This window comes from Curcuma longa, chromosome 8 (assembly GCF_044706935.1).
Source record: "Curcuma longa cultivar G26 ecotype Majalengka, Jawa Barat chromosome 8, ITB_CL_G26_1.1, whole genome shotgun sequence".
Lineage (NCBI taxonomy): Eukaryota > Viridiplantae > Streptophyta > Magnoliopsida > Zingiberales > Zingiberaceae > Curcuma > Curcuma longa.
Genome location: NC_133868.1, coordinates 8,169,860 through 8,230,807, shown reverse-complemented (window position 1 = coordinate 8,230,807; position 60,948 = coordinate 8,169,860). Strand labels below are relative to the sequence as shown.

The window sequence follows — 60,948 nt, the reverse complement described above, 5'->3', positions numbered from 1 at the left end:
TTACTTTTAGCAAGTGTGATCAAGAACATAATTGTGAGCTTTAGTTTAAGTTGATCGCTGTCTCCTTGCTTGCCATGAGTGCAGAGGAATTAATCCCTTCATCACCTATTTAAGTGCACAAGTAATGCCCCATACCAAGCCTTTGCGTGGAAGAGCAGCCAAGTTTTTATTGATTGCAAAAGAACCATTAAATTGCATGCTCTTCCATCATGAGAGCAAGGACATAGCTTCTTGCTCATACAAGCAATTAAATTAAGGCATGAATGAAACAATTATAGACACTTTTTTAAAAAAACTAGGAGAGGAATAAAGTGGCTGCCTCTTCTTTTCTTCTTTCTTCTTTTTGTTTATAAACACTCAACGAAGAGAGTGAAATTTATAAAGAAAACTTGGAATGATTGGGATAACAAGAATGATATCTACAGTATCATGATCATGCAATCACCTTAAATATGGCTTACAACAAGAGATAAGAGAAATGAAAATAAGTAAACAAATAAATTGATTTCTGTTAGTCACATAGAAAGAGATAGAAAAGAAGAATAATAGAGCTAAGATATTCAAAAACAAACCATTCTTTCTTTTGACTTCCAAATTGATATTGCTGATAAATAGTGAATGAATATCTGGTTTATTGACAGTAAACCAGCATTATTGTCATAGGTGCACGCGGCACTTCAAGGTCAGGACACGTCGCCTATCCTGGTTGGCAATCAGATCATGTCTCCTCTTCTGCCGACACGTCCCTCCCATCGACACATCTCCACCGTCCGATCTCCAATCGGCTCGCCTCACCGAGTCCGTCGGTGGGCGAACCATCCGCACGTGCACGAGACCAAGCTGACTGCTCGCCGTGTCGCCCGCCACAGATCGACCTCCCGCCTTCGCGCCACCTTCCGCGGCGCATAACGACTGTTCGATTTGCATCGTACGGACCACACGGTGCCAGATCCGCCAGGCGTGGATATCCGGCGGAGGATGGTGGCGCCTCTAACGTGCGCGCCCCTCTCTATTTAAGCTGCAATCGAACGCGGATCTCCGCCATCCCCAATTCGAGCTGCTTGTTGTAGCGAACTGCTCGGCAGTGACTCTGATGGCATTCATCGACGCCGACAAGCTGAGCTATGAGATCTTTTCCTTCCTCGAGAACAAGTTCCTCTTCGCCTCCTCCACCGCCGCATCACTGGAGAAGTCCGGTGGCTCTGGTGGAAGGATCCGCGTCCTGTCCATCGACGGCGGCGACCGACCCTCCGAAGTCCTCCTCGCTGCCGCCGCCCTCGATCGGCTCGAATCTTCCCTCCGCCGCCATACAGGCGAGCCATCCGCCCGAGTTGCCGACCTCTTTGACGTCGCTGCCGGATCGGGCGCCGGAGGCGTCCTTGCCGCGATGCTCTTCACGAGGGGCCACGACGGACTCCCTCTCTTCTCGGCCGCCGACGCGCTCCGCCTCCTCGTGTCCGAGAGCCGCCGCCGTCGCGGCCGCGGCTTCGCCTCGTCCCGTGGAGGCCTCTTCCGTGGGGTGTTCCGCCGGCCGGGCGGGTTCTTCCGCCGTGTGTTCGGGGACGCGACCCTGAGGGACGCCATCAAGCCGATACTGATCCCGTGCTACGACCTTGAGACGGGGGCGCCATTCCTCTTCTCGCGGACCGACGCCGTGGAGGGGGACGCGTTCGACTTCCGGATGTGGGAGGTGTGCGCCGCCACCTGCGCTGACTCCGCTGCAGTGGAGATGCGGTCCGTGGACGGACGGACGCGGGTCGCCGCGGTGGGCGGCGGAGTGGCTATGGCGAACCCTACGGCCGCCGCCATCACGCACGTTCTGCACAACAAGCAGGAGTTCCCTTTCGCCGAAGGAATGGCGGACCTCCTTGTAGTTTCTCTCGGCGCCGCCCCTAGTGAACCCTCCCCGACCGGAGCGGCGGAACTCCTCAGGATCGCCGCCGAGGGCGTCGCCGACATGGTACGGACTTCCCCTCCACCTTCATTTTCCACTCTTTTTATTTATTTATTTTTCCAGATTTTTCAAAAACCTTAGAGATCAAATCGTAGCCGTTAAATTCTCGAATAGTTTGAGCGATATAATTGGACGGGCAGGATTGACCTATTATCAGGTCAACTGAGCTGCGGCGGAATGCTTGGGGAAAAAATAATAAATAATAAAATTAATTTTAAAAAATCTCGGATAATTAAAATACGTCAATATATTATTATATAGATGCGATTTATTATCTTATCATGAAAATAATTTTCTAAATCAATTAAGCAGGTGGATCAAGCTGTGGCCATGGCGTTCGGATCCTGCAGAGCAAATAATTACATTCGCATCCAGGTACATTTTGTACTTCCAATTTAGTAATTTAAAATCCCTCTAATTATAATTATGCCCTCGTAATCTTCTAACCAATTCATTCATGGAATCGAATTTCTTCTAGGCCAATAATTTAATGTCCGGAAATTGCACGCCGCGTTTGCTCAACTCTACGAACTTCATGCGAACGGCAGAAGACATTCTCTCACAGAGAAATGTGGAATCATTTCTCTTCAGAGGAAAAAAATTCTCCGAGCAGAGCAACGCCGAGAAGCTCGACGGCTTCGGGATCGAGTTGATGATGGAAGAAGAGAGGAGGAAGAAGAGCCCGATCCCAGTTGTGGTGATTAAGCAAGCGATGACACCACGGACATCGTCGGCGACCACCATCACCACCGCCGTCGCCACCACTGCCACGACGATGTCACCAGTCCACTGAAAGAGTGGAACTAATCTTGATGGATTAGTTCTTAGATGTGCATGCATGTTCCATGTTATTGCTGTGGAACTTTCCTTTGTTTTTTAGTTTATTTGGAGAGAATTGACATGGGAGATGAAATCAAAGTTCGGTGCTTGCCTAGTGCAATCTAAATTATTAGCGTTTGCTCAATATCTTTAATTTCACTCCATCAATTACCTACGTGAAATCAAAAGCTATAGTTAAGGACATAGTCAGCTGCCTCACATGTGGCCATGCCCCCTTGAGACCTTAAATAATGCTCAATGAGCAAGTATTAAATTCACTGAACTCTCTACTAGTGTGGTTCATTTGTTTGGGATCTCTACTAGTAGTTGAACTAGGTGGAAGATCAATTTTAGATTTCTAAAACTCAAGATCTTTCTCAGTTTAATAATATAACAAAGACTTTATACTTAATAAAAAATACCATCAGAAAAGAGTTTTTCTTCAATTCACTGTTCTGTGAAGTTAACACTGTCATAAGTACAGTGTTAATCTGATCATCTTGCTTCACTCGGAGGAAGAAGCTTCTTCCAAGCTACCTTTAGGTTGAACCTGATCATCTTAGATTCCACAGCTCATAACCTAAATCCAACATGTAGGCCATACAATCTTTCTCTCTCTCTCTTTTCATATTTATTTATTTATTTACATGTTTATGTTTTAATAAATATATATATAAATCTGTCTTTAATGGAAGCTGGATAACTTGATACATTGATAACCTTCAACTTGACCAACAACAACAGCTCATTCATTTTGGCATCACATACACTATCATATTATAGAAAACAGTTTTTAAAAGCAAATAAATAGTATGTTTTGGTTTATTTGAGAATACGGAAAACACTTTAATAGAGTCAGATCTCTCGTGTATTTGGATGAACAAGTGAGTGCTCTGATACTGTAAGCTGTAATATTATTTTTCTGTATAAAATAATTCAAGCACATCTCTCGTGAGCACAACAACTGATTGATTATTGAATAACTTATTTTTTTTCACCATACTAAATATAACTGCTAGATTGATTAATAACTGGTAATTATTTTAGGGTGCATAAGACAAGGATGCATTGTTGCTCATCACATGGATTAGTGTGTCTCAGACCTAGTAAATAATAATCAATTAACTTAATTACTCACCTACTGCCATTGATGATGCATATATATATATATCTTGGAAGCTGGAATCCTGAATCAGTAATGTTAATTATGCTTATAGTCAAAAGTGGTTAATTAATTAATCTGAATAATCTATATAAAAAAAATTCTGCAGGTTGCTGAAGAACTTTCTTGGTAACTGCAATCAACGCTATATATTATTTTTTTCTGAAACAAAATTCCAAATGTGTGATCCAATGTGCAAGGAGAGAACCCTAACTGTGCAGCATCAGTGTGATCAATCCATGCATACAGTGTTCGCAGTAATGACTGTAATTAAATAGATAGCTTCAGATTTAAGGTTTGGCTGCATGGCCATGCATGAAGGTTATTCCTAAAGACCAAAGACACATGAATTGGATGTTTAGCAATTCTTTCACTGTTTGTGAATTAACATGGACAGACTAAATCACTAAATCATGTCAAACTTTTTCTGACACAACCAGTAATCAGCATGCAAACGTCTGTAGATTGCCCCCACGGGCAGGGTCATGATGCTTGCAGTTGAAGATTCTAGATAGTGCACAAATTGTTCTTTTGTTTACGTTTGGAAGTGTCAACCTTCTCTAACAATGTTTGTAAGATGAAGATGAATGAGTGCACCTCCATAACTATTGGACTTAGAGGAACTTAATAAAATTCAAATCGCCTAGGAAGGGTGTGGGCCGGGCTTGTTGGAGAATATCAATTTTAAGGCCCAGCCCATTTCAATAATTGGGTCTAGTATTTGATCAGTCCGGCCCTTGTACTGCTTAATTAATATAATTATTTGGTTCAACAAAATTATTTTTACCCTTAAATTAATCATTTATATTTTAAAATTATTTATCCATTTTAAACTATTATTATATTACCAACATTGGAATAGTTTGAACGAGGATTAGAGTTATTTTTTACTAAAACTATTATTATGTTACTGCATCAATATGATAAAAAGAATATTTTTAGATGAAAAATTAATTGTGAGAATTGTGCCTAAAGTGTTTTGATTTCCAGAACCATAAATATTTTAAAGAGTTAATTTGAAGCTACTGCGAGTTTCGTAACCAGAGAGTTGCAAACCTACGATTAAAATAAATGAAAAAACAAGGGGGCAAACTAGAAGTTGTCCCGATTTAGTGTGATTTAACCTTTCCGTATAAATTCGCCTCCCCATTTTTTTCTTCCTTCGCTTCGCCACGCTATCTGGCATTCTACCCCGACGCGGACAGAACCAGAAGAGAAGAAAGGGAGAGATATCTGCTGCCGACTTCGTTTCCGTCAACGGATCCTGATCCATTTCTTCCATCAAAGGAGACGAGGACATAGCTGCCTCGTTGATTGCTCCCTCCGTCGTCGAGGCAAAGGTACCTCGATGATTCGTCTTCTTCGTCTTGATGGTTTCCTTTTTAGGTATCTTCGATTTCGATGTTTAGGTACCTTTTCCTTTGTCCCGTTATTTTCTGTTTTTGCTTGTTTGGGTGTGATCCTTTCCGATTTGCTGTCAATCTGCGACTCAGGCAACCTTGCTGTTCGATTAGCTTCTTTTATTCTTAATCCGATCTTTATATGCAGATATGTGCAGTTTTTTTGTTCGAAGGTAGAGGTTTTACATTTTTCCGCTTTATTCTTCTAAAGATTGTATCTTTGTGTCTAGCCGTAAATCGCAATGCCTATTTTTCTACACTTGGGGAAATATACTGATGATTAAAAATCTGTAGTTTTTCTTGATCTGTTTCTTGCATTAGACATGGACAGTGTTTATTTCTCTGGCGTATTTTTTATGAGTTTTATGTTGCTAGGGTACAATCTTTTTTATTGATTGATTTCGTATTGTTATGTATTTTGAGAATCATAGGATCAGCAGCCAATTGTCGTAATAAACACGATTCAGCTATGCAGAGCCAAATTGTTTGCAGCGGATGCAGGAGTGTCCTTCTTTACCCAAGGGGAGCGTTGGAGGTGCGTTGTGCGATATGCAGCACAATCACCCGTGCTGCTCCAGGTACCCCATTTGCGTTTTTTTATTAAGTTATTATCATATCATAGAAATCTGGTTGTGGCAAAAGAAAAGAAAAAAGTTATGCTTCCAACCTGATACCATTACGACAAACATTTAGTTGATTTGCCATGTATTTCAGTATCTAGTGACAACAGTAATTATTTCAATAAACTATATTAACTGGCTAACATACTAGTAAACATAGTCTTTGTCTAAAATAAATTGACTTATAAAATCTTCTGTGAACAACTATCAAGTAATGCTTACGTTTGGATGATTTTGTTTTGTTTATATAGCCTTTCATATACTATGTAGTTTAAATTTTTATTGTGAATAATCTATGAGTCACTTATGTGCTTAGCGAACTAGTAAGTTTAATATTATTTACTTACACTACAAATATAGGCACCTAAGGAAATTCATTTTTTTTGGTATACTATCCCTCCACCCCCTCTATTCTCTTACCGTTCTATGAGATGTAAGAAGATTTGATATCTTGGTTTGCATTTTTCTCTTTTCATTTGATAGTTCAATACTTTTGGCCATAACAAGTCTGGTCAACTGTCTTGTATCAAGATCTCAAGGGGTTCTTTGACAGAGTCATATCCATTCAATTTCCATATTAATTGGGCTCTGTGATATTCAATTATTCATCAGAACACATTATTGGTGTTGATTATTGATAGTAGTGAATTGAGTTTCAAGTCATTTCACTGTCTCCTAATGCCTGTCTAAGAGCTTTTAAATCTGGCAAGGGTGAGAAACTGGGCTTATTTGCCTCTCCCTTTTTAAGGAAACGCCATCTGTTTTTGTTGCCAGTCAGGCATGAATATTAGGCTACTTCTTGCCTAGTCAACATTATACAGTTTAGAATTGACATGATGCCCGTGTTGGTGCAGACGGCTATGCATTTCTGCTCTATAACCAACAATTATTGTCTCAAGCAGTTTCATCTTTTTGTCTAACCAGGATTACTTAGATACTTGTTATTGCATTATATGTTAAATTGAGGTAATGCTATTCCTCTTAACTTAAGCAGATAATTTTTTTCTTTTTGTCGTTTTAGTTATGTTGCCAAGTCTAAAATGAACTTCACAGGAATGGGAATGGATATGGCTCAACTGTTATGTTGTGGCTGCCGAACAATGTTGATGTATGCTCGTGGTGCAACAAGTGTAAGGTGTTCCTGCTGTAACACAATCAATCACACTATATCAGGTATCTATTACTTTATTAGTAATTTATTTTGCCTTCTTCTTGGTTAGTTAACTTTAGCATCGCTTTCTAGTGATTTATAACAATTATTTAAGATATGCACTATCTTCTTAAACGTTCATTGAGATGCTAAAATTGCTTCTATGACAAATGTGGAGACTGATGACGACAACAACAACCAAACCTTATCCCACTAGATGGGGTTGACAAAGGTGGAGACCGACAAAAAATAAATAAATAAAAAACAGTCCTCCATGACATCTTTTGTGAGGAGTTACTATATGTTTTTGTGAGACTTCCATAATTTTCCATTTATACAATGAAATGTTCAAGAGTTATAGAGTCGCTTGTTTCAGATGTTCTTCTTGTCATTAACAAGAACTTATAGAGCCTGCAAAGGATCTATAACCAAAATCAGAGAAAAGGAAGTCCATCTCTCACACAACCAAAATTGAGGAACTTCTTTTCCTCAGTTCGTCTTCTGGATCTTATTTACGAATGCCAGAAAATCATTGGGATTTGGGAAGGAACCTCCTTTTTTAAGTCGAGTTCTTTAGGCATTCAATTACTATAGCTTTTCTTTAACTTGATATTTCAACTGCTGCTAATTTTTTTAAGTTAATTTTTTACCCCAGATGGACGGATGATGGAATTTCTAATAATAAAAAGTGTTGATATATAAAGTGTTGGAGTTGATAGTTATGAGTGTTTGTATAGATTGAATCCTGCATGGAGTATTTAGCTATCAGGAATAATGAGGGAGTTCTATATGCATTTCATATAATACAACTATATTCCCCTAACGTTGTAGTAGAGTGAGTCTTCTCATAGATTTAATGTTTTTCCCATTGTTTCCAAAAAAGGTAAATTCTATTCCAGTCAGATGAGTTGGATCGTGATCAGCTGGGACATATGACTTTCTCATTGAAATTCATGACATGCTCAAAATCTACCTGGCTGAAAATGAACTTCATATGGAGTGAATACTATTTAATTGGCATGAAATTTGGGCAAATTTTGTTACAACCAGCTAATCAATATATTTCTGCCCTAGTGTAGAGAAATATAATGTTTAAATAAATCTAAGATGGAGGGATGAAAATGAGTGGGTGTAAGCATGTCTACTAGTTAATACCACTCAACATCGTCTTGTTGCCCTTCATTTGAATCCCATGCACTATGCACATCTGTACCTTGAAATGATGCAACACACAAGACAAAATAGCATCAAGGGACTAATGTGGAAGAGAGTGATATGAACATGAGATCCAAGAACAGTGGCTAGTTGGTATCTGTGTTGATAAGAGAGAGGGAGCAACTTGATTTAAGGAAAAATTAATAATTAAGTTAACTTATGAAGCACTGAGGTATATTATAAAACAATAAGCTGTGAACTATCATATAAAACACTAACAATAAATAAAGAATACGAATATGAATGAAAATGAAAACTAATAATAATCTGTATAAGTTAGATAGCAAAAAAAGCATCCATAAATTCAAATATCCTTATCGTATAACTATTTTGTAATTCTGATAATACTAGATCTAGTATCTTATAATACTTAAATAATGATATTTTTTTTAAAAATGTTATCAGTATTGAGAATGACACCATAACAATCAAAATAAACCATTTTTAATTGCTAATCAAATATTTAGATATCTTAGTTCAAATTTATTAAATGTTTATATGGGAAAACAAAACAAATATATAATATTAGCATTTATAAAATATCATTATGAATTGACTGTTTACATGGAAAAAAATGAGACATATTTAATATTATTATTTAGTAATTTTATTATAATTATGAAGGTCCATTCACTTTAGTCGCCTCTCGACCTCTCTCGTCGTCTTGCAGCTTTTGTTGTCAAGATGTTCTACCAAGCCACGCATGCAATCTCCCAAGATGAGCTGTTTGTCAGCCATGGTATGAGCTAGTTGATAGGGTCCCATCCCAGAGACCGATTCCCAGTTGATTTTGTGCTCGTCACAGAACCTGCGAGTTCGTTCAATTAATAGATATATTACAGTTATAAATGACACTTTAAACTAACAGCTTTTAAGCATCAATGCTAACTCCTAAATTACACACAATACTGATTTGGGGAATCAACTGACTACTGAGTGAAACCATATATATGAATCATTGTCATGGTAACTCGATGATTCTTCAATCTTTACTATACACATTACTATGGTTGCTACAATTGATTCTAGTACGTGAACCATGGTGAGTATGAAATTTTGATTCATGGTGACGTTTTGATTGATTTTGAATCTGCTTTCCTATATCTTGTTGAATGCAGCAAACCAAGTTTCTCATGTGAACTGCGGCAATTGTCGTGTTACACTGATGTACCCATATGGAGCGTCATCTGTCAAATGTGCAATGTGCCATTACATTACTCATGTTGGGGTATAATTTGAGTATTAACTTTTTTTTTCCGTTTGTCCAATTTCCATCACCTTTTCTGACTAGCATTGTGTTATTCAAGATGCCAAATATGAGAACTCCTGCCCCTGAAGCACCAAGGCCCAATGAGACTGCACCTATCCGGCCATCAACATCAGTTGTATATTCGGCTCTCCAACTCTCTTAGTTTTCACCAATTCATGGAATTCTTTTATTTATCCATTTTATTGTGGTTTCCGTAGCATTCTTCTCGAGTTCCAAACACAACAGTTGTGGTTGAAAATCCCATGTCAGTGAACGAAAGCGGAAAACTGGTAAGCCTTGATCTGTGTTCTCAATGAAGTTTAAAGACCATTAAAAAATTATAGTTCTATGCAGGTGAGCAATGTTGTTGTCGGAGTCACTACAGGGAAGAAATAAGATTGGGCTCGTCGTGTAGGACAATTATCTGTTTATACTTTTGTTGTAAAAAAAAGAATGGAGTTTCTCCATCAGGGAACTCATATTTTTCATTGATTGTGATGCATTGGTTTGTAAAGCTTTAACAGTCTACCCGTCTATGGTGTTCGATCTCAATGGTGAAATGTTCCTGCGTGGTGTGTAACGTGCATACCTATTATTTACGGCAGGATGTAGAATTCTTGATAATTCCATTTGTATGTTCTGATAATGAGCTATTAGTATCTTAAGATTGTTCTCTTACATTGGTCATGATGAATGGTATCATTGCTCCCACGGATTGATGCGGTTGGTATTTACACGAGTGTTTGTCATAATTGATCATGTTTTTCTTGATATTTTCTTTTTAAATTGCAGCGTTCATGAAAATTGAAAGAGGGAACATTTCGGAGCATTGTGATTTTGCCATTCACGGATGATGGTTAAAAACAAGAGGAATCTGTGAGTTTACGAGAGCTCGATGGATCGAAACGAAGCTGAACTGAGATCTTTGTAAGGCCCCGGCGCTAGCCCTTCCACCATCGACCCATTCACTCTCGCCGTCGCTCGCTGTCGCTGCCTCTGAACAAAGTAAGCAATAACGGCCGCCGCCGCTCCAGCCAGCACCATGCCGCCCACCGCCAGCAACGCCACCTTTACCCTTCTCCTCCCGCCGCCGCCTCCTCCGCTGGTGGACCTGACCTTGAAGTACCCTTCCCTACTCTGGTCCGCCTCTACCAGACTTTGTATCGGGTAGTCCAACCAGTAGCAGTAGCTCGAAGCGTTGTTGTAGATCGCGCCCCAGCAACTGCAGTTCCGCTCGCAAGAACCCTCGCATTCCTCTAAAGACGCCACCTTTTCGCGCGCCGCCAGCTCTTTGTGCGCTAAGTCAACGCCTTTCCTCCTCAAGATCCCGAACTCATTAGTTGCGGCTTCGCAGAAGTCGCCGGAGGCAGCTGGGAGACACCCTCCTTCCGCCTCCCTGGCGCCGTCGAGGCAGCGGCATCCGCCGGAGTTGCCACAGAGCCCGTAGGCGCCGCAGGATGCAGGGATCTCGCAGCGGTCGGCGATGGCCTCGAGATCCCTGACCCAGATCGTGCCGTTCCAGTAGTAAGCTCGGAGGTTGCCGTCGGATTCTAGGGTTAAGCGGCGGAGCCCACGGATTCCTCGATTGAAGCTGTTGAATGGGAGCACGTCGACAGGGGCGGAGTCCGTTTGATACATCCCCAAAAAGTCCTCTCCCACCCGCGCGTAAATCGCTCCTCCGCCGGCGACAATCTGCGCCTTCGCTTCCATGGCCGCGTGCTTCCAATATATTAACGGCGGCACACCTCCGGGAAACTCCATGTAAAGGGCGACGTAATTCTCCGCCACCCTCATCGAGAAGCGCTGATCTATAGACTTAACAATGGCGGCAGAAGTAAAGTTCTGACCTTGAACCAGCGTATCCGCTGGAAAATTGAAGCTTTCCCAGAGCACCACCACGTCGCCCCCAGCCGCCAGCTTCTGGACTTGAAGGTTGGACGAGTCGAGGAGCACGAGGCGCTCGCCGGCGTCGACCGCGGGAGTCGACCAGAGAATCCCCCTTTCCGAATCTGACAAAACGAGGCTCCCGTTGAAGGATAAGGAAACAGGGGCTCTCCAGCGGAGGGGTCGCGCCAGGGTGGCGCGCCAAAGAGCGATGGAGGAGGGGAGGTGGAGGACGGCGAGGTCGAGCAAGGAGGAGTCGCCGTCTCCACCTCGAAGGAAGCCGAGGGAGAAGACGCCGGTGGGGTCGGCGAGCAGGGGCTGGAATTGGGAGTAGGAAGTGTCGTGGGCGACGGAGAAGCCTCTGTGGATCTCATGGCCGACGGATGATGCTGCAACTGTGGTGCTCAAGTAAACAAGAAGAAAGATTGGAGTTGGAAAAGGAACCACCTTTACAGCGGCCGCCATTGCAGAGACCTCCTTCACTGCAACTCTGCCTTCGCTGCGCAGAGGAAGATTAGGTCACAAAACCAACTGGTTCCATCCATTATAACCGATTAATTATTGGATATGCAATCAAAGATGATCCTTTTACTCCTCGAAACAAAAGAAAAGCTGATGCTGGATCTAAAAGATGAGCACTATGGAGAAATAAGAGCAGTTTTTGTTTGTTTCTGCTGATCGTTTATTTATGAGCGCAATATTTTGTCTTTCACGGCGTGCGGATGGATTTGACTTGATGCTTGATCTCGAAATTGACCAGTTGAGTGGTGCAACTAAATTAGACTAGTTTTATCTCCGTTTTTCTAAACCAAATTCCTTTTTTTAGAGAAATATTCGGGTTATCTACGTTGACTTTTGAGATTCTTTAATATCTTCAGTTGGTGGCTGCTGCGTTTACCACCGTGCAGAAGAGAGAAAATTATAAATTTTACAGTCCTTTTTTTTTCATTTTAATTTGATTGGAAGATATCGATCCTAATTGGAGTCAAATCGCAATTCCTAAAAAATGATTTGGAATCAAATCATGTTCACTTAAAATTGGACAAATGTAGGTTTACTCCAGCCTTTAACTTCTCTATGATTCTCTGTTTTTTTGGCTCAAATCGATCAATTGTTCGGCAAACAGAATCTAATTAGCCCGACCAATATCTAAGGAGGGTCCCACATAATAAATACAATAGTTACTTCTTACCTACAAAACCTTATTGACATCAATGCTTCGGAATGTCATTAATGGACGAGGAAATTTTAAGCCCGATCTAAACTTGCCACTAACTTCATGTTCATTGTGTGATGGTTAACAAATATTGATTGCTCTTGCGATTTCCAAACAGACTCGTGCAGGGGTAAGAGTTTTGATCAAATGTGGCAAATAGCACTGTATATATGGTTCTGCACGGAGCTAGCAAGGTTGAGTTGATTACTGTGGAACAGATACTGTAAGGGTCGAATCTTGACGAAGTCAGAAAAATACTCTCTTTCCAATGACCAACTATAACTTTTGCTATAATGTATATAAAGTTAACAATTTTTGCATGCTTTTGTAATGATTATTTGATGGTTTGTGATAAATTTTGTAATGAAAATAAATTCATCGTAAAATAATTTTGGGACAAATTTGCCACGAAAAAGATTTTCGTTGTAGCTCTAAGATGAAATTATTTTTCATCATAAATTTGTGATAAAAAAATTGTCTGGTTGTAAAAACAGTCTTGAAATTTTATTCATTATAAATTTCATGACGAAATTATTTTCATGACAAATTTTGGGATAAAATTTATTTTTATTGTAAAATTACGATGAAATATATTTTAGTTGTAAAATTTATCATTAATTTTGTAATAAATTTTATTCGTCGTAAATTTTTCGATGAATTTTTATTTTTTCATCATAAAATTTATGACGACAAAATTTTTATTGAAAATTCACCTCAAAAGTTTTTGGCAACAAATTTTTTTATAATTTTTGTTGTAAATTTCATTGCAAATGAGCTCCTTTTTACAGTAGTAGATGTAACTAAATTTCTCTTAAAGTAATGTTATAAATGAATCGAACATCTATGAACAAGCTTAATGTTTGATTTGATAAAAACTTGTTTATATTTGTTTAATACATATACCAGATCAATTAAATCAACAAGTTTGAATTACTCGTTAAACTAAATGAACAAGCTTAAACACATATATTTAACTCGTTAATGTTTGTGAATAATATTCGTGAATCATATTCATCAATAAAATTCTTATTGACATGCTAAATAAATAAAAATATTTTTAAAATAAGTAAATAAGTGTGTATGATTAAGTTCAATAATCAACTAAACAAATTTAAAATATAAAAAAATTTATTAATTAAATAAATTTGAATTGACAGTTTGATAACATCTACATGTACCAAGTTTAAATCAAATTTGAATTAAGCTTAAGCTAATAAAAAAATCAAATCAAGTTTTAATAATTATTTCAATGATTTAGTTTATTTTAAGATTGGTTAGATTCGACTTTATTATCTTATTAAATAAAATTAAACATTGTAAAGTTCGACTTGATTTGATTTATTTGACTTGATTTGTTTAAAGTCTTACGTGCAACTTTGCAGAAAAAAGTGGAATTTATCACCCAGCGATCCTAACACGATCGATCCTATGATTATCTATGAGGAGGAAATGAAAAGTTACAATTGATTACTATGGAGAGAATATTATCTCGACTTCATTGAAATTCAATTTTTATTTGTAATAACATCAATCATGTTCCGAAATCATACATTCAACTCGACAATTATTACTTAGTGGTCCAATTTATTTCATGTTTTTCACTAGTTCACGTTTTCACTGGTTCCACGTGAAACAATAATCTTTCTATCTTCCATGCTTATCATGTACAGTAAGATGTCCCATTTCACATGAAATAGCACTTATTCTTAATTTCCTCCATATTTATCATGTATACTAACTAACATGTATCATTTCGCATGAAACAATATTTAATTTATGATTTATTATTCCCTTCATGTTTTTCATGTGTGCCAACATGTATCATTTTCGCAGGAAACAGTACAGTAGTACTGTCCTCCATTATATTTGAAATTTTGACAAAATATATATGCATTGCATTACCTCAAATATTGATGAGTTCCTAACTCAGTTTCAAGGCAGGAATTAGTCTCAATCATGGAATCTTCTGACTAAATAATCACCCAATTAAAATCATCTTTGTTCTAAATTTAATCATATATCGATCACTAACTCCAGGCCAGGTCCACTTTCGATTTTCCACACGAGAAAAAAAAACCCACAAAACCTGCTTTGATTTTGCTCCCCCAACTTTGCTGCCATCAACATCATCCTCACAGGCCAAGAACAGCACGATGCCACTGGAATCATTAAAGATTTTTAATTCGATGCCCCTCGTTTTCAACGTGATCCTTAATCAATGCTTTTAAAACTCCTCAACTGAAGCGAGCAACTGGAGGTCAAGAAGAAGAAGAAGAAGAAGCGAAGAAGAAGAAGAAGAAGAAGAAGAAGAAGGGCATGGAGCCTGAGCTCAGGCTTTCGCTCGGCACCGGCGAGCCGCAAAAGCAGATGACCATCTTCTACAAGGGCAGGGTTAGCGTCTGCAGTGCCACTGAGATGCAGGTCCAGCTCTGTACCACCACTGTTACGATATTATTACTGAACATTTGATTCCACTTTTGTATATATCTTTAATTTGCCGAACTGATCAGGCCAAAGCGATCCTGTCTATGGCGAAGAGGGAGATGGAAGAAGAAGAAAAGAAGGTCATGATGAAGCAAGAAATAGCTCCACAAGTGATGCTCAATGCGGGGCTGTCCATGAAGAGATCTCTGCAGAGGTTTCTGCAGAAGAGGAAGGCCAGAATCCACGATGCCTCAGCGTCTCCCTACGCTGCTCATGCCAACCTCAAGCGGATGCATTTTCACAACATTTCAGATCAATAATTGTTCTTCTCGTCTATCAGAGATAAGAACCTTAAAATCATATAATTTCCCCCTTTTTCCCCCAACTTTTGCCCTGACATGTTTTATGGTGGAACTGAGGTTGTTTGACATGTCAGGTTCGAAATATTTCTAGCTAGTTGATTGTATCTACAGTTATTGTGCGTGTCTGATGAAGAGATATGCATATCTATGAAGTTTGGTTTATATATTTGTCTGAATTGTTGTTTCCTTTCTCTCTTCTATACGATATGATGATAAATTTGTTTCACTCGACAATCCTTCTTCATTTTCACGTGTTCAGTGCTTTTCTAGCCCCACATTAGAAATTTAGTAGCAGTCAAAACTTGTTAAGCTGTCGACTTACGATGATCCTTCTCTTCCTCACTCGTTCAGTTCTTTTCTACTTTCAAGATTTGGATGGATCGTTGAGTACAATTTTCCACCCTTTTTCCACTACCATTTTTAACGTTAATGATACTACTTTGAAGTTTGAAATGTTATTTCCCAGGCAACTTACACACCTAAACAATTAAGTTTAAATAAAATTAAAGAGAATGAGAAAAAGATAAACGTTTCCATATAAAAAAACGTTGGGACGTTTTGATAACTTGCCCTTTTTCATATATATTTTCAGATTTTTAGGTAATTGGCTTCTAGTTGGAATGATAATTATTATAAAGTAAAAGGGAAAAAAAGAAAAGATTTTCCATTAAAAAAATACGTGTAAAGTTTTAATAAGTTGCCAGATATCACAGTCATCAGTGCAAATCTCAAAGCATGCGTAAAGTCATGTAACAATCATGATTCGTTACGTGAGAGTAACGGCACCGTTCATCGAGCCAAGAAAACGCATCGACGATAAACCGGATTGTAACGGAAGATTGGGATTTCCTGAACCTGATACGGCTATTTATGACGGTCATTTGCCCCCGTTACGAGCGGCGTTAACATCTCGGAAGACGAAACGAGGGTTCTTAGCGGCCTCCCCCAAAAACGCATATCGCCACCAATTCCCCCTCCCAAACCGACATCGCGGAACCCCCCCGATCTCTTCGTTTCGAATCGGAAAACGCAACAACCCGGCACGCTGCTCTGATCCACGCCCTGTGGCGTTACGCTACGCGCACCGTATCGCCCGATTCGCCGATTCGGTCGCGGCGCGATCGCCTGGGCACGACGCCGACGCCGGTGAAGGAGCTCGATCGACACCTCCTTGATTCGGTTAGATTTACCTTACTTTTCCCCGCCCTTTTCTGCATGTTTGTGGAATCAATAGGTGGAAACGGCTTGAAATCTGCTGAGTAACGTTGGCGTTCTCTAATTTTTGTCACTTCTTCCGTTTAGCTTTGCGATAAAAGATTTATTTTTTCCTCATTGAAATTTAGGACTCGGGTGAGCTAATTTCTATTTTGTGAGATTAATTTGACTGTTTTGTGCATTTGTTTTGTCAAATTTTATATTTTTAGATGATCCTTGTGAAAAAAAAAAACAAACGTGAATGAACTTTCATGGTACAATAACAATTTTATTTCTCAAACCATTCAGCTTAGTATGCTGCGTCTTTTTTAATCTGAATTCGATCTGATTGTAGTAATTCAATTCATTGCATGTGCCGCGTTTCGTCAAAATTCAATTTGTTCGTTCGACTTCTGCTCTCGTTGTTGTTATACCAGCACTAAGTAGCATTGATGGTCATAGTTCCATAGCATCAGAAGGGGATAATTGTTCATACTGAAAGATATCAGTTTTCATGTCAATCAATGAAGCTGTCATGTCTGTACATTTTACGTTCTATATCCATTGAATTCTTTGTTTGGTAATGGTGCTTTATATTTAAATAAGTAGGAAAAAAAATGAGGAAATCAAAGAACAAGTAGAGCACGAAACACTTCATCATGTTTGTTTCTAATCTCTGTAACCTTAGAGAATCAGATGGTTTTTCTCAGCATAACTCTTAATGGTAATTTGGCGTTGTGCAGGGTAGAGATTGCAGCTTTATTTCTGTAAATATAGCAAAATGCCTCGTCCTCCAGACATTGGTTGGCAATATGGTACCATGATAGGAGGCCATAGGCACCATGTCAAGTGTAACTATTGCCACAGGATCATGATTGGAGGTATTACACGTTTCAAGAAGCACTTGGCAAGCAAAAAGGGGGAGATCAAGGGTTGTGAGGCTGTTCCCAAAGAAGTGAGGGAGATCATAGCCCATCACCTGGCCACAAGGAAACCAAGGAGGCCGAACAAAAGAAGGCGAAAGACAGATGAGGGAACATCAGGGGTGCCGACTTCTACTAATTATAGTGTGGAATCCGATGCATCTGATCCTGACATGATAGATGCTAGAAACGAATTATTGACCTTCAATGAAGTGGAAATTCATTGTATGATACTATAGTTCCATTTCTTTTCTTCTTTCGTACTAGATTATTTATAATATCACCTTTTATGATGTTGTTACCTTAACCTTTTTATTTCATAGAAGATATTTGATTATTTACAGTTTTGCCTATGAATTTCTTTTGATCTGATTTTCATTCATGATTATGCTTTGTTTAATTATGTACAATCATGTTACTCCTTACAACTTGAATTTATGTCAACAAATCTGGAATATTTAATTGATTAAGATTGTTTTAGTTTTATGAGATTGTCTATTAGGTCTTTGTTTATTATTGTGTATATTTAAAAGAACATGTTTGTTATTTTGTGTTATAAAGGATATGTTTTTTTTAAAGAATGAAAACTAGCTGTCAGATTAACATATTTAAGGTTGAAAAATAGTATTGGTATATATAGCCTAAAGACATGAAAATTAGTTAGCAACTTGTCCTTCCTCATTATTCTAACATAGTGTTTAGCACAATGAGATATAATTGCTTGAGTATCATTCAAGATTTAACAATTCATATAATATTGTTACTTGTACTAATTGTGGTAGCTGGTTTGGGAGAGAATAGCCTTGTTTAACTGAATGTGTTGAGGTTTATGATTTATGGAAATTCTTCTGATTTTTAACAAGCATTGGCATGAATGCTTGGCATCATGTGATTATTCTTTTTCTCTACTATGAAGTTTAAGCTTTGTACTCGTGTGGAATTAAGACTTTTGTCATTCTACGCCAGCATTTTGTACTTTCTAGACATGGATCCATCTTCACATATATTTCATTGTTGTTAGCTCAAAAAATGATGGATCAACAATTCGAGGTTGAAACAAGGGGTTTCTTTGATACTTTTGGAAATAATCAATACAAGGAGCAGGTATGTCACCAGAATCCTTTATTCATTTTAAGCTGACTATGCTTTGCTATGTATCTTAGTTCTTTGCTTTTCCAATCCTTGAAGGATTTTCCTTCTAGGGCTACAGATCTTGGATGGGCTCACGGTTTAATGGTGAATGGTGATCGACAAAAAATACAGTGCAAATACTGCCACAAGGTAATCTTAGGTGGTGGAATTTCACGCCTTAAGCAACATCTAGCAGGAGAAAGAGGCAATATTGCACCGTGTGACCAAGTACCTGATGATGTCAAAGCACAAATGCAACAACATCTGAGCTTTAAGGGTTTGGAGCAAACTGCAGAAGAGTATAATGGTGACGATCCTAATGTGACCTCAACTTCTTCAATAGTTGCGTCTCACAGAAGAAGAGGGAAGGATGTTAATGAGGGAAATTCAAATAAAAGAAAGAAAGTGGAGATGTTGCATATGACACAGGGTTCAACACTACCTCAGCCTATGATTCCAGCTGTGTCTTTTGCTTCACAGGAAAACATAGACCAAGCTGATATGGCAGTTGCAAAATTCATGTTTGAGGCTGGCATACCGTTGACTGCAGTAAATTCAATGTACTTCCAAAAGATGGCTGATGCTATTGCTGTAGTAGGGCCTGGATATAAAATGCCCTCCTGTCATTCTCTTAGAGTCAAACTATTAGGTAAATGCACTAATGAAGTAGGAGAATTTTGCAAAGAGCTTCGCAAGTCTTGGGAAGTCACAGGCTGTACAGTGATGGTTGACCGGTTCATTGATACTATTGGCAGAACCATAATTAATTTCTTTATCTATTGTCCCAAGGGGACTATGTTTCTCAAGTCAGTAGATGTATCTCAAATTGAGACTTCCTTGGATGGACTTGTCAATTTATTTGAGAGTATTGTTCAAGATGTAGGTCCTGGAAATATTGTGCAGTTCTTATCAGATGGTGCGTCTTGGTATAAAGCTGCAGGGAAGGTATTAACAGAAAAATACAGAACCTTCTTTTGGAGCTCATGCACAAACCACTGCATCAAACTGATGCTTAAACAGTTAAGTGAAATGGATGAAGTGGGTGTGATAATGGCAAAGGCAAAGAAGATCTCCCAGTTTATTTATAATGATGAGTCGCTTCTTAGTTTGCTGAAGAAGATAACAAATGGCAGAGACATCATTCAGCCTTCTGTGACACAGTCAGTTACAGATTTTCTAACTTTACAAACCATGTTTGCAGTCAAGGACTCTATTCAGCAGATGTTCACTTGCAATGCTTGGGAGGAATCATTGTTATCTAAGCAGAGACTAGGAATGGATGTCAAGGACATAGTGTTCGATTTGCAATTCTGGTATTCATGTGGAAGAATCTTGAAGGTTTCTGAACCACTTATTAGAGTTCTTCACGTTGCAGAAAGTGGAGAAAGACCTTCTATGGGATATATATTTGATGCATTTGAAAAGGCAAAGCAAGATATCATTCTGGCATTTGAGAACCAAGAATCTGATTACTTCCCGTATTTGGAAGTCATAAATCATCTGAGAGAAGAATTCCACAGCCCGCTGCATTCTGCCGCTTGCTATCTCAATCCCTCCGTTTTCTATAGCCCCAGATTTTCAATCACAAATGTTGTTCAAAAAGGTTTGCTTGACTGCATTGAGACTTTAGAACCTGAGCTAACAGCACAAGACAATATCACAAAGCATAAATCCTTTTATGAAGATGCCATTGGGGACTTTAGCCGTCCAATGGCTTTAAGGGGACGTGAATCACTATCACCAGGTAATTTTACTCTTCACTTGATTGTTACTTTGGAACATACACCATTATGAAACTCCTCTGCCCTAGAGGTTCATGTCATGCACAGCCTTATGCAAGATTAAGGTAGACCGTTGGTTTACCATACATACCTTGACTATTGATAAAAATGAGGAGTTTAGTTACTACTATTGTTTATGTTCTTTATTTGATGGACTATGCATTGTCTCAAAATCTTTGTGCAGCTACATGGTGGTCTATGTATGCATCTGATTACCCTGATCTCCAGCGATTTGCTGTTAGGATCCTGAGCCAAACATGCAGCATGACCACATTCAGAAGGCGCAGCTATGCAAATCAATGTATTTATCTGAGTAAGAATAGAATAGAGCACTTGAGGTCAAATGATCTTAGCTTTGTCCATCATAACTTGCACCTTCAACAAAGGTTAGTTTTATAGCTGAATCTATACTTAGTCCACTTTGTGCTGGAATAGGCAATACACCTTTTTCTAATCCGACGATGATGCACTTTAGGCAAACAGTAGCAGCCGACAACAAAGGCCTTATGGATGGTGAATATGACCAGATTAGCATATCTGACTACGATGCCGGAGATTGGATTGATGATCCTGGAATGTTAGAGGCAGAAGGCTTTAACTTGTTAGATGTTGTTCCACCTGATGGATCCTTTGCTGCCATCGATAAAGTGGTCAGTGCGAGTGGCATTAACGCTATTAATGATGGTTGAGTATAAATTGATACATATCAACCATTGCAATCCTGAAAATGATCCAAGCACCAAAAGATGCTATCCAAACATCGTTGATCAGGTACTGCAATGTATAGAGGCTTATTTCACCAACCTTGTTGTAAGAGTTGGTTTATACAATGTGTCGGGTGAATTGCCTGTTGGAGAAAGGTTGTCTTTTCTTAGTGTTGTAGATTACCTAGGACTTAGAAATTGTAGTGGCATACTGAGTGTGGATAGATTGAAGGTGTAATTTTTGTTATGATCAGTTCTTTGAATGGTTCTGTTGTTTCCTGATGCTAAGTGCTTCAATGGCCTCTCGTAGATTGTTCATTGTTCTTTTGAGCACCTTTGCATGTATGTTTTATTCAACAACTCCCCGCTATTACGTGTTGGTTGGATCTAGTTCATCATTATTTTAAAAAAGATAAGCATGCTTTTACTTTGTCACCTTGTAAAGAATTATCTTATTTATGAAATTATCCTATTGATATAGTATGTGTTCATACTCATGGATCCTCAAATATATTTGACACTAAGAGGGTATTTGATTTTAAGTTGTATTTTTTCAACGGAAAATTGAGGTTGAAAATATGTAAATGTATAGTTGGGTTGAGAAAAGATTGAGAAAATGTAAATGTAAATGGAGTGTTTGGTGAATATGAGGTTGAGTTGTATTTTGGATGCCCATTTATTTATTTACCCTTACTAAAAACTTGAAAAAATTCTTATATATTTTTTACAAGGGTAGATGTGTAATTTGAACTTTCAGGTTGGCAATAGGTCCTTTTTGCCAACCCCCAATTTTCCATTACCCCAACCCCATATGTACATTCACCATCTAAACCCAAACACCCATATGATGTCTATTGCACAAATTTTGAGAACTCAACTGAACATTTACATCTGCGGAACCTTAAACCAAACACCCCCTAATTATCTGATGCATGATAGAATCAATTATCTTGGCCAAAAATAAATTATTTTTTTTAAAAATATTTTTGCATCGTACCTATATTTATATGTTTTAAATGTCAATTTATATGACATCAATAAGGATTCAATTCTAGTTGAATCAATGCATGTAGCTAAGTTTGAAATACAAATATTGTCATTGAGACAGTTAAATTGGTTACAATGAATCTGAATTGTAGAAGTAGACAAGGATTCATCATGGTCAATTACAAAAGTACGAATATCAAAACCGTCCCACGTATATATTTTTTACCTCAGTTGATCTAATCACAAAAATCTAAATTTTGTTATCTTAGAGTAATTTTAATTAAAATAAATTTAAATATCAAAGGTGCTGGAAGATGATATAATTTTAGACAAAGATACTGTAAGATAAAATAGTTTTGAATAAGATATTTTAGATAAAAATATTATTTTTTTACCAACAGTGAGAATAAAGGAGGGTCTTTTACTTTCCTAAATAGATATTTTTAGTACCAAATATTATAAATTGCCATTAGAAAGCATGATTCAATTTCAACGTAATAGCCTTAAAATAATAATATGCTTGAGTTGTGACCAAGGAGAGAGTTGGAATTAAATTTGTAAAAAATTTGCTTCTTCTAAAAAAATTGTAATCCATCTGATCAGTACACGATTTAAAGAAATAAATTGAGAACCACGACGATAAAAAAAGGATATTGTTCAGTTTCATCGAGATTCAAACTTTATCTTTTTCTGTAATTCTGTTCCATCGTATAGAACTCAGCTATATCCCCGGGTTAAAATTTGCTTCTGCACTATAAACCTTCGCAACTGAACTGGCTGCTGCGATCAAGAATATACAGAACACTCAATCTCGAAATAGAACACTGTCACTGAGGTCGAGCAGGGGACGCAGGCAGTCAGGGGAGAACTTTCGTGCGAAGAGATACGAGTAAGTGGAATTCGACTTCCTTAGCATCTTGATTAGATTGCTGGATATCTCCGGCGGACGGTAGGTGTGAGGGTGGCCTCCGACACTATCAGTCCAGTTCACTCTGGTTAGAGTGTAACGAGTGCATCCTTCGGGGTCCTGCATCTCGAGAACGGTGGGGAAGTAGTGCTCCTCGGGGTAGCAAGAATCCTCTCTGGATTTCAGACAAGGCATCTTAAACTTCTTCCACAGCCGGCGGTCGCGCACGATCGTCACGGCGTGCCTCCTTGCTAGGATAAAGAACTGTGAACCAGCGCGGAACTGGTCGAATGGCACTTCCGGGAGCATCACGTCGTCCCCGCGGGCGACGTAGCGGTCCCACAGTGCCGGTTCACCTGCGAGGATTTCGATGAAGCTCCGGTGTCGACGACGGAGCACGCCTTCAGAGTGGGTAGGCGCCCAGGCACCAGGGGCAGAGAGGACGGTTTGGTAGGTGAAGCGGAAGGAATGGAGAGGGATGCAATGCTGGGAGATGAGGGCGAAGAAGGCGTTGGCTGGGTCGTCGATCAGAGCGTCTGCGAGAAGGCGGCGCGCCGCAGAGATGAGCGTCGGCGAGCCTCGCTGCGTCGCTTTGGCCGGGATGAATCTACCGCGGAAAGAGGGCGTCGGTGTGAGCAGAAGGCGGGCGGAAGGGTCGGCGTGGACGTACACGTTAAACAGCCGCTCGTGTCCACGGAAGAACTGCTCCCAGAGAACGGCGAACGAGAGATCGGAATTGGTAAGGAACATGAACGCAATCTTGGGCGGCGAGGCCGCGCGTCGACGCAGCCCTCCACCCCCGCCGCCTTCAGCAGACGCGAGAGTGGCGCGTCGGAAGAGCGCAAGGTCATCCACCTCGTCGCGGTCAGGTATGCTCGGGAGCGTCTTCGGCGGCAAAATCCTCGGCGCCAAAACGAAGAGCACCGGCACCGAAACCAGCAGAAAGAATGAGACCAGAAATGGCGACGAGGGAATCATCGTCCGCTCTCGACCCTGCTCCCAAATCCTGCACAAAACCCTCGCCATCACAACCATCAAGCCACTGAATCAAAGATCGAAACATTAGGGTTCTAAGCAAACATCTAGAATCCAGGATCCAGATCGTCAAACAAATGGCGAATGCGAGATATCGATCGATTACTCCCAATTCAAATTTCCTCGACTACGGGTCAAATCCCCAGTTTGGCGCTCGGGTACCGGATTTAACAACGAAATTCGGCGGGTTCAAGCGGGCGAGGAATTTGCGCTCCCTTGTCTCTTTCTTCATTTCCCATAAATTGTTTTTAGAATTTTTGTTTGTGTTACAATAAATAATATTTTTTTAAAAAAAATAACATTGCTACCAAACTACTTTTTAGAAGAATCTAATGATCGCCACTAGATTTGAAGTGACACCAAACTCTTCACGATGCAATTTGCATTGAGTTAATTAAGAAGCAAGCAAAGAATCATAACTTAGTTCACTTAGTTATTACGTTAACACCCCACAATCGACCAAAGTTGATTACTTGCAAAAAAAAAAAAAGGTTTCGAAGAATTCCTACACAATTATTAAAAAAAAATATTGTACAAGTCCAAGCTTCTTTGCTTATCTTTTTTACAAAGCAAAGATACAAAAAAAGAAAAGCATGATAGAACATTGTCAAGATCGAACAAAGAGTAATTATTTGTACATGCTAATAAACAAAAGATGATCAACATCAAGTGCATTTTCATCCCTTAAAGAAACGATGAGGGTATTATTGTTTTTTTATGCGTAAGTGTGTTTTTATTTTTTATTTTTTGTTAGTCCATTCAAAACTCCTTGCTTGACTAAAGGATGTTAACATTATTTCACCTATGGTCATTTCTCAAAACACTGAATGAACTAAATTCAAACATTTTAAACATCAATATACTATCGACCTATCAACGCAAGATGGTTTTCTAGGATTTTTTTTCATTAAAGATTATTTTTCTTAAAAAAATAATAAAAAAATGTCTTCAACTTCAAGTCTTCAATTACATAAACACTTTCATATCCGTTACGTTCCTCCGAGTTCAAGATTAGCTGACGGCGCACCGTTATCGTTACAGTTACCGACAATAACTGTCAGCGGCGGTTGTCCTCTGTCTGTGACGGGCTCCGCCAGAATCCGGTGTTGCAAAACATGGCCAACATCTCCTTTTCCACCTCGGTAATCTTCTCCACCGGCATCGTCTCCGTCGTCCCCCGTCGCCGCCAGGGCCGCCTCCTTTACCTCCGCATTTCCAGGACCCCCGCCGTCCGTCTTCGTCTCCTTCCTCCTCCTGACCCGTTCCTTCCGCGTTGCAGATAACACTGAACCTTTTCTTCCAGACGATGATGCTGACCATCATGTAGCTGACCTCCCATGTTCTCGACTCTTTGTACGCTGGAAATCCGCCAAATCATGCCTGAGTGAGCAGGATAGAGCCCAAGGTACAGTGGCAAGGATCATCGACAGGTCTTATGGAAAGCCAGATCCATCGTCACAAAAAGTTCTCCTTCATCACGCCCTTTGGATCCACAGCTGAGAAATATAAGCAAACGTCAGAAGTTTAAGGGTACATTATAGCGAGTAGATGCATGAGATTTAACCAATACATCCATTACAAACTAGTAACATGTGTAACTGGATTGATCTAGTGTCGAAACAAATTATAATCAATCAAAAACAAACTAAACTCTCGATGAAAACTTGGGACTTATAAATCAAATCAATAACCATATAGGAGTCTGAAAGAACAAGCAGAGAGCATCAAAAGAAATTATTTAAGCTTTTATTATGACTTATATTTGAGATGAAGAGGAAGTTCAGAAGAAATACAACTATAACTCCTAGAAATGGTTGGTTTATCTTCATTTATTACCTCTTGTACTATCAACATGACTGAATGAGTGAATGAAAAACCTACTTCATTCACATTACTTGGTGATTTCGCATAATAGTTATTACTGGTCAGGAATCATCTTTTACTGTTGGGAGTACATAACTGTTCTGTGAAGAATCACAAAGTTGAATACAGTCTTTTCAACATATTCAATGACTCAGCAACATAATTAAATGGTCAAATTTTCCAAGTCAGATACACTAAGATTCAAGAACAATGCAGCATATGGAAAAACTACTACATGATCAGGAAATATAGTAATATGAAACAATCAACATAATAACATTGTTTTAAGGACAATGCAGCAAATAGAAAATTTTCTATGGTCGGGAATCATAGGACAATGCAGCAGAATGGAATTTCTGCAATTGATGCATGACATGCATGTAGAAATTTCACTTCACTCTTCTGTGAAATAGAATATGGTAATTTGACTAGCAAAGAGCTTATTCAAGTTTTACTACTAGAATATTCAGTAATTAGATAGCGTAGATCCAATATACAGAGGGGAAAACTACAAACAACTAACACTACCTGTTATCAGCACCATTATGTTGATCACCAGCAATGCAGCAATTTTCAAAAATTCCTTTGATCTGTAAGAGGTTGTCTCCACATAAATTTTCATGAAAAAGAATATTTAAGAACCATATTTCCGCTTCCTTTGTTGGCTAAATCCATAGGCACTCAAATACTTTGAATTAGCAAGTTCCTTTGGAATAGCAGCTCCAACAGATTTCAGGTTTTGAACAAGTTCCCTGAATAACTTTTTGTCCTCATCATTCACAAAGGTAATTGCTGTACCTTCCTCTCCCATTCTTGATGCCCTTCCCACTTGATGAATAAATTCCTCCATTGAATTTGGCATGTCAAAAATTATTACTTGTTGTACTTTCAACAGGTCGACTCCTCGTCCCAAAACTCCAGTTGAGACAATAATCGAAATCTCTCCTGTCAGAAACTGCTGAAGGATTTCTCTTCTCTCCTTCATCGTCTTCTCGCCATGAATTGAAAGGGCTTTAATTCCAGTTGCAGTGAAAATTGCCTCCGACAAAACATCAGCTCCGAGTCTCGAACCAACAAACACAACAACAGGTGGATTATAATGTTGTTTGCTCATTAATATCTCAAAAAGCTTCTGCTTCTTCTTCTTAGATTCTACCCAAATGACAATCTGTTTTACTGAGTTGCTGGGCCTGTTTGGCTTGCCAACAGAGATAAATATCAAGTCATCAGCCATTGAACTAGCCATTCTCTCAACCTCTTTAGAAACAGTCGCAGAGAACATCAATGCTTGGGGCTGTGAAAGGGCTTGAAATATTTGCATCACTTGATCTCGAAATCCTTTCTGCAGCATGCAGTCCACCTCATCTACAACCAGAATGGATACCTCACTGAGCTCAATGTCATGCTTAGTTAGAAGATCTATCAACCTTCCAGGGGTGGCAACAATTAATTCAACACCATTTTGGATCCGATAGATTTGCCCAGCCAATGGGTCTCCACCAACCACAAGAGCAGTTTTAAAAGGCAAACCTTTCCCAAGTAACTTGGCTTGCTCTTCCACCTGAATGCACAGCTCTCTGGTGGGAGATAGAACCACAGCCAATGGATTTTTCTGCCCAGTGACATGCTGCAACCGGATGCTCAAACAATAAGAAATTACAGGAACCAGAAATGAAGCTGTTTTTCCAGATCCAGTGTCAGCAGAAACAAGCAAATTTCTCCTTTCTAATGCTGCAGGTATGGCTTGCATCTGTACTGGAGTTGGTATTACATAGCCAGCACTTTCAAGATTTTTCTCAAGCTTTTCCGGAAGGTAACAAGAAGAAAAGGATAACACTGGAGCAGGAACGGATGTTCCTTTGATGTGAAGTTCAACTTTGCTTCTCAAGGATTCAATCTGAATCGATGTTAAACCTCCTGAGTCAGTTTTATTATTACCCTTAACATAAAAACATTCATCAGTTGTAGGAATTTTCACTAGAGGAGCAGGATTCAATCTTGGATTTCGAGTTTTTTCATGTCTTGCCAGGAGGATTGTTTTGCACTCTATGCTGCAAATGTCTTCGTCTGTCTGATCACATATATACTCACCATAACGACCACAAATGGCACAATGAGGTTCCCTTGGAAGTGCTTCCCTCTGTTCCTGACATCTCTGCTTCACAGGGCATTCTGCAGTAATAAAAAAGATAACATAAAATGATTCTGTTTCTTACCACAATGTTAATACTCTGGTTTTCAAATTCTCGTATCATTTTTATATTAACTAATGGGGAAAACAACCAACTCAGGCAAGTTAGAAGAATAATACTCCTTTTTCCAAGGCCTTCTTGATTAAATTAAATTTACAAGTTGATATTTTTAATTCAGCCATTCATTCCCATGATCAAATTTACATGTTATATTTTTTAGGTTCTTTCATGATAAAATTTGCATGATTATAGATATGATATATTGAGCTAATGGAAAGCACACTCGGGAAAATTCAAAATTCTGATGAAAAAACGGTTTATCATAAAGTACCTTGAGCGTCACATGCAGTATCGAAGGTTCCGTTGTGATCAACGGAAGAAGCTATCTGCTTATCCTCCATGTTTGCACCTACAATCAAGAAGACTTCAGAGAAAAGATAAAATAGGTCGAGTGGGCTCAGGATTTCATGCTCATAGGCAAATTAATTCGATAATCTCACATACAAAATCAAAATTAAAGAAAACACTTAAATATAGTAAGTCAGCTAAACCATTTATTATTTTCAGATTTGAGAGGCCAATATCCTAAAAACACTAGAAAATAATCAAATTGTCACGAATAATTCATGCTTAGAGTAAATACTAACTATGTTTCAGTTAACATAGACCAGTCCTCAAATTTTCGCATATGTCAGAGGTGATAACCTATAAAAAAGATTCCCCATTGCCCAAACATAAGCTCGAGCCGCAAACTCACAAAATCCCCCTGATACAACTTCCCGCTAGGGCTCTTAGATGAGCTCACAGAGGAGATGGCAGAGACAAATACCGTAGCCAAGAGAGAAAATGGCCGAGGAGCCCTTCCACACCACGTGCCGATCCCTCAACGGATTCTGTTCCTTCACGTAGACCTCCTAATCTGGCAGCGGTGGAAGCCCGGTGGGTTGGGAGAAATAATCTCCCTTCGGATCAATGGAGGAGGAGGAGAGGGATACAACGAGAAGTGGGAAGGAAAAAAAAAGGCTTTTGACGGAGAGAAGCAACGTGGTCGAGTGCGTCGCCGTGGCGAAGATTTGGGTGTAACGAGGCGAAAACCTAGGGCTTGAGAGAATATATATTTTGTTTTTCTATAATTGTTTGGAAAAAACAAACAGCACCGTTAGGGACGAATATGGATAAGTAAAAATTCAATTAAATAAAATAAATCGATTAAATTGATGAATTTAAAATTTTAATTAGATTATTTTAAAATTTTAATTATTTTTTTAAAAAAAATAATTATTTGTTTTAATTTTAAAATTTTTTATTTTATTAAATCAAATAAATAAAATTAATTAAAAATAATTTTTAAATTTTTAAATTTTTAAATAAATAAATTTATAAAATTTTAATTAATTGATAAATTTTTTATAATATTAAAAAAATTAATTATTTAATTTGATTGAAAATCAAATTAATTTATATTTTATTAGTTTGATTTATTTAATTTTTATTTAAAAATTTAATTATTAATTAAAAAAATTTAATTTGATTCAATTTAATTTTAACTTAATACCGTTCACTTTTCTATAAAAGGTGAAAATCCATCACCTTTAGACACGGTCGGCCCCATGACCATCTGTGAGGAGGTAAATTAAACTGTAATTGATCACAAAGCAGGAGGGTATTGCTTTCATGAACCCTTACGAAGTCAAACGTCATAACCAAGTTAACTGTGTAAGAAAACTTAATACCGTTCACATAACGATGGCTCATGACTCGATCAAACTTCCATCACAAGAAATGCACGTGTCAGGTTGACTTGTGCACTAAAGCACCAATCATGTCGTCTTCCATTACCAAAATCTCAACGGCACGCCCAACTCGCATTTTTAATTCTTCCCGTCCTTCTCAACGCAATTTGGTGTCAACTCAATGGGCGGTTGCTTCTTCAGCCAGAGTAATGCCATGGCCGCCGGCCTCCGAATGGCGGGCGCTGTGTGCCAATGGAAATCCCTCCCCTCCCCTCCCCTGCGTTGACTTCACAGCCTATTTCTGTAAGCTTCTTTAATTTTGGAAGTACAAGTACGAAAAACCGCCCGTCCAACTGCCATTTTCGCCTTCGTCAAATCTCCAAACGCCCATGACGCCTCCTCCCAAGGCCGCTGCAGCCGAACCACGCGAATCGCCGGCGGTTGTTGACGACCCGCACAAGATCCACAGGAACAATAAGCGGAAGCCGGTCGTCATCTACATGGTCTCGCCCGAGGTCATCCACGTGAAGGCCAGCGAGTTCATGGCCCTGGTGCAGCGTCTCACTGGCCCCGGAGCCACCGCCGGCAAGGACTCGTCCCCCAGCGTCAACCGCCAGGTGGTGCCGGTGAGGGTCAAAGCGCGGGCGCTGAACCGGCGCCCGCAGACGCCGGCGCGAGATTCCCCTTCGTCTCAGCTTTCGGTCACCTCCGCCGGCGAGACGCTGTTCTTCCACGACTTGAGTCAGCCGTCAACACACGCGGCGCGGAAGGACGAGCCGATGGCGGCGCCGCAGAGTTGGTTGCTTGGCGGCGAGTACTTGGACCACAGTCCTCGCCGTGAACCGGGACTCGGGAACGGTTCGGCTTACCTCGACGCTTTGGACCGGCGGCCGGAGAGATTGGGAGGGCGTTGATCGCATGATCAAAGATTAGTTATCCTGTAAATTTAATTCCCTCGTATAGTTGGTGAATCTGCCGCCAGTTTTATTATGCAAATTGAATGATTTTATTTTGTGGTTTTGGAATTGTAACTTTTGGTGGGTGACCTTTCAATAGGAAGTCTTCTGTGTCGATAGTTCTTGGTAGTTGATTTGAATTCTAATAATGACTCATTTTCCTGTTCGAAGCATAAAACAAGAACAGACTTTCTAGCATGGCACTTCTTATAGATCAACATCAGACGACAAAGCAAATATACGAGGAAAGAAAATTCTCTCCTCAGAAGATCAACGGAACATGATTTGGAATCACTCACTAGATATATAATTATTTGTTCGAGTGAATAAAGGATGCCTGGAAATCACTGTATCGTATCTGATCTTTCTTCTGTATGTACCAAGTCAAGCTTGTTAGGCTTCCACTTTCCCTTGAGAAGACACCAAAGCCTCCAAGTACTTCTCCACCGTGTTTAGGCCACAGAGCTCTTTCACCACTGGCATGGTTGCTGGAACGTCAAGTTGGAATGTCGATGTGGAATGGTTATCGTCATTGGAAGAGAACTCAGCCCGAGCAGCTCTTATCGCTTCTCGAACCGCACAGTGAACTGAAGAAGCTAGAAGCAGTGGTGGTTCTCCAGAAGCTGCATGCAAGAAGCTTATCAGCTACTTAACAGATTCAGGTTTCAAAGCACAGTTGATTCTCAAAATTGGTGTTCATACCCTTTGAGGAAAGTAGACGCTTCTCGTGAGGTCCACTTTTCATTAGTTTAACATTGAATTGCTTCGGGATGGTGTCCACAGTAGGGATCTTGTATGTCCAAGTACCATCTGAAATTACCAAGCCATCTGAGTTTTCCACATGTTCCTCGTACAAAAAGAACCCAATTCCTTGAACAAAGGCACCTTCAATCTGCAGAAAAAGAGATAGCGATATTAATGTGTAGTAAAAGAACTGAGTTCCCAATGGCATATTGCAGTCGTAAAATTTGCACAATGAGATCCGAGTGACCCCTTATCAAGAGAGACATTTTGCCGTATTAGATACCACGATCAAATAAAAAAGGACAGATGAAAGAGGAGATTCAACAAAAAGATCCACCAGACCTGTCCCAGATCTACAGCAGGATTCAAGCTCTGCCCACAGTCATAAGTAAGATCTGTTCTTAAGATCGTAGTAGCTCCTGTAAGAATATCAACCTCCACCTACAGTGTGCACAACATCACAAATTACAAAGAATGCAAATTAAACTTGAATAAAGCAGGGTCTTGCGACACCACAATGCTACAAGCAATGAAATTAAAGGTGAAAACACCAATGATTATACGAAGCTACCTCACTTATAGCAGCTCCATAGTTAAGATAGTCTAATTTATTCTCAGGGACCCAATAAGCACTTGCTGACAAGTTCACTGCTTGCATAGCTGCCTGTGAATAATTCATAATGGAATGTAAATAATTAGGATGAACTCCAAAGTAGGAGCAACCATCGAAGTAGCAAAGGGGGAAAACGTTGTATTATGTGAGACTGACTACTGCTGATATACATCTGAGCTGTGTCCATTAAAACAGCAACTAAATCCTAAGAGAAACCTCTACACCAACAATTATCAATTGAAGAAAACACTATGGAGGTAATATAATTGGAAAGGGCATATTCCTCCAAAACATTGTTTTTCAGTTTGTCACTATAATTCGAGTTTAGTATGTATATACCTAAAAATTGTAGAACTTATATGCTACTATAGATTAGCCAAGACCTAATACAAACCTCACATGGCATTAGCATTTATGCACATAAATGTAGGATATATTTCATGAAAAACAAATGCATTGTAGGTTTCCAAATTGTCTCATCATTTTCATGACCAATAACATTTAAAAGTGGGTTTAGACAGACGATACTCTAAGTAGAATATATGGAAGATGAATATATATTGCAGTTAGTGTTTGCTTGTTGATTGTAGCGAAAAACTTCAGTTGACAGTAATATTCTTGCCAATGTTTTAAGAACAACTTATTTTCACAAAAAGGGCATTTAGGCATCCAAAAACTTACCCTATATACATGACAGTAACTGACTGATCTTACTGGCCTTAGAGTAAAGATAAAGATATGTGACAATTTAAAGTTTTTAAACGTGAAATTTTTGTGGCAGATATGAAAGCATTTCCTCTAAATAGAAGAGGTGGTGTTGTAATTTTCTATTATTTAACTCTAGGATGCAATTAACTACTAAATGTATTATAAGGGATATGGAAATCAACATTTGATCCCCATGCAGTACATGAGAGTGCCAGAGATGAATCACAGAAATGTGCTACAACAATGCTGAAATAATAGTCAATCTACTTTGAGATGTAAATGCACACCTGGGAAATTAGGGTTTCCCATGAGATTGAACCCATTTGTTCTTCTAAACTTTGCTTGAGTGGCTTCAATCTGCTGACTAGAATACTGCTAGCAAGACGAACTGCTTCACAGTTTGATTCAGATGTGGTGCTTCCACCAGTAAAACTTGCCTGAATCAAACTCAAACTATCTACTTGGATGATCCTCAACCTATCCAAAAGATTTAAACTTGCGTCATCCCAAAGCTGTCCAAGAACAAATGCTACCATTTGCTTTACCTTTGTCCACAGCCCCTGGCCTATTTCAACACCTCCAACTTCAACAACTATTGAGCCATCATTTAGAATAGATACTTTCCCTGGCGTTGGCCTTGGTGCAACATGGTATATAATAGGTACCCAGGATATTCCTCGTTTTTTCCACTTATTGCAATTATTGAAATATTGGACCATTCCAAGGCGTTGCAGATAGCTGGCTGTTGAAGCCAATTCATCAACTATACCAGGTAGAGTATATTCTGAAGCATCACCACTGCTGGGTCCATAAAATGACCTAAGGCTTTCATAGGTGTGCAGATTTTTCTTTCTGACAGAATCAGTATCCATGGATAGGAAAGCTGCTACATGTTCAATAATAGCTTCAGCAATATAAGATCCCTGTACATCTCCTGGAGCTCGCATGGATGATTTAGTTGCAAGATTTGTTTTGCATAACTTGATATTGAAAGAGAGAGCACCCCAATTGTACTTTTCCAAAGATGCTATAAAATTAGATGGAATAATTGGACTAAGGTCGATTGTTATGCCTGCATTTATAAATAAATCCATGTGCAAGGCTGTAATCTTCCCATCAGATTTGAAACCCACAGAATAGTTTATTTTCATTGGGTGTCGTCCTCCTATCATTATCATATCTGTTTTGCGATCAAGGTACATCCTAACTGGACGACGCAATGTAAATGCTGCAAGAGCACATGCGGCTGCTATCTAAACATCAGAACACACTTTAGAGAGACTAACACAGCATTAACTAAACTGCTGCCAAAATAAAATAATTGAACTACTTTGTATTTTGGGATATTATCTTAATTGAGTTCTCAATAAAACATTAGCTAAGAGATATAATCTTTTTGTAGTTTCCTAAACACCAATATGTGGGAACTAAAGTTCACCAAATACCAGAAGTTACAATTATATGAAAGAAGATTAAACACATTTCAGTTTAACTTAGCAGGTCAGTATAAACCATTTCTAGGACAATCTCATATAATAGTAAATGCATATGGTGTCTCATATAACACTAAGGATTTAGTCTTACTCTTTTAATTTCTGTATATGTCATTATCGCAAAAAGATTTGCATTGGTCTTCTTGGATGAAAAATATAGAATCTTGAATAGGGAAATGTCTAATGAAATTCAAACATGAGTAATTAGATCTAAATCTCATGCCATGTGAGTGATACTAGCAAGACATGTTGTGATAATACATGGTAGTTAAAACAAACAGATACAAAGAAGAGAAAATAAGATCATGCTTCACCTAGGGTAATGCTAGCATATATGTTATCCAAAGACTGCTTTGTATTATATGCATTTCTCCAGTAAAAATGAAGACAAAATAGTTCTGATATTAGATCATATCCATATGAAATACTTCAAATAGATTTTTTTTTTTTGTAAATTTTGATGCTCACCGGCATGGATCGTAGTGCTTTCCCGCCAAAACCTCCTCCAACTCTTCTTGTAATTACTCGAACATTATGCTCTGGTACTCCAAGGCATTTTGCAATCACACCCGGAGTATGCTCGGGCAATTGAGTTGAACAGTAAACCACAATGCAGTTATCTTCATCTGGAATGGCAAGAGATGTTTGTGTTTCCATGTAAAAGTAATATTGGGAACCAAGTTTAACCTGTAGGTACCCATCACAAACAGTTAATTAGAAACGTTACAGAACACAGGAAAATTTCTCATGCTGTTTCTCGGGATAGCTAAATCAAAATCATACTGAAAGAAGCAAAACGCTACTTCTAGTGCAGAGTCAAGAAAGATCAGTGTGTCACCATATGAGCAAGGAAAAATGATACGCTACATGAAAAATGTAGCATGAAACTCAACATGATACACTCAATTGCATGGATGTGGGCTCCACTGCATGGATGTGGGACCCACTGCATGGAGTGTGTCATGTTAAGTTTTATGCTACATTTTTCATGTAGTGTATCATTACTCATGAGCAAGATAAGTCGTTACTAGACACTAGTATTCAAAAATGTCAGGTGGCACCTAGATATCTATTTCAATCATTTAACTTCAGAATTGTCACTTTAATTCTAGGTGACCATCATCTTAGAAGCATCTTTGATTACAAGCAAATACAGCTAATGTCAGAAATTTACAAAAATGTAATTGTGGCACTACTACCAAATGCCCTTTTCACTAAATATTTATGCTCTTATGTTCATTGATGTACCAATTATTGATTAACTAGAAGATGAAATTTTTTCTGTTCAAGTTCAATACCACAAAATTGGAACATCTAAAGAATAAATGATCTGGCAGAGAGCTACCTTTAGAAATTATGGTTGGTCTTTTTTTTGTCATTTACTACAGTAGATGGTTTGTCTTTAAATAATATTGCCAGGAACTGAGATAAGCATGTGGATATAAATTTCTCATGTGCATCTTATTTCTTCCCCCTTTTTATTATGAACGTGGCAAGCAAACCCATCTGGAGACATATGCTAAATAACCAACAGACATCAAATAGTCATATACTCTGTCACTAGGGCATGAAGAATGGTGGATTCACAAACAACATCAGAGATATTAAGTGAAATACAAAAAAGAATGTAAAAGAATCCAATAGCAAGCACATATCAAGAAATGCCAAGAATATAAAATAGCCAGTAAAAACACTAGCCAAGCTGAAGATGAGGAAGTTACTACCATTTATCTTGGTTAAACTGTGAGAAAAAGTACATGAAATTACCTCGGCTGAGAGAATTTTATGATCAGCTTCATCCATTCCTTTGGCCAGATCACCGATCTGCTTAGGATAGATTGCAGGAGGCAGATCAAAGAAACTTGACCTTGCGATAGCATCTTCGATGGATAGGATTGGAGGTTCCAAGTCCTCATTGGAATAGTGTACGTTTGCTTGTTTAGCAGCCATGTTGGCATACCTCTGTGTTTCTGCTACCTAAAGCAATCAAATAAATAGATGTAGCTCATGTGGCATTCTTTGTACTGCTTTTTAGAATGTATATTTTTATTTGATGACAATTAACTCTACTAAATTGTGAAATACTCCACCAAAACAACAGATAGTGATAAAACTAGTCAGAGGAGAATGGGTATACCACAACACCAAGACATTGACCAGCATATTCAGTCAAAGAATCAGCAAATAGTGGTTCAGCTCCAAAAAAAAATCTGCATCCAATGTTTTCCCCTCGTTTTGGGATGTCACTAGCACCAATATAAGCAATGACTTTCTGTGATGCCTGTGTAGATTTGAATGTAATGCCCTCTATATGAGCTAAAGGACGTGTGCTGTACACAAATGCTCCATAAAGGCAATCTTTAGGAGAAGGAATATCATCAACATATATTGCTTCACCTGGTTTGGTAATAAGATTTAGTAAAACCAAATAGTGATAACTACATAAACTATGACCTTGCCAAACAAATGTAACATTTGTAAAATGATAATGGTGTGTAATTTAGCAATCCATTATTAACCACACAAGAAAGAGTTAAAAGTTCTTCCAAGCCTACAACTTCAGAAAGAAAATATAATATTTCTATCATTTCCATCAAATCAAAATGTGAAGCCTTAGTAATCAATAAATCCCCACACGAAAGAAAGACAACGATTGAAAGAACAGTCACATCGTGCTACAGGGAGAAAATCAATAACACAAAAAACCATATGAAAAAAGCATCTTAATTTCTAAATATAATATAATTAGAGTTCTAATGTATGCATATTTGGAGAATAACTCATAAAAATTCTCCTTTATGTAATAAATCATATAAAAATAGAATTAAAGTTACTTGCTGCGAGAATTTCTTTCTTTAGAAACTAAGGATAAGAACAAAAGCATTTCTCTGTGTTTCTAACTATATTTTTTGCAAAAGAAACATTCAGTTTTCCTGTTTTGTGAAGTAATATTCAGTTCAGTTCCAGATCAATAAGAATGCTTGTGTTAGATTACTAAGTAGTCTAGTGTTTAATATCCTTATACTATCATTGTAGATATCCTGTCAAAGATTATCATAGTGGACAACTAGGTATAATAAGTGGCATTAGATAAAAATTGTCTAGATACCAAAACCATCATAATCATTCCCCTGGATGGAGATCAGATTACGGTAAAGTTGCGCTCACATTTTTCCAATAATCATTAGAGGTGTGATTCAATCTCAGTTCCATAATGGAAATACAAAGATGATTTTGCTGGTTTGAAGAACTATATGATCTGGTAACTTAAGCATCACCATTTTTGTCATATTATTATGAGGCCTCTGTGGCTCAATAGTCCAAGCACACAATAAAACTGAAAATATTATAGTTTTAAATATCATGAGTTGATGTAAAGGTGAAATCTAAGAGAGAATGAACAGATGCATTTAATCATATCTTGTGCAACACTTGCAGATTTGTATCATATCTAAGAATTACATAAGATTAGGAAAAGATGTAACCAGATATTGAAAATAAATAACTGCAATACGCACCCAAAAGACAACAAAAAAACTCTGTATAAAAAAAGAGTTAACTCCAGAACATATACCAGAAGCTTGAATTTCAGCTCCGACTTTCTTGATAGGCATGCCAACAGGATGGTAATCTGTGCTAAATTCAATTGACTGCTTTGAAGATAATATGACGTTAGGATTGCAGAGTTGTTCAAATTTTGATGTCCTTGGTTGCATTATGTCCTCAGACCCATTGGTTTTATCATTTGGACAATCAGTAACAGTAGCAACATTAGATATATCCACATGGTGGATCTTCTCAGCCACAACCAATTCTTTGGCAAGTGGTTGAAAAAATTTGAACAGAAAAGTAACGGCCAAACTTGCTCTGTAGCTTGAATGACGAGTGCCTACTTTCGGTATGATGGTCTCTTTCAGTAAATTAATGGCTCCAAGTAAATTTGAGGCTGTGAGAATTTTGCCTGTCAAGAACTCCTCAACTTTCCTTGCTCTGATGGCATGTTCACTACCATAAGCCCCAAAAGCCAAGTGTAGATTTTGTAAAATAAGATTCCCAGAGATCTTATCAGAAATAACATGAGCCAAGAAAGCAGAATTCAGATAAGAAACAGCATTCCCAAGTGGGCGTGGAGCTGCTCGGTATGTTTCAAACAGAATACTGGAATCACTTTTAGGAACAGAAACCATGACCTTGCTAGTTGCAGAGGATGAATCTATTGCTGAACTCCAATAAGGAATATGTATGCTTATGAGTATGGTTCTAACATCACATGGAGGCGACTTAAGAAATTCTTCAAGCGAAATAACTAACCTCCCTGAAGCCGTCTGAAGACAAACAATTGATCCAGCAGCAAGAAGTATTGTAGCAATATCTGAGGCAAACTGATTTCTTTGTGCCATAATCAGATTTCCGCCCAAGCTAGCCATATTTCTGATGAAGGGCGAAGCAACCTTATCCATATGATCAGCAATTTTACAGAAGACTAATGTTCCACCTGAATGGAATACAGTATGATCCTTTTCTTTCAGCACTTCAATAGCCCTGGAAATTGTCACAGCAGCTCCAAGTGTAATTCCTTTGCTATCCCTTTTGACTACTGAGAGTTCTGGTATACCTGTGAGATCAATGTACTTTTCATACAGGTCATTTTCCTTGTAAATGCCAGATCCTGTGTTACCCATAACCAATTTGACATGACTTTCAGTGAATTCATTGGAATTCAAAAGTTTATAGAGCTGTTCAAGGCGAGAAGGCCGATACCACTGGCACTCTGTCAAGCCACTATCTTGGGAACTCTCTAAGGCACCTATAGAGGAATTGATCTCAGATTTCAGGAATTCAGGAAAAGTGCAAATTTTGCCTTGGTCGTAAAGAGGTAATCTATCAACATTTGCATCCTCTGGCCTCTTCCAAAATGTATTCAGACCCAAATCTTCCAAATCTACATCAGCTGCAAAGCTCTTGCAGACATCTGCAATGGGTCTATAACCAGTGCATCGACAAAGGTTGCCAGAAATAGCCTTGTGAGCCTCAAATTTGGTGATCTTCGAGAACCCAATGGGAGGTTCAGGCCTATCAGTCTTATCTGCATTTGTAACGGCAGAGAAGAGTGACATACACATACCAGGAGTGCAGAAGCCACACTGAGTTGCATGAAACCCTGAGAACCTCTGATGAATTGAATGGTAGCCATCTTTGGTATTTCCAAGTCCTTCAGTAGTGGTAACTGAGCAGAAATTTATACTGCAAAGTAGTGTAAGACAAGAACTAACACTGAATTCTGTCACTTGATCACTAACTGGATCATATTTAGAAAGAAGAACAACACAAGCCCCACATCCACCTGCACAATTAAGTTACTAGATTATGTTAAAACAAAAGATATGTCATGCCTGAGTTTATCGTGTGAAGGACTAGACAACCAATAACTGAAAAAGTTAATCCATTTATCAAGATAGATTATATTAGTGGAACAAAATGTAGCGCCACCACTTGCACACCATCTGGGGAATGCTTCAAGAGCTGTTTATTGATTACAAACGAAGAAAACCAGATAGAGATTCCAAGGAACTAAATGGCAGGCGTTTCTAAAATATTGCAGGCGAATAATAGCGAATAGAATGAGAACATTAGAAGATGATCTTTTCCTAGAAAAAAAAACAAAACTTGGCCTGTCATGAAGTTAATATTTAATGGCTGTGTCATGGGGGTTTCCCACACGGAGCGTTTACTCCAAGAAATAACAGCATAACAATTCCCGTTCAAATTCGGCATAAGAACCAAACAACAAAAAAAAATGAAACATCGAAGTTTTAGAAGGTAAAAGTAATGAAGAACCAAGAAACACCTTTCAGCTTTTAAAACTAATGAAACTTTCTCAATTCAGAGAAAAAATTGCATCTTCTAAAATTACGTGAAAAGTAATACAAACATCTTCGGCAGCAAGAAAACGCTCATTTTCTACAAGGAAACAACCAAGCCGTCCGAAAGGAAAACCTTTACGAACCAAGAGACTATCTCCAACACGAAATCAACAAAATCTGAGAGAGAGGACATAGCCGCTTACCCTCGCCGCAACCGAGCTTGGGTCCAGTGAATCGAGTGCGGGTTCTCAAGAACTCGAGCAAGGTGGTGGAAGGATCGACGTTGGCTAACTCGAACCTCTCTCTGTTCACAGCGAGCACCAACCTCCCCGCCATCCTTCAGGCAACCGCCTCCTCTGCCGCGGCACGAGAACCCTGCGTCTCCGCCTCCTTTTATCGTCGTGCGACGTGGAGCAGGATGAGTAAGTTCTACCGCTGTGGTCATCTCAATCAGAGCCAAAGAGAAAAGGGTACACAATCGGATCAAAACGTCAAATTGCATGGCAGGAAATAGCACTCGGGATGACGTCTCTTTGGCCCCCCGTCGAAGCCGACGGCTTCGTCCTCGCTCGTTCGACGAGTTGGTCAACTTCGCTTTATTTTCCAAATGATATTTATTATGAAAAATTCAATATGAGTGGAGCATGATATTTACAATGCACAGTAGATTTAGTGGGATCCACTGTATCATGCTCCATAAACGAGAATCTTGGACCCTTGGTATCTTCTAAATTGTCATAGATTTATCCAAGATTCTCATTTTTTTTCCTAAAGTTAAATCTTTTTCAACAGTTAATAAGAACGGATCAATTCATCAAAAATTATCTTATGATAGAGTGAGAAAGATCAATCTGATAGCTGAGTTTACGACGTAGCAGACTCAAAGGTTCGAATCCTGACGAAGCTAGGCAATACCATCTCGACCAAATTTTTACCTCCTTACAAATGGTCGAGGGGCCGACCGTGTGGGGCCGTTAAGATGACGGATCCACCTTTTTGCAAAAGAAAAGAAGGATCAATCTGCTATCTTAATAAATTAGAAAATCTTTACTCCAATCCAACTCAAAATAAATTACAAATTAGGAGACCAATCTACATACCTATTAAAATAAATAAATATAAATAATCAATAAATTTCTTAATCCGTAGATCAATTCAAGTTTATCACGGATCGATCACGAGTCATAGGCCCCAAGCAAACCATCTCACCTAGACCTATTCTTAAAATAGATAGATAAAATAACAATTTCTTCCATTTAAATTATTTAATTAAGCGGGTCGATCCAATGTCTCTATTTAAATTGATGGCTTTATTCTTCAATAAACTTATATCCCTTTCGGCATAAATTAATATGGATTATTGACTAATCGAAAGCTCAAATTAAATGGCATTTAAGCCCACTAATCACATACGACTAGGAAGAAAAAACATTATCTCTTTTTATTTTTCATAAAAGAGGCACTTAAGTCAAAACTATTTAATAATAACGTAGGTCCCACGGCACCAATAACAATTTAAGTTAAAGTTTAATTTTAAAAATTCATAAAAATTAAAAAAGTCTTAGTTGCTTGTGGAAGAAACTTTATACTCCAATTGGTTCCCCCTAGATCTCATAACCTCAGCCTCTAGATCGTATTCATAGCTTTAGAGATCATTCAACGATTTGCATCTATATCGTTTTAATTATTTTCTTAAAAAATCCTTTATTATAAAATAGTATTCTTTATTTATTTATATTTATGTTAGTTATATTTAATATGATCCGTTCAAAAATGAATAATCTTAATTTTATATGAAAATAACACTATCAAAGTTTGATTTGTGTGCACTGATTTAGAAAAAAAAAATTATGTCAAAATAATTGTTTACTTTATAAAAATTAAATAATAAACTAAATTTGTTATTAAAATTAAACTAAATGTGTCCTACAGATGTAGTGGTGAACAATTGATTAATTAATAATTAAAATTATCAAATCATTTAAATTGAAATATGAATAAATAATTTTTTTATCTAATTAAATTGATCGAATTTTCATAAAAAATCAAATAAATCAAATTGATAAAATATCAATTAAATAAATTAAAAATTAAAATAATAAATTTTTTGATTAAATAGAAACGGGAGAGAGGGAGTCACGAATTATAAAACTAAGAATTTTAAATTCTCAATTAGGTATAATCAAATTTAATTTAATCGTATTTAGATTTTTAAATCGAGACCAAATTGATTTGATCGATATAATCAATATTTTAAGGGAAAAAAACTAAGTTTCTAAATTAATAGAATCGAACTCAGACATGGAAATATTATAACAAGTACCTTAAAAGAGTTGATGCACATTAATAATATAGATGCACTTAAACACTATTAAAAAAACACACTCATCTAAATTTTGTTCGGTCGTATTTTGCTTGACGTGTCATACATGAATACAATAGAAAATTAAATAGCTTTGTCATCAATCCATATGATTTTTGTTTATTTAAAATTAACTATGCGAAATTTAATTCAGATAGAGAGATACCAATTAATAAATTTAACAAAATAAAAGATTGCAGTTGCAATCTTGATTAAATCAATTAATGACCCAAGAATTCATGGATAAACACGCCTGAAATGAGAAGTATTCAATTTGATAAAATTTATAGTTATATAAAAATTATTCAAATAATAAACATATATCAAATAAATAAATAGTTTATAAATAAACTTACTTATTAATCTATATATAATTTAATTTATTTTTTAATTTATCGAATATATAAATATAATAATTTACAATGTTAAAATATTTATAATATATTAAAAATAAAATAAATTTAATGTATGAGATAAATATGTAACCTATTTTATAAGGACAAAATGATATTAATTAAGTTTGATAAACAATTTAAGTTAGGAAATTTTAATAAATAAACTCGATAAATTTAAACAAAGCTAAGCTAAGGGTGACTTTAATGTAAAGTTTTTAAGAGATTTGTAAAAGTAAAAAAATCGGAAAAAAAAGATCTCGTCGTTATAGAAGTGAGGTTTGAGGTTTTTAATTTAATAGCCATAGTGAAATTTCATTTTTTTTCTCTTTAAAATAATTATATGGGTTAGATTAGTAAGGGTATCTCAATGGAGGATATTTGTCCGGATGATTTAGAAAATTATCTTCGTAGATAAATAATTTTTATTGTGGAGATATTTCAACGATGATTAAAATTCACCTTGCATAAATTTGTACCCCGATGATTTCTGTTTTTTTAATAATAAAAATTTTAAAAATAAAGCAGTATAGTTTATTTTTATCTGTTAGATTTTTTTTTAAAAAAATTTTAACATTAACTTCCAACAAATATTTTATTTGAAAATTATAAATAAATTTATTTAAATATAAATTAATAAATTGATATTGGATCCATAAATATTTTTTTATGAAATATTTAATTATAAAGTTTAGAAGTAAGATATTTGATAAGTAAGATTTATAAATATTTGATTTGTAATATATTAAGTTGAGATATTTAAAAAATAAAATATTTAATTGATGATGTGAATACCGAGACCACAAGTCAACAAATATTTGAGGAAAATATTTTCTATTGGATGTCCTAATTAATTAATAATAAGGTTCGAGATATGTAAAGCGATTTTTTAAATTATGGAGAGATTTTTATAGGTTTGTTGTGACATTAATAATTATAAAAAAAATTGATGGATGACCTAAATTCGAGGTTTACACTCCGACATCTACTTACAGTTGGCCCTTGTAAAAGGGTCCCACAAATTTGAAATATTAGAACGGCCAACCTGATGGAAGAGACTGTCCACTGCTACGCCTCTCGATAGACGGTGATCACTTCTCATCGCCTTCGTCGGACGGTCCATAATCAACGATTCACCGTTTATTAATTTAGCGGGAGCATTCTTGTCGATTGTGCTTATGTTGGCGCCGGTCGGCGGCGGAGCGGCAGCGTAGCCAACAAAAGGAGACGCTGCTTGCTCGCTTCAACCCTAGCAAAGCAACGAGAAGAGACGAGTAAAGGCGATCGGAGAGGCTGATAGGTGACAAGGGCACCGAATCGATTCTTCGGCTCTAAAGACGCTGAAAGAAACCCTACAACGAAGAGAAAGAAGCATTCTTATTTCTTACCCACGGCGCTTGGTCCCTCCCGTTTGGCCAAAAAGGGACCACGGCGACTTGTCGGTACGCAAGTCTCTTGAATTTCTCAACATGAGTACAAATTATTTGAATGGATCAAATTCCTACACAAGTATCAAGATTGATAAATCTCCAAACTTTGGTACTGGATCATAACATGTTTAGAGGACGTATATATTTCATATTTGCTGGGAGATTTGGATCACGATTTCCAAGATCGGGAAGGAAGCTGATTAACACTAGTGCTGAAAAAGGACAATTTTCTGTTGGCTTGCCTGACGAAGTAAATAGTTATAATTTTCTTGAAAATCTGGACATATCGTTCAATAAATTTACTGGGCTTTCATGCTGTCATTGCTATCTCTGCCGTCAGTTCACCGTTTCGGTATTGCCGGGAACATGTTTACTGGAATGCTTCTGCCAAGTACGTCATGTACTGATGAGCTTGAATTTGTGGATTTGTCGTCAGTTCTTCTAACCGGGAACCTGCCTACATACCTAATTTCAAACTCTAAGAATGTGGCTCGGTACGAGGCAAATTGTGTTGGGACCAAGAACCATAGCTAGCATCCTTTCTTGTTCTGCCAAACCGAGGCTTTGACTGTGGCAATAATATACCTCACAAGAGAAGGAATACATCAGGTGATGAAATTCCTTTTCTTGTTGTGGTCATTGGAAGCATTGTTGCAAGCATTTGTCTTGTGATGAATCTATTTTCTTTGTAATTCGAAGAGCTAAGATCAAGCAAACAGCCAATAAAAGGCCAAGGAATTCATGCAAGCTCCTGATGCAAGTAATAATAACTTTTTTTCTCAATCTCCAACATATTTATATTAGTTAAATGTTAAATTGAAGCTCATAAATGTAACTACTGTGCGTCTCACTCTGCTTACCTTCCTTTCCATATATTATGATCCAGAAGATAACAATTGGCAATCAGATCAATTAATTGGTCCTTGCAGACCAAAATGGTTGCACGATTTATATTTTTCATGGCCATCGTTTCTCATCATATTTTGCATAGCTAACGACTCTGCTTTCTCTTGGTCTGATAGGTTATATGTTGCAAACAGTTGACATTCCACCTTATAGATCTTTTTCCGTTTGAGGAGCTTGAAGATGCTACAAATAATTTTGAGAAGGTTCTTATGGTTAGGTGTGTATTTTTTTAATTAGCATTCAATTCCAAGACGTTCCTAGATTTTTATCTATATCACATATAGTCTACCTCAGTTTCTTCTTCTTTTGCATTTCTCAACTCTGTATCTAACATAAATTGTTTTGAATAATTTTATGAAGTATTTTAACTGCTCTAGATGTTATGAGATCAGCTAATATAATTTCTCATAATTGTCCTATGAAGCAAACTTACATCAGTTTTATTGAAATTCTTTGAACCAACATATTTTTTTTCAGTGTATATATTCACTGAAAAATCTTAGGCTAGCTATGCAGGACATGAAACATTCTGATTTACAGAATTCACTTGTAAAAGCAATAAAATTTGACCTGGTAAGGTTGACATCTACGATCTTGGTGTCATCTTACTTGAGATTATAACTGGCAAACCAATTAAATGCATCGGAGAGGCAAACAAAATGCAGAATCAGGTAATCGTTTATTTATATTTATTTTATCTTTACTTTTAGGTGGTCTATCCTACTAGTAGTTGTTATGTTTTCGTACTGACTCTCATCAGACGTAATTATTGAAACCTGAAATTATTTGTGTGCAAAAACTAGTCAGCAAATTAGGTTAGCAGAAATACCATCTTGACTCTTTATGTTTGCAGCTACAAGAAAGTGTGACCAGAAATGGCAAGGGGGAGCTTTGTGGATCCTTCAGTAGGCAGCTTGTGCAACTATGAATCTTTGACCAACTGTAATGGGGATTTGCTCTAGATCGAGGATGTGCTGCAACTTGCAATTTGCTGTTCAAGTCCAAGAATTCAATTGCTATCACAGCGGTGAGTGAGGACTCACCATCTTCACCATCCCCAATTGAATTCAATTGCTCAATTCATCATCAGGTGCTAAATCGTGATACAGGTTGGAACTTCTGTATTAACTGCTGCATTGCTCTGTTTTGTTTTTAATAGTGTTAAATTATGCATTTATTATATTTATTAAATTAGTGTTGGAGGTTGGGCGGAGTCTTAGGCAAATGTTTGTGAACCAATCATTTAATCATTGAATAATTATTTAGCTTTCTTTGCATTCACTCTTCTCAGATATATAGTAGATGTGAATCAATTTTTCTCCTGTGAATATTAAATATAATTTTTTATCCACTTAGTTTTTGGACCAAATTGTCGGCAATTTATTCCAACTTTTTAGGTTGATTTTGAACATTTAGAGTTGCCCACTGTAACAAGCAATTGACAAAGCCATGCTTTAAGTTATAAATTTAAAAATGTATTTTTTTAATTTTTAGAATCCAGAAATATTTTATTATAAAATATGTGATTAAGATGAAGTAGATCATATATTAAATGTTAAATGAGAATAAGCAGATGTGATCCAAATCAATGTTAATTTGCTTTTAAGGAGATAATTGAATTTGAAAGTGATTGTTATAATTTCCATTTAATAAGATGTTAGGAAAGTATAATAATTTATTAATAATTTTACATAGATATTGACCCAATATTATAATTAACTTAATCTTCAAAATTTATCAGTCTAAGCTTTTATTACTTGAAATTCATTAATTTTTAAAAGGAAAAACAATTTAAAATAGTTTATTAAAAAATATTAGAATTTTTTGTCCTATTTCTTTTATTTATTGGATAATTTTTTAGTGATCGAAACCGTCTTACCAAATAGTTTACCTTTAAAGAATTAAATTGTTCTCGCAACGAAAACTATATCGGTAAACAATCTCAATTTCTATCCTCTTTCTATTTACTTTTTAATTAAATCAAATTATTTGTTAATCCATTTCACAATTTCTTCTCAAATTATCCATCTTATTTTAATTTATTTGTCCCTCTCTATTAATCTGAAGAAAATTAATACTTACACGTACTTAATTTACTTAAAAATCTCACTAATGTATAAATTAATATCTTTGTTTGATGTAATCAGACTAACTTCATAATTCAAATAGTCTTAAATATTTTTTTTATTTATCTAAAAATTAATTTATGATAATTTATATATAAACCCACTTGACTTGTTGTCAATATCAGTGATTCTTCTAATTGCACGTAATAATATTTTTATTTTCCCCTTTTATTTGCTTTTATTTAATTAATATATTTTTTCTATTGCGGATGAAAATGGTGGTTTTCCTTTTTAAAAAAAAACAACAAAATACTATCTCCTTAATGTTTTAGCTTTCGGCTCATATCCAAACTCACGTCAACCATCAAAGTCAATGCTTGCTCATTTCCACACTGTTTGCTTAACCAAGAAGGTGCCACCTCGCAATAATTATAAAAGAAAATAATGCATATATGCTTCCCTTCGCGTTCACACACATATTATTCATAAAATTAATTGAGTTACATTATTTTTGAGTTTTTTGATGATACTGATTTCCACAGAAAAAATTGAAAAAATTGATTAATTAATTTCCTATTTTTTCCCTTAAGTAAAGTTTCCCTTTAAATTGATGCCCAACCGCGTGACCCTTTGCGTGTTATGCTTTTGTTTTTGTTCTTGTTTCGTTTGATATATTACGAGGTGCATGAAATCGACGCCATGGAAATTCGTCGAAGCCTTCTCTTCTTCACCTTCGCCTTCTCTTCCAAAAGCTCCAATTTCATCTCCGTTTCACTCCGTGATTTAGATTCACGTATGAATTCTCAGATTTGAGTTCATGACTCCTCCGAATCCCACTTCGAATTCGCCATGGCTTCTCTCCTGATCAAAGCTTCCTTCCTCCTCCTCCTCCTCCTCCCCCTGTTTCTTCGTGCGCCAGCAGCGGCGGCAGAAGAGGACTGCCATGGACTGCGCGAGCTCAACGACCACGCAGCCATTTGCGCTTATCTAAGAGCTCACACCTCCGCCTGCGCCCCTCAAGGCTTGATCGACTACCTCCAGCTCTTCTACTGCGCCTGCGGCGGCCGCCCCTTCCTCGGGCACGCCCTCCTCGCTCTTTGTCTCCTCCTGCTCTTCTACCTCCTGGGTGACACCGCCTCCGTCTACTTCTGCTCCTCCCTCGAAGGCCTCTCCGCCGCACTCCGCTTCCCGCCCACCATCGCCGGGGTCACGCTTCTCTCCCTCGGTAACGGCGCCCCCGACGTCTTCTCCAGCCTCGTCTCCTTCTCCGCTTCCTCCGGCGTCGCCGATGTCGGCCTCAGCAGCATCCTCGGCGGCGCCTTCTTCGTATCCTCCGTCGTCGTCGCTGTCATCGCCCTAGCAGTCCCCGGCGGCGGCGCCGCCATCGACAGGGCCAGCTTCCTCCGCGACCTCTGCTTCTTTCTCCTCGTGCTCGCCGCTCTGTTCCTCGTATTGGTCATCGGGAGCATCGGCGTTTGGGGCTCCTTCGCCTTCTTCTCCCTCTACATTGCGTACGTCGTCCTCGTATGGATCATGCATCACCAGAAAAACAGAGACACCGATCTGTTGATCCCAATTCTCCATGGCTCATCCGCAGAAGAAGACCCAGAAGCCAAACTAGTTTCCGAAGAACCTCGTCGATTGAAGACGAACTCAAATTCTCCGGTTTCATTCTACTTCAGCCGGTTCATCTGCATTCTAAAGATGCCACTCTACTTGCCAAGAAGACTAACAATCCCTGACGTGAGTGAAGAGAGATGGTCCAAGCCATTCACCGTTGCTTCAGTGAGTTTGTCACCTCTGTTCCTGGTAACCCTTTGGCTCGCCGAAACAGGGGAAGTAAGCACAGCAGAGAAGTTAGCACTCTACCTCATCGGAAGCTTGATCGGTTTTCTTCTCGGATCCATTGCCATGGCCACCACTGAGTGTTCGGCCCCTCCAAAAACCTGTTTGTTCCCTTGGCTTGCAGGTGGATTCTTGATGAGTGTGATATGGTCTTACATTATAGCAGGGGAACTTGTTTCCTTACTTGTCTCCATCGGTGAGATAGCTCACATCACTCCCATGTTTCTGGCTTTCACTGTCTTGGCCTGGGGCAACTCATTAGGGGACCTCGTTGCCAATGTTGCCATGGCAATCCATGGAGGAGGTGATGGAGTTCAGGTTGCCATCTCCGGGTGCTACGCAGGGCCAATCTTTAACACACTTGTGGGACTGGGTCTGTCTCTTGTGCTGGCTTCTGCGGCTTCTCACCCTGCTCCATTCGTGGTGCCTAGGGACGCCGCCATTTTTGAGACACTGGGGTTCCTAATCGCTGGCTTGCTCTGGGCTCTCATCATTCTGCCAAGGAGAGGGATGAAGCCAGATAGGGTGCTGGGGATTGGACTGCTGGTCATCTACTTCACATTTCTGTGCTTGAGGCTTCTCGAGAGCCTTGAGCTGGTGAAGCTTGGAATTCTCTGAGACAAGTTCTGTAGTAGATTTCGCAGTGGATGTTGCTGGAACCTAAGAATTTTTCAGTTCCAGAATTCGGCGAGATCGTTTTTCACTGATGTCCCTCGAGAATGAAGACAAAGGATAAAATGTTGAATGATCACTGTGTTTCCACGTTTATAGTGTGATGGTCCTGATGCTTTGGCATGGCCTTAGATTCACTTCACTTTTTGAAACCTTTGTAAATTTGAACTATTCTTAAACTGCTAACGCATATGTCAGTAAAAACTTATTGTTCATGATTTCAATGCACAGTAGTCATTGTTGAGAGAAGCAGACAGCTAAGGTGAATCAATCATGGCAGAGAGAGAGAGAGGTCATACCCAAGCTTCTATCCTTCTGGGGGAGGCACATCGAAGTTTAGAAATGCATGGATTCAAAATCAAAATCCATGAAGGGAATTTATGTGCCTAGTAGTGCCCTGGCCATGCAATGACAAACTGAATGTAGCTCTCAAGAGATGAACACATGCACCTCAGAACAAGCTTGGTTTTGAGTTTGTGTGGATTGCCTAACAGAGTGGTAGGCATCTTTGAGTCGTATGGAAGGAAAGGAAGGAACTCTTGTCGATGTCTTTAGGAAGATGATATTGTGTCGTGTCTACTTCACTTCATTATTTGGCATGCACATTGAGAATGAAGAGAAGACACAAGGATTTGTGACTTCATTTCTGTCGGCCACTTTTAGGGGAGTTCAATTTGGATAAGCTATTGAAATTTGGCAGGGTGTGAGATTTGATAAGGAACCAGCTCACTTCACCACAATCTGATAATTAGACTCTATGTTTACTTGTAAAATTAGACAAAGAAAAGAAGAGAAGAGAGAGGATTGATTTAATTTCCGTGTCATAAGACTGTAACCTAGAAAAGTAACCCTCAAGTAGGACTTCTGATTTGAATGAAGAGCCTCAAAGGATAAATTTAGAATACAATTTTATCCTTATAATATTCATCTATTTAAAAATTTATTTATTTTTCTTTTATTTTGGGTGAGATGGACGTAAAGGTCTGCTAAAGAAAAATCTGGTTGCAGAGCGACAAAAAAAGAAAAAAAATAGAGTAAATTAATTTTACACGTTAATTTCCGTCAAGGGTGTGAATTTGATTCTTATCTATTTTTTTAAATCTGTCTAATAATAATCAATTCAATCATCCCTGAAAAAATAACCCTTAAATATACTTCTGCGATGCGAATGAAGAACTGACCTCAAAGGATAAATTTAGAATACAATTTTATCCTTATAATATTCATACTATTTAAAAATTTAATTTTTTTTCTTTTAGCCGAAGGGAGGTTTTGAATAGAAAACCCGTCTGCAGGTCCGAGACCTGAAACCCGGAAAGGGCAATCTGGGAGCAGGTCCGCAGAGCCATCAAAGGATAAATTTAGAATACTTGTAATTTGGTCCTAAGTTAACCTTTATCTTGCAAAATACCCAAATACAGACGATAAAAATAAGAGGTATTTTATATTGCGTATAATAGTCGAATCAAATTGCAAATCCTTAAGTTAGTGAGCCGCTCCGTCGTTCGAAATGGGTATCATAAGCCCTAAAACGCTACTGACCGCCCTCACGCTTCTCGGCTTCTCCCGCCGCCGCGGCGCAGTGAACCAGCGTTCCTCCTCATCCTCCTTAGCGACTCCCAGCGCTGGGTATTTCCCTCTCGACCACTCCGCTGTTCCTTCCTCTCGGTCAAAATGATGAAGCAGCGTGCATGCCGCATGCTAGTAGAGTTACAATGAAATTCCATGATGGTGATTCTGTATTCTACCATGAGTGATGACACTGTGCTATGTTTTTTTTTTTTTTTTTTGCTTTAAATGTTTCTGTGAAGTGGTGCGTAATAGTCAGCTTCTGTGTCCTAGATTTCTATCTTCATGATCTTTAATAATGATATTTAAATTGGTGAAAAATTGTTTTTTTCCCACTAGATTTCTGCTGACCATGTGAATCCGTTGATAATTTGGAAATATAACGTATTTGAAGCAAACTTGTGTATTTTATTCACATAATAATATTACTTTCTTAAATTCATCCTTATTCTTTTGATATGGATTGCATATGTGTGCTCACGTATCACATTGGCAGAGGTTTATTGTAAGCCATCTTCATATGCCTTGAATTCTGTAATACTAATACTTGTGCTTATTAGTATATCTATTAGGTTCCCTTTTTATATTTCTAACTATTGTTTACTAGCTGGAGTGACGAATCTATGCATGTTGAAATTGCTGAGATGGATCTTGCATGGATGCCTTTGAATATTGATGATTTTGTTTACCATCTGTAGTTTCTCTGGAGCTCAATTATGAATCTGAGATTTTTGAGGTTGGGAGTTCTGGAGCATCTGAGGGGAAGTTTTTCACAGTCGAGGTCTCCCCTATGTAAGATCCTCTGTCAGAAGATTCCTGCTATGGCTTTTATATAGTCAATAAATTCTGATGTTATTGTTCTGTTTCTGTTTTCCACAACTGGTAAACTATTATTTTAGTTGGGGGTGATGATTATGGTGCCTTGAAAAGAACTTATGACAATTGTTCTGGCTTTCATATTCTGAGTTGAAGTAGCAGATTTGTCTTTTCTTTATCTTACTATAAATCTTTCATGTTTGGATTTCTATATCAAGGTCGACCAGCATGTTTCTCAACTATATCTTTCAATGATGGTGAAGAGAATAACAAAATCGAGGATGATTTTGTCGAAGAGAAGAAAGATTTGGAACCACAAAGTGTAGACCCCAATAAGGGCTGGAACTTTAGAGGAGTGCATAAGGTAAAGTCACTTTGGATAATTCTCCATTTCTATCCCAGGTGCATGCAATTTGTCATTACTATTTTTTTTGGAAATCCACGTTGATGTGTCTTTCATTTAGGCAATTATTTGTGGCAAAGTTGGTCAGGCTCCTTTACAGAAGATATTAAGAAATGGGAAGACAGTGACCATATTCACTGTTGGAACAGGCGGTATGTATGACCAAAGGATTAGTGGAAATGAGCATTTGCCAAAACCAGCTCAGTGGCATCGGATTGCTGTTCACAATGAGCAACTTGGGGCCTTTTCTGTTCAAAAATTAGCAAAGAAGTATTTCATCCCTTGCCTTTTCACAATAAATTTTTTCGTTGCAGTTTATTGAGTCTAGTACCTTTGGATATTATTATGTTAACAATTATCCTTCCTGTGGGGCTGCTATGCTTTGGCACCCCATTTCAGTTCTTCTGTCTTCATTGAGGGAGATATTGAAACTAGAGTATACAATGACGGTATCACTGACCAGGTGAAAAATGTACCAGAGATCTGTGTGCGTCATGATGGTAAGTGGTCATGCTAATCAATATGACTCAATTTGTTTGCATATAGCAAAAGTACTTTAGTTTATTTTGCTTTCTTTGGTTGAACAATTGTTTGTGCTGATATAGAATAGACTTTAGGTTTTCTGTGCATTAGAGCGTTGGATAAAATGTTAAAGTTTATCAAGAACATAAATTGATGTTCATTGAATTACATATTATCTTGTAGGCAGTGCCAGTCACTTTGGCTAACAAGTATTTCATCACTTATGAATTTACAAATTGCTCCAACTGCAATTCAGGCAACTTATCAGAAACCTGACATGTGAAAATGTACTATTGTTTCATATAGTTACATCCAATGTAAGTTGCTAACAAAAATTAACTATGAAGGGTCTTTGGGGAAATTCTTGTTGATGTGCAAATGAAATAAGGAGTTAATGATGTTAGGATCACAACATCGTTTTTGCTCTATGCAAACTGTGCAATAAAAATGTTCATGATTAAGCTGCGTTTATTTTGTGGAAGGTCGATTCCTAGGAGTTGTAGTTATCTTTCACTTATGTGACATTATCCATGTAATAATGAGGCACAGGGTGCAGTCAATGCTGTTATCACAATGTTTTGTATTGAGTTAACATAAGGTTTCACAACAATTTTATGCTTGAGTAGTACATTGTAAGGATATGACTACTAATACATTCCAAATCATTTATTCGCCTGGGTATTTGCATGTAGTGTGATTCTTCAAATTGACAGGAGCAGATGCGTTTTTCACCATGCTGCCCAATGCAGAGGCACTATGCATTAACTAGCCCTATTCTATTTTCCTGTCAGAGTGTGGATTGGCGTACTTCAGACCAAAACACTAGAATGCTTCTATTTGAAGATTTAAGATTAGAATAAATTGTGTTCAGGCATTCCTAGAATTTTGTCAACAGATGTTTTCTTTTCTGTATTTTTTAATACTTAGAGGATCTTGTGGGGTCGAATTGCTGCCTGGGTCCCATATTTTCTGGTTGAACAGGCAAAAAATCCAGTATAACTAGAGTCCTTTTACTTAACCAACTGGACTACATTGGCTTCCAGTTTGCGGTTTATCTGTTTGAACCAGTTCACGTGGTTCAGTTTTAAAACCACTTTGAGAACTTAAAAAATCAGTAAGATTTTAGGGCTAATTACTTGTATATTCTTCTGTTGAGCATTTTGAAATAATTAAGGATTGGACTAGATGCAGGTGTTCTGTTATTTTTTTGAGATACAATGGCATTAAAACTATGTTTACATAAACAAATAAACAAATTATGTGTTTCAACTCTTCTAGATGCTGTATCAATATTCTCTCACCATCAACTCTTTTTGAAGCTGTAACTAATCATTAAGCATTTACATACCTTTATCATTAACTTCTTTTTCACTATCCAATGCGCTGATACACATTTGCGATGTTTGTAGGAAAGGTTCGCTTGATCAAGTCTGGTGATGCTACTGCTAGTATATCTTTGGAAGGATTGAGTATGTTAATCTCTGCTTCGACTCTATTTGCAAAATTACTTTTGACCCTAAATGTTTAAGCCTAAAGCTCTCTAGGTCCACAATTTTTTGTATTTGACCAAATTAGGGTGTCACATTTAACAATCCCAATCTTTTTACAGAATTCTTCAACTCGGACCTACCATTGGTATTAGGTAGGAAGAGATATAGACTAGATGGTGAAATATGGGAGAATTATTTGGCATTGGTTTATCTCCACCTTGTAGGGTCGACCAATATTAGACACAATACGACTCCATCGGAAACATGATTAACGGGGACAAATCCTGAAACTGATACCACTTTCCAGATCAATTAAAATTTAAAAAGTTGTAACTTTCGGTCACGTTACCTTATTCTTTAGAGAGTTTTAATGAGAACTCATAAAGTTAGTTTTTAAAAAATATAGAATTAGTTTTATGTTAATTTGAATGACACGATGTATTTACAACACGATTAGCATGAGAAAAACACAGATTGCCAGCCTAAGCTGATTACTTTGAATTTTCAAAAGTAAACGTCCACCTTTTGCCCTCTAGTTATTTGCATCCCTTGCTGATATAATTAACATTGTAGGCTATCCTTAAATTAAAATTTTCATATACTGAATCCTTCATAAACTCATTATCACACGCACACAAAAACTGTTAAAAAATTGTAATTTGTCTAAGATTAGATGTTTCCTGACACAGCTCGTCATTAGTAAGTGATAAAAAGTTCCATCTTTGGTTGCAGGGGATGGATTGTTTTGAATATCTTGGTCCTTCAATTTCATGGTTCAAAACTTGTCTGTCGATTGAAGTGTGGACTCAACAGATTCAGCTTATATATCTTGTGCGATCTGTACGATTGCTGTTGAAAATATTTTCTGGATGCCTCTTTTGGTTGAATAAACTTGATTCATGTAGCAGGTTAGAAGAAGATAATCCCCTCACCTTTCTCCAGTTTCGCACAATTTTTTTTTCACCCTTGTTTCCAATCTACATTGTTAATGTTCTGCATTAGCATATGCCATCTAGTAATTTCCGTTTATATTTTTCTTCAATTTCGTTACTGTTAAATATAAATGCACACACGAAAGAAATGATCCAGAGGTTGCTGTCAAAACTTGTCTTTCAGCACTAGTTGAAAACACAAGCAACAATGTGTCAGCAAAAAAGACACCTCAAGCTTTCATTACTGAGCCTTATTAACATGTACGAAAAGAAAAAGTGATAGAGTAATAATGGTGAATTTGGTTTGTTGGAATAGTTATTTGACTTCATATCAGTTTTATAAAACAGAGTTTGAAACTTAATTTTGTGAAACTATTATTCTCTAGCTATCTTTTTAGTTATTTCTTATTTCGTTTGAAAGAATATTAATTCTTATGTTATTTCAATTCTCTGAAAATATTTATTCTTTTTTCAATTTAATTCTTTTTATAAACTTTGATGGGACAGGATGGGACATGATGTATTTGCTCATGTCTTATTTTCCTTCTCGCGTGGTCATTAAGAAATGATGGCACTCATATCTTGGAGTCCGTGTCTTAGCTGTCAATTTCTTATCCACATAATTGAAAATAAAAATTGAACAATGAAAATGAAATTTCTAATTAAATTGAATAATTTATTTTTGAATTAAATTTGTAATGAGTCATTTCATCGTAGTATTTTATTTATTTATTATTATTATTTGGAATTGAACATGTCGTAAGAAGTCCAAACAGTAATGTATAGACACGTGTGAAGGTGTATAAGAAAAAAAAATACCGTTTGTGATAATGCATGAAATGGATGTTTTGGATATCAAATCTTTAATTTATAAAAAAAGTGTTTGTTAAATTTGAAGAAACCTTATAAATGTTGGATTTTTATTTTTAATAAAAAAATTAAATCGATTGTGACTGTACTTATAAATTCAATTTAACTTCTTAGTCTCTTGAATCAATCGACAAACTCCATCGCATATCAAATGAGACGGTGAAATCTAGAAATAATTTAAAAGATAATGGAATCAAACAAAATCATATGAACATTTCTTATGCCACGTCTCATGTTTTTTATTAATAAATAAATAATTTAGGTAGTAATTTGAAAGAATAAAATATGTATTTTGATCTCAGAGTAAATTTTCTTATGCTTTTTTATTAATTAAATTAGAATGTATTTTTTTTGAAAAAAAAATAAAATTTAGGAGCATTTTAAAAATTACACAATTGAATAATTTATGCACTGGACCACAGATTCGTTCCGCCCTCTGTTTCACAGCAATTATCATGAAAAAATTGAAGAAGAAAAAAAAAGTATTAATTGTTGCATTCGATAGCAGTCCCCATCAGAAGAGATAAGATAGAGTAAAAAATTATTGAAATTATTCGCCAGATGTTGCAGTTTTAGTGGAATTGGTAATGCAATTCCGACGCCTCTTCTCTTTAAATCAAGCTTTTGCTTGATTTGTTCCTCCCCCCGGCGATTAGCAGGTCCCAAATCCCTTCTTTGAAGCATCAATCACGTTCGCAATGAGGAAGGGTGCGGAAAGGAGCCATCTTTGTTAGTTTATCGTCATCAAAATCGGATTTTTAAGTTTCTTGTGTTCTTTCCTTTTCTCCAATTTGATTCTGGCCTTGCTGCTGTTCTAATGGAGATCGAGCTTCAAGAAAAGAGTGTTTGAGTACAGTTTTTTTGGCGATCTGGCACAGAAGCAAGAAACCACAAATTTTGGGCATTTATTCGACACCGAAGAGAAAGGAGGTTTTGCTCGTCGATTCCTGGAAGAACGATTCCAATTTCTGCTTCTTGCGTGCTTACTTGGTTCTTATTGAATTTCAGGAAGAAGAAGAGACGATGCTGAGGAAGAGATCCATACCAGTCGCGGGCAAGTCCTCACCTTCCTCCAGCCATGGCGGTTCCAAGAGCAAGAAGCCCCCTTCACCTTTGTCCCTCTTCCCCAATCGATCCCTCCTCAGGAGCTTCTCCTCCAAGGGGTTCTCAGACCACGAGGTGGTCGCCATGAACCCCAACTCCATTCCCGAACCCAAACACTTGTCTTTCTCCAAGAAGCAGCAGCCCGCGAAGCCTCCTTTGGAATTGCTGTCGGAGCCAATCGGCCTTGGCATTGTGGACGCTCTCATTGAAGACGCAGCCAAGGGGAGACTGATCTTGTTCGGGTCACAGTTGAAGGCTAAGATTCCATCCATGGATTCCCCAAGCTCGCCCATTGAGTTCGGTGTCAAGAACAAGGACTCACTGTTGGCGTTGGTCTCCCCTGGCGCACTCTTTTCCGCCGCCGGTGTTCGCAGCCAGGAGCGTGTCGGTGACGGAATTGGAGAAGTCGGAGGATTACACTTGCATCATCTCGCGCGGGCCGAACCCGAAGACCACTCACATCTTCGACGACTGCGTTCTGGAGAGCTGCGGCGTCAATGAATTGACTGCGGTGAGGAAGGAGACGAGTGGTGCATAGAACGGGGATAAGGTTTTAAAAATTTTGATTTAGAAATAAAATGAACGCGTAATAATTATTTTTGTGTCCAATTATTAAAATACCCTCATCGAGTGATCTCATGATTGCTTTTGACTCCAACATAGTTTCTAGATTGCAGATATCAACTTTATCAAAGTGTCAAAAACTATCATGATATTAAAAAATGCATAAGGGAAGCAGCAGATGAAGACGTGAAAGATCTCTATTTTAATTCATCTCTCAAGACTTCTCCTAATCTGAGCCTCTCTAACATGATCGCTGCAAACTGTCCTTGTTTTGTTCCACATCACAGCTTTATTTTACTTTTTTTTTTCATGGAAATAAAGAAAAATACTGCCTCCCTTTGTTCTTTCATTTTGTTTTTGAGAGCTTCCATTGGATCAAGTCGATTGATACTTGCCCTGAAAGGATCAGTTTGAGAAGATCCAAGGCAGACATACCACATGCATGAATTGCACTACTCAGGCTTAGGAAACTGCAATCCATGTGTTCCTTGTTTGTATCTAAGGATGGTTTGGGGTTCAGATGTTGGGGCAATCAAGGACCTGATTTTGATTGAAAACTCTGATGCAGCTAAAGAAACTAATACTGATTACAGCTCATACTTAGTGTTGTTTCATGCACAGAAATCCACCTCTCTCAGGAAACATATGTAGTTCTGTAACAAATATTGATTTATTACTATCAAAATCTAACAACTTAAGTTCTTTCTTTTAGCATACACCATATGGTGATGCATGCTTGATCAGAAATGGACAAAAAAAGCAATTAATGGCAACTTCAAAGGTATTCATTGTTCTGTAGTTGTGGTTCAAAAGCTGGAGATGCACTGCACGATGACGACGAATCAGGATAACAAGAGAGGACACTGGACCAGCCCCAGATTCCCTCCTCAGTCCTTGCTCTGCCACAAGTGGGGAAGTAGATGAAGCAGATTCACTGAGGCCATGGAAGAAACACTGCACTGCACTTCCGTCTCTGCATCAGGTCAAGAGATCACCGCCCCTGTCCATGAGGTTGTTCCATCCATAGCTTTCCCAGGGCACTGCACCGAGCCAGTAAACACTGTAAAAAAAAAAGTAAACAAGAAAAGTAAAAGAGTGGAGAAGTTACTGGCCTTAAAGCAAAGCCACTTACCTCTGCTGTCAGAAATTAGCAGGTTCTCTGGCAGTCATGGTGGAGTTGCCGATGGATGTGGAAATGGTAAAGTGGGAGAGTAGCTGTTTCAGCCTTCGGATGTGAGCAGGTTCCTGCTTTAGCAGACATTGCTGGTTTCTGTGCTTATTTTTAACTGAAGTAAATGAAGAAATAAGAAGTTATTGTTCTTCACGCTTCAGAGATGAAGAAGTTATTGCTGTCATGAGGATCTTGTGTCACTAAACATGGTAACTTATCAGTTTTGTTCATTAAGAAGCTAATACAAGAGCAAGTGTGGTCAAAAGAACAACTGAGAGAGCAACTACATCTTTGACCGAGAACACATCCCAAGAACACATGCAAATAATAAATATTAATAAACAGATAAATATGAATTCCTTGAAGATTTTACAAAGAGGATGATGAATAAGTTAGAACCAGTGAGACGACAAAAAGAAGGGATAAGTATTAAGAGACAGTTTGTAATAAATAGAATCGGCAGGGGAGACAAGTGCAAACATGTGAGCGGAGCTAAATCGAGACAGAGATTCACCTACTTAGTTCCACCCATTTTTCCTACCCCACTGCCTGTTTTCAAACGAGAAGGGGTCTTTAGTGGGGCCCTCCCCACTGAATCAGAGTAAGATGGAAGAGTGGGTAGTTATCAACCCGGTGGACGACGATACGTGCTCTTGCAGTAAGAGAACCAACAGTAGAATGCCACGTGCATATTTCGCGTGGGTCCCTGTAATTGTAGACATTTAAGCGAATTTTGAATGCAAGATTAATGTAGCAGTGTAGCCGCAGCCGATTTCCGGTTTCGGCGCGCTCGTGACTAGCGATACGATTTAAGTTACGAGTAACGAATCTGGCCCTTTCCCCAGCCCGTGCGCGGCGTTTGTCCAAACGCGCCGCGTCATACTGTTCGTCAACAAAGTCGTGACTTAAACCTGGACGCGAAGGCAGAGCTCCACACTCTCCCCTCCCGCGAGACTTCAATGACTTCGTGTCTTAAAGAGAGAGAAAGCAAAGAGAGAGAGAAGGAAGAGGGCGAGGAGAAATAAAGAAGAAGGCGAAGCGGAAAAGAAAAGGGAAGAGGGGAAGAAAAGGCGAGACTTTGAAATCTGGGTACGTCTCCTGCTCGCATCCCGCTTTGCCGCCTCTCTCTCTACCTCGCTCTCTTGTACTTCGCAATGTGGAGCTGGCCTTAAATGGCGAGGAGGAGACGGTATTGACGAAGTACAAGATAGTGCGAGAAACCTCTACTTCTGTTTGTTTCTTTCCAGGGTTCCAGTGATGAATGCTTGATGTTGGCTGAGATCCAGCTCGATCCGCCACGAATAATGCAGTGAATAGCGCTCCTCCTGTGCTCCACGTTCTTGGCTAATCGCTGGTAGAAATGCTTGTTAGAGTTCTTATATGTGTTTTTCCGTTGCACATTCTGGCTTTTTTCCTTCTGTTACCCTTCTTAATTTCCTAAAAGGTCCGCATTTGGGTCCGTTTCTGATCTCTTCTTTTATTTGCTGTCGTTAGCACATTAAATTACTTTATGGTGTATGACATAGGGCTCTTTCCAACATTTGGTCGCAG

At 38.0% G+C, this 60,948-nt stretch overlaps 11 protein-coding genes and 1 pseudogene across 15 annotated transcripts; 8 read left to right on the top strand and 4 right to left on the bottom strand.

Moving 5' to 3' along the window:
* The first annotated feature begins 1,051 nt into the window (after positions 1 to 1,051).
* On the top strand, positions 1,052 to 2,882 carry LOC141833536 (patatin-like protein 3). The gene is made up of 3 exons (XM_074721011.1): positions 1,052 to 1,960; positions 2,267 to 2,329; positions 2,433 to 2,882. The coding sequence occupies exons 1-3, from the start codon at positions 1,094 to 1,096 to the stop codon at positions 2,745 to 2,747; spliced, it is 1,245 nt and encodes a 414-aa protein (XP_074577112.1). The 5' UTR covers positions 1,052 to 1,093; the 3' UTR covers positions 2,748 to 2,882.
* A 2,230-nt stretch (positions 2,883 to 5,112) lies between these two features.
* Positions 5,113 to 10,121, top strand: LOC141833036 (protein LOL2-like). 5 transcript variants are annotated; one of them, XM_074720425.1, is made up of 7 exons: positions 5,113 to 5,275; positions 5,803 to 5,913; positions 7,009 to 7,128; positions 9,439 to 9,548; positions 9,628 to 9,705; positions 9,788 to 9,859; positions 9,924 to 10,121. In XM_074720425.1, exons 2-7 carry the CDS (start codon positions 5,805 to 5,807, stop codon positions 9,963 to 9,965), a joined length of 531 nt encoding a protein of 176 aa, XP_074576526.1. In that variant the 5' UTR covers positions 5,113 to 5,275; positions 5,803 to 5,804; the 3' UTR covers positions 9,966 to 10,121. The 5 variants fall into 5 exon arrangements, with proteins under 5 accessions (XP_074576526.1, XP_074576524.1, XP_074576525.1 ...); XM_074720423.1 differs by having other exon boundaries at positions 5,767 to 5,913; XM_074720424.1 differs by having other exon boundaries at positions 5,759 to 5,913.
* Positions 10,122 to 10,311: 190 nt separating this feature from the next.
* On the bottom strand, positions 10,312 to 12,083 carry LOC141833035 (PAN domain-containing protein At5g03700-like). Its single transcript, XM_074720420.1, has one exon. It carries the CDS (start codon positions 11,916 to 11,918, stop codon positions 10,452 to 10,454), a length of 1,467 nt encoding a protein of 488 aa, XP_074576521.1. The 5' UTR covers positions 11,919 to 12,083; the 3' UTR covers positions 10,312 to 10,451.
* A 2,874-nt stretch (positions 12,084 to 14,957) lies between these two features.
* LOC141832783 (protein TIFY 5A-like) lies at positions 14,958 to 15,639 on the top strand. The gene is made up of 2 exons (XM_074720165.1): positions 14,958 to 15,090; positions 15,180 to 15,639. The coding sequence occupies exons 1-2, from the start codon at positions 14,986 to 14,988 to the stop codon at positions 15,411 to 15,413; spliced, it is 339 nt and encodes a 112-aa protein (XP_074576266.1). The 5' UTR covers positions 14,958 to 14,985; the 3' UTR covers positions 15,414 to 15,639.
* Positions 15,640 to 16,405: 766 nt separating this feature from the next.
* On the top strand, positions 16,406 to 21,476 carry LOC141833392 (uncharacterized). Its single transcript, XM_074720821.1, has 6 exons — positions 16,406 to 16,634; positions 17,393 to 17,797; positions 18,594 to 18,676; positions 18,761 to 20,447; positions 20,669 to 20,870; positions 20,960 to 21,476. Exons 2-6 carry the CDS (start codon positions 17,431 to 17,433, stop codon positions 21,171 to 21,173), a joined length of 2,553 nt encoding a protein of 850 aa, XP_074576922.1. The 5' UTR covers positions 16,406 to 16,634; positions 17,393 to 17,430; the 3' UTR covers positions 21,174 to 21,476.
* A 1,504-nt stretch (positions 21,477 to 22,980) lies between these two features.
* LOC141834163 (glycosyltransferase BC10-like) lies at positions 22,981 to 24,117 on the bottom strand. Its single transcript, XM_074721617.1, has one exon. The coding sequence runs from the start codon at positions 24,115 to 24,117 to the stop codon at positions 22,981 to 22,983; it is 1,137 nt and encodes a 378-aa protein (XP_074577718.1).
* A 1,187-nt stretch (positions 24,118 to 25,304) lies between these two features.
* LOC141833578 (DEAD-box ATP-dependent RNA helicase 41) lies at positions 25,305 to 29,207 on the bottom strand. Its single transcript, XM_074721058.1, has 4 exons — positions 29,002 to 29,207; positions 28,504 to 28,581; positions 26,509 to 28,152; positions 25,305 to 25,613 (listed from the first exon to the last, which is right to left on the bottom strand). The coding sequence occupies exons 2-3, from the start codon at positions 28,571 to 28,573 to the stop codon at positions 26,615 to 26,617; spliced, it is 1,608 nt and encodes a 535-aa protein (XP_074577159.1). The 5' UTR covers positions 28,574 to 28,581; positions 29,002 to 29,207; the 3' UTR covers positions 25,305 to 25,613; positions 26,509 to 26,614.
* Positions 29,208 to 30,164: 957 nt separating this feature from the next.
* LOC141832866 (uncharacterized) lies at positions 30,165 to 30,858 on the top strand. Its single transcript, XM_074720231.1, has one exon. The coding sequence runs from the start codon at positions 30,295 to 30,297 to the stop codon at positions 30,817 to 30,819; it is 525 nt and encodes a 174-aa protein (XP_074576332.1). The 5' UTR covers positions 30,165 to 30,294; the 3' UTR covers positions 30,820 to 30,858.
* A 178-nt stretch (positions 30,859 to 31,036) lies between these two features.
* LOC141833231 (indole-3-acetaldehyde oxidase-like) lies at positions 31,037 to 40,692 on the bottom strand. The gene is made up of 10 exons (XM_074720621.1): positions 40,487 to 40,692; positions 37,994 to 39,763; positions 36,557 to 36,816; positions 36,187 to 36,396; positions 34,888 to 35,106; positions 33,214 to 34,179; positions 32,177 to 32,269; positions 31,948 to 32,046; positions 31,564 to 31,753; positions 31,037 to 31,484 (listed from the first exon to the last, which is right to left on the bottom strand). Exons 1-10 carry the CDS (start codon positions 40,617 to 40,619, stop codon positions 31,255 to 31,257), a joined length of 4,170 nt encoding a protein of 1,389 aa, XP_074576722.1. The 5' UTR covers positions 40,620 to 40,692; the 3' UTR covers positions 31,037 to 31,254.
* A 7,422-nt stretch (positions 40,693 to 48,114) lies between these two features.
* Positions 48,115 to 50,180, top strand: LOC141833378 (cation/calcium exchanger 1-like). The gene has a single exon (XM_074720799.1). The coding sequence runs from the start codon at positions 48,289 to 48,291 to the stop codon at positions 49,900 to 49,902; it is 1,614 nt and encodes a 537-aa protein (XP_074576900.1). The 5' UTR covers positions 48,115 to 48,288; the 3' UTR covers positions 49,903 to 50,180.
* A 1,308-nt stretch (positions 50,181 to 51,488) lies between these two features.
* On the top strand, positions 51,489 to 55,798 carry LOC141833650 (single-stranded DNA-binding protein, mitochondrial). Its single transcript, XM_074721134.1, has 7 exons — positions 51,489 to 51,585; positions 52,224 to 52,317; positions 52,560 to 52,705; positions 52,806 to 53,014; positions 53,144 to 53,244; positions 54,676 to 54,735; positions 55,489 to 55,798. The coding sequence occupies exons 2-7, from the start codon at positions 52,242 to 52,244 to the stop codon at positions 55,503 to 55,505; spliced, it is 609 nt and encodes a 202-aa protein (XP_074577235.1). The 5' UTR covers positions 51,489 to 51,585; positions 52,224 to 52,241; the 3' UTR covers positions 55,506 to 55,798.
* A 1,349-nt stretch (positions 55,799 to 57,147) lies between these two features.
* On the top strand, positions 57,148 to 58,264 carry LOC141832847 (FCS-Like Zinc finger 8-like; annotated as a pseudogene).
* Positions 58,265 to 60,948: the final 2,684 nt, after the last annotated feature.

What these genes read in the sequence shown, in the direction of transcription:
- LOC141833392 (XM_074720821.1), top strand. Translation starts at nt 17,431, where the DNA reads ATGCCTCGTCCTCCAGACATTGGTTGGCAATATGGTACCATGATAGGA. An exon ending in CAATGAAGTGGAAATTCATT is followed by an intron (nt 17,798 to 18,593) that starts GTATGATACTAT and finishes CATTGTTGTTAG; the next exon opens with CTCAAAAAATGATGGATCAA. An exon ending in ATAATCAATACAAGGAGCAG is followed by an intron (nt 18,677 to 18,760) that starts GTATGTCACCAG and finishes CAATCCTTGAAG; the next exon opens with GATTTTCCTTCTAGGGCTAC.
- LOC141833035 (XM_074720420.1), bottom strand. Translation starts at nt 11,918, where the DNA reads ATGGCGGCCGCTGTAAAGGTGGTTCCTTTTCCAACTCCAATCTTTCTT.
- LOC141834163 (XM_074721617.1), bottom strand. Translation starts at nt 24,117, where the DNA reads ATGGTTGTGATGGCGAGGGTTTTGTGCAGGATTTGGGAGCAGGGTCGA.
- LOC141832783 (XM_074720165.1), top strand. Translation starts at nt 14,986, where the DNA reads ATGGAGCCTGAGCTCAGGCTTTCGCTCGGCACCGGCGAGCCGCAAAAG. An exon ending in GCAGTGCCACTGAGATGCAG is followed by an intron (nt 15,091 to 15,179) that starts GTCCAGCTCTGT and finishes CGAACTGATCAG; the next exon opens with GCCAAAGCGATCCTGTCTAT.
- LOC141833536 (XM_074721011.1), top strand. Translation starts at nt 1,094, where the DNA reads ATGGCATTCATCGACGCCGACAAGCTGAGCTATGAGATCTTTTCCTTC. An exon ending in CCGAGGGCGTCGCCGACATG is followed by an intron (nt 1,961 to 2,266) that starts GTACGGACTTCC and finishes TCAATTAAGCAG; the next exon opens with GTGGATCAAGCTGTGGCCAT. An exon ending in ATAATTACATTCGCATCCAG is followed by an intron (nt 2,330 to 2,432) that starts GTACATTTTGTA and finishes AATTTCTTCTAG; the next exon opens with GCCAATAATTTAATGTCCGG.
- LOC141832866 (XM_074720231.1), top strand. Translation starts at nt 30,295, where the DNA reads ATGACGCCTCCTCCCAAGGCCGCTGCAGCCGAACCACGCGAATCGCCG.
- LOC141833231 (XM_074720621.1), bottom strand. Translation starts at nt 40,619, where the DNA reads ATGGCGGGGAGGTTGGTGCTCGCTGTGAACAGAGAGAGGTTCGAGTTA. An exon ending in CTGCTGTAGATCTGGGACAG is followed by an intron (nt 31,754 to 31,947) that starts GTCTGGTGGATC and finishes CTTTTTCTGCAG; the next exon opens with ATTGAAGGTGCCTTTGTTCA. An exon ending in GCGTCTACTTTCCTCAAAGG is followed by an intron (nt 31,485 to 31,563) that starts GTATGAACACCA and finishes TCTTGCATGCAG; the next exon opens with CTTCTGGAGAACCACCACTG.
- LOC141833036 (XM_074720422.1), top strand. An exon ending in AATCAATCACACTATATCAG is followed by an intron (nt 7,129 to 9,438) that starts GTATCTATTACT and finishes TGTTGAATGCAG; the next exon opens with CAAACCAAGTTTCTCATGTG. An exon ending in TCCGGCCATCAACATCAGTT is followed by an intron (nt 9,706 to 9,787) that starts GTATATTCGGCT and finishes TGGTTTCCGTAG; the next exon opens with CATTCTTCTCGAGTTCCAAA.
- LOC141833578 (XM_074721058.1), bottom strand. Translation starts at nt 28,573, where the DNA reads ATGGAGGATAAGCAGATAGCTTCTTCCGTTGATCACAACGGAACCTTC. An exon ending in TACTGCATGTGACGCTCAAG is followed by an intron (nt 28,153 to 28,503) that starts GTACTTTATGAT and finishes TTATTACTGCAG; the next exon opens with AATGCCCTGTGAAGCAGAGA.
- LOC141833378 (XM_074720799.1), top strand. Translation starts at nt 48,289, where the DNA reads ATGGCTTCTCTCCTGATCAAAGCTTCCTTCCTCCTCCTCCTCCTCCTC.
- LOC141833650 (XM_074721134.1), top strand. Translation starts at nt 52,242, where the DNA reads ATGAATCTGAGATTTTTGAGGTTGGGAGTTCTGGAGCATCTGAGGGGA. An exon ending in ACAGTCGAGGTCTCCCCTAT is followed by an intron (nt 52,318 to 52,559) that starts GTAAGATCCTCT and finishes TTCTATATCAAG; the next exon opens with GTCGACCAGCATGTTTCTCA. An exon ending in GATCTGTGTGCGTCATGATG is followed by an intron (nt 53,245 to 54,675) that starts GTAAGTGGTCAT and finishes CGATGTTTGTAG; the next exon opens with GAAAGGTTCGCTTGATCAAG.